Below are 71,519 nucleotides of genomic sequence, written 5' to 3' on the forward strand. Positions count from 1 at the left end.
AAACAAGTACAGAAACACGTCTTATAGTAATGCGAATTCACATTCAGCAAAACGGTCACAATCGGGAATAAGTCACGTTTGGTAATTAAAAGATTAGACGACATAATGACAAACCACAATCTACCATGTGGTAAAAATGTCCTTAGCTAGTTTGGTTAAAGAGACATCATATGGATCAACCAATTCGTGATAGTGTCCATAAAATTTACGGAGTGTCAATTTTAATCTGTCCTCCTCATAACTTTGTTGGAGCAGTTTCTGCGTAAGGAGCACACTCCTGTATATGAAGTCCGTATAGTGTGAACAAGCACGTGAATAACGTATCAATTGTGATATGTAAACACCATACGAAGGGGCAGAGGGTATGTTACTGCTGAGAAATGGGAAATTGATAGTTGGGAAGTTGAAATCGTCCCGTTTATCATAGATTTTTGTGTGAAGTCGTCCATCTACGTCAATATTGAGGAAAAGATCAAGGTATGAAGCAGTCCTTCTAGTATCAGTAGTATCCTTAATTTAAAGTTCACTGGGATATATGAGATGTAAGTATTGGCTGAAGTATGGGTTGTTCAACGATAAAACATCATCAATATATCGAAAAGTAAAATTAAAGAATTTCGCAAGGTGCTTTTTCTTTTTGTCTTTTAGAAGGTTCTGAATAAATTCTGCTTCATACGAATACAAAAACAAATCAGCCAGCAGGGGTGCACAATTAGTACCCATTGGAATACCGACTGTCTGTTGAAATATAAATCCTCCAAACTCAACAAATATATATAGAGTTGGAAACTTAGTTGGAAGCTTAATTCACAATTGAAAAGCTGAATTTATCGGTTTTGTCGAACAATTTTGTTCTCAATTTCTCGATATAAGACTTTACAGTAAAATTACCTTTAATTTGATAACACTATTGTAGATAAAAAGGATGAGTTCTCCTTCCATTTTTAAATATTATTCTGCGCTTCTATTATATTAGAAATGATGATTAATATTCTCATATGTGGGATTTGCGTGTGATATATTTCATCTGGTACTAATTGTTTGGTATTACTCCTTTTTTGCGACGATTTCTAATGGAGGAGTTATTGTTTTTACACATCTTGCACAATCAAATGGACTCTACTCCTTTTCGAGTGTTTATTTACTGTCAATACAACATAATATCTATTTAACATTTCACCTTTTACAAACAAGTACAAACCAGATTGATTAAAGCAATCGCACATATTTCAAATCTAGTCATATAAGATAACGAGAGAAGATTATTTACACGTTAAAAGCAAATTATTAAAAAGACTTTAAACCATGAAACCGAGATACAAAAAAAACCCAACATGTATATTTAAGAAAAGGGTCTGAAGATACCAGAGAGACATTCAAGCTCACAAATAGAAATGAACTAATAACACCATGAATAAAAAACAAACAGACAAATCAACAAACAAAAGTACACAAAACACAACATAGAAAACTAAAGACTAAGCAACATGAACTCCACCAAATCTAAGGGTGTTCTCGGTTGCTCCGGAAGGGTAAGCAGATCGTGATCCACATGTGACACCCGTCATGTTGCTCATGTTAGTACACACTGGAATCAAGTCTAATCTAATTCAGTAGGTCACACTCGTGAAGAGAGGACGGGATTGTAGTTGACATCAGGAACATATCTGCTATAATCTGTGTCAGGACAGTCAACCAACTTGTGATGTTGTCCGCAAAATGAACAAAGGAATGATTTCAAATTCACCATTTGGAGCTTTTGATTTAAGACATGATAGGAAATAAAATATACAAAAATGTCGGTAGATATTTTGGTATAATGCTTAATCCACCTAAAATCACAGATAGATTAATTTGATTTAAAAAAAATATTTAAACCATCAAAATACTTAGTAGAGGGTATTAAAACAAGTCAAATAAAGGGCAAAATCCACAGTCATTCTCTTCTTCCTTTGTGTAATTCGGTCAGTAAAAACAAGTTCATTCTAGCACTCACAAATGTTTATACCTTTCGATATCAGATATATCAATATTTCAGGCGACCGATTCAGACATTGCTGAATTCTTAGTATGCTACAACTATAAAGATGATTGGTGAATGTGATGAAAGTTTCCAACTCTACTCCTCGACCCAGACGCAGTAATGGTCATCGTCATCATACATCACCTTAATTACTAACTATCCATAGGGTGTCTCTAATAATGACCTGCTGCCATTTATACAACGGTCATTATGCATTCATCACATTCGCATGTAGCTAAATTCGTCGCCAATTTCAAAACTTCAGTCATTTTACAATTTATTTATGGAATAAAGGCAAAAGGAGTTACGAGTAGTATACCGGTGTTCTAAAGTCATTGTTTCGAACCCTCACTCAAACCAATACAAACGTAACGAAATCATTTTGCAAGTCACAGACTTTTCAAACCAGTTTATATACACAAATGATGTTAATAACACTTCTCTGCAAAATATGTTATTCAAAGGCCCGAAATAACATGATCCTAAATCCATGGATTAGAATCATATCTTCAAAATACTGATGGATTCAGTCGAGGACTACGATAGACAAAGCGTTAAATAAAGGCAACAGTAGTATACCGCTGTTCGAAGCTCATAAATCGATAGAAGAAAAACAAATTCGGGTTACAAACTAAAACTAAGGAAAACACATAAGAGGAGAACAACGACACAACATTAAAATGTTACACACACAGAAACGAACTAAGCATTAGACAAAATCCGATGAGAATAACAAATATAACGTCATCAAAACTAAATACATGCATTAGGGAAAGAAAAGTAAAGTGACACGTCTTATAGAAATGCGAATTCACATTCAAATATAAGATGTAAGAGGAAACAAATGACACAACAGAAACACAACGTTAACATGTAACACACACAGTAACGAACTATAATATAACAATGGACATATTCCTGATCGACTTGGTACAGAACATTTACAAAAAAACAAAAAAACAACATGGCGGGTTGAACCTGGTTTTGTGGCATGCCAAACCTCCTGCTTCAATGGCAATGTTAAATAAAACATTAAAATGACAACATAACATTACATGACTATAACACAAATAAATTGAAGAACATATTGGGCAAACACACACACGAATAATAATTAACAAAAGGCACCAGGTTTAAAATTTAATACGCCAGAAGTGCGTTTCGTCCACTCAAGACTAACCAGCAGCGCCCAGATACAAAAAGGTAAAAAGTCCAAACAAGTACAAACTTGAACAGCACTGAGGACCAAAAGTTCAAAATAGTTGTGCCCAATACGTTTTTTCTGCTTGGGACAAGAAAATCTTTATTATTTAGAATAATTTATACTTTTGCAAACAGTAAATTTTATAAAATAACTATACAATAATTAAACGAAAGAAAGAAAGCAAACACTGATTATTTATGTGAGTTCGTTAATACAAATCAGAATTAAGAAACTGAATGGATCTATGAACACCCATGTCAGATGTTTAAAGACCAAACTGTGTTGCAATCACTTGTTCTACCTAAATGACAAATATGTCCTTGTCTCCGCAGCCCCAAAAAACATTATACATTTCCACATTAAATTAACTGCTTAATAAATGAACCAAGTACTGACAATTCAGTTCGAAACTCAACATATATACCCACGACATTACCAAAGAGGAAGTTCTAGATAAGCATAGGTCTGTTCTGTGTTATGAATTTTAACCAAAAAATGAGGAAAAAGTAAAATCACAAAAATACCAAACACCGAGGAAAATTCAAAACGGAAAGTTCCTAATCAAATGACAAAATCAAAAGCTCAAACACATAAAAAATGGATAACAACTGTCATATTCCTGACTAAGGAGAGGCATTTTCTTATGTAGAAAATGGTGGATTGAACCTGATTTTATAGCTAGCTAAACGTCTCACTTGTATAACAGTCCGTTATATTGACAACGATGTGTGAACAAAACAAACAGACATAAGGTCAAAATGTAAAACAATAGGGTACACCAATCAAAATTAATCACTATAAAAACAAATAAATATCTAACGAAGAAACACAAAAAAAAGGCACACAGACAAAGCACATTAGTAAAATGAAAGACAAGAATACAATGATTTACCATAGCACAATAACGGGAGGTCAAAGTACAGAGCAACGCCAAATATAACAAAAACAAAAACAATAAGGCATAGTATACCCAAAGCACATGAGCAAAATTTAAAATAAAAAATAAAAGTTGACCATAGCACAATAACACAATGATGGTATGTATATATAAGTACAGAGCATCGTCAAATGGAACAGAACTTGATCTTCCATCACTGTACTCCTTACAAACAACGATATATTTCTGGGTCTTCCAAGTGCTCCACGAATCATCTTTCTAAATCATCAACATCAATTTTATCAGCAATCAAAGCCGGGCTTCCAAGTAAAACTACATATTTAAGAGGTGCCGCGAAATGTGGAAACTAAAAAAATTCAAAGATCAAAGGAGTGCATACAATCTTATACCCAATTTTTTTGGCAATCAGTATTAACTGAAGATCGAATCGGAAGAGTGTGTCTGCTTTATTTCATTTAAAAAAGAATGGCTTACGTAGATACAAGCCCTTGTCTTAGGGAAATATCAATCGTACTTTGTCAAAAAATCACTCTGATTCAAACAAAACTGAAACTGAATCATTAATTAAGATGCTTGATTTCGTCATTGACAACATGTTTGTTACGTTTGGGGGACGTGCTTGTTAACAAATAATCGGCATTCCATATGTAAAAACTGTGCCTATCTTGCCGACTTATTCCTTTATTCGTATGAGGCTGACTTCATATCGGAACTTCTTAGGAAGAAAGAAAAGAAGTTTAAATTTACTTTCCGCTATAAAGATGATGTTTTCTCACTAAATAATTCAAAATTGTGTGAATATGTTGAATGCATGTATCCCATCGGATTGGAGATAAAAGATACAACAAATCCAATTGATTATGTCTCATATCTTGACTAAAATGTGGAAATTGACAATGAGGGTCGGTTCAAAAAGAAAACTTTACCACATGAGAGAAGTGTTCAGCCTCCCAATTGTGAACTTTCCCTTTTTTGTAGTAGCATTCCGGCAGAGCCTGCATACGGAGTATATATATATTTAAATCAATACGATAGTCAATGGTTTGTATTTCCTACCATGATTTCATTGATAGAGAGTGAACCAGAAATTCCAAGTGTTGAAGTTTAAATCATCCCTAATTAAGTTTTTCCAGGCGCCATCACGAGTTGGTTGATATAGTTATCAAAGGTACCAGGATTATAATTAAGAATGCCAGACGCGCGTTTTGTCTACATAAGACTCTTCAGTGACGCTCATATAAAATGTGACAAGTAAAGTTGAAGAGCATTGAGAATCCAAAATTCCCAAAATTTGTGCCAAATACGGCTAAGGTAATCTATTCCTGGGATAAGAAAATCCTTACTTTTTCGAAAAATTCAAAGTTTTGTAAGCAGTAAATTTATAAAAATGACCACATAATTAATATTTATTACAACACCGAAGTGCTGACTACTGGGCTGGTGATACCTTTGGGTATAACTTCATAACCATCATACCAAACTTAAGGCAAGTTATCATCTGACAAACTATCAATAGCCATAAAATGTTGCTCTTTTAAGAAAGAAAGTCGTGCAGCTGGTGATGTGCATTTACTATAGGCAACTAAACAAACAGATTTATTGTGCGAACAAATCCACTTCTTATAATAATGGAAACAGTTATTTTACCGTTCTTGACATGAAGTCTGGATATCACCAAATAGACTCACAGCATATCACTAGCAGGTATCATCTTTCCCAGTTGCATCCTCGGGTTCTAGGAGTTCAACCGGCTTCCATTTTGGAGTTTGTCAACAGACTATTTACCAAAAGAATAAAGGAAGAGTCCAAAGACGACCTTCTGAGTTAAATACTATGATGAAAAAGGAAAATTATCAACTTCAATCAAATCTTCCGAGAGACGCTTTTTACATGAAGTTAAGTTGATTTAATTATTTGATGTGCACATTATCTGTCCTTATCCTTCAAATCATAACGACCAAAATTAAAGGACACAGAAACATCTTTAGTTCCCTTTTTTAACATATGTAGTACAAACAATTAATGAATTTAGAACAAAGATGAAATATTCAAACTGGAAATACTAGTAGTATACCAGAAGTCAATATATTATGTTCAAGAGTCAACGTATTACATGTGTAAGACATTAAAAGTAAATGAAATATAGTTTTGTACTTTTGGAAACCTGTGCAGGTGGAATTAAGAAGACAGCATTAATCTAGGAAAGTCGAAAATTCGGTTACTTTTTGTTTGGTTCATTGCTGTAGTCAAGGGTGAAATTTGAAACTTTGATCATCTCATCACAGTTACAATAAGTTTATCTAGTATATTTCTCTTTTTTACATTATAGTAAAGGGCTAAATATGAGTTGCAGCAAATAAATCTTTCAAAGTACCATTCAAAGTTAATGTGAAACTGCCTATTCTAGAGGTGGCGCAAATATAAAATTTCAATCCTGATATCTACGATGAGTTTATTTCTAGAGGATGTGGAAACTAAGGCATTCCAGAGATCATGTTCAGAGTACATATAATCTAAAACTCTTTCGTACATTTGAAAATGCCTGTACTAAGTCAGGAATATGGCAGTTGTTGTCCATTCGTTTGATGTGTGTTTCCTTTGATTTTGCCATTTGATAAGGGGGCTCTCCGTTTTAAATTTTCCTCGGAGTTCAGTATTTTTGTGATTTTTCTTTTTTTCCATCTTGCAATAGTATTAAAACATTTGACTTTTCAATACTGTACACAAGTATTCTTCATTCCAAAGTAAAAGACAAATCGAAAGAGTTGGTATTGCTTTATTTCATTAAAAAAAAAGAATAGCCAATGTAGTTACAACTATATAAAGAATTCGTGACTCTGATTAAAAAACAATAATATCTGAAAATGACATTATCAAGACATTACCAAAATTCAGCTTGATTTACTCATTGACAACATGTGTGTTACGTTTGTAGGACGTGTTTTTCAACAGACTGTCAGCATTCCAATGGAAACCAATTGTGCCCCTCTTCTTGTCGACTTGTTTCTTAATTATTTTGAGGCTGACTTCATAAGGAAGAAAGACCAGAAGTTAGCAACGTCCTATCTACTATATAAATGGTGTTCTCTCACTAAATAACTCCACATTTGGTGACTATGTTGAACACATATATCCCATAGAACTTGAGATAAAAAAAAACCAGACACAGATACACTTAAACGGTCTGTCTCACCGTCTTGACTAACATCTAGAAATTGACAAAGAAGGTCGTTTGAAAACAAAACTTTACGACAAAAGAGATGATTTCAGCTTCCCCATTGTGAACTATCCATTTCTATGAAGCAACAATCACCTTCCCTTTTCAAGAATGTGACCTACCGTCGTGAAAAGTACCCAAATAGACTATTTACCGGATCAGTTTTTTGAGTAACATGAGCAACACGCGTACGACTGACGGATGCCACACTGTGAAATAGGATCTGCTTACTCTTACCTGACATCACTTTTAGTTTTTTGTGTGGTTTGTGTTGCTTAGCCTTTATTTATATATATATATATATATATATACAACTCGTCTAAACATCAACCCAACAATGTTAGATCTGCAAATTTGCTTTCGCAAATTTTTGGTTCTTCCCTCGCCGGGATTCGAACCCATGCTACTGTGATATCGTGACACCAAATCGCCTGCACTGCAGCCGTCCCGCTAGACCACACGACCACCTGGGCTCTCAAAAAAAGAGCTTTCGGTGGCCATATGTTACCTTTCCACGTCAGTTTTAATCTAGCGGCGTACTACAGTACATGATATATATATAGGCGTAAAAAATAAATTTCACATGTGCAGATGTATATATTCATTATCGATAGAATGGAACTGTTAATTTTTTTACTTATTTTATTATTTTATTTAATGAATATATATATATGTTGTGTCTTGTGTACTTTCACTAGTTTTTCTGTTTGTCTTTTTCTTTTTTTACCATGGCGTTGTCAGATCATTAGTATAATATTTTCGATCTATGAGTTTGGCTGTCCCACTGTTCACTGGTATCTTTCGCCTCTCTTTCGATAATATATGTTTCAGAGATTTTTTGTATGATAAAGTTGTGTGAAAGCTAGAGTTGATAACCTACATCTGTCGATCTAATTGTAAGGATCATCCAAAACACATACTAGACACAGTTATTTATCCATTTATGACCATTCATGACGAGATTCTTGCTTAAATCTGCATTTTTTTTAGACAGATTGACAAATGATATGTAAAACTGTATATACGAATTAAGAAAATTTGTTAATTTGCTGAATTATTAAAACTTATTTAACAAGTACCAAATATTTCTTTTTGTTCTAATACATTTTTCAACTTAGCCATTTAAGGGGGGATAACTCTAATAGTAAAAATTCTACAAATTATCGTTACAGAATATTTGGATTTTTTAGCAAGTACCTTACAGCGTATCACATTACATATATTCTCATATTTTATTTAAACCGTTTTAATTGAAAAGATATGATGTAGTGTTCATTTTTCATTATGAAAAATTAACACTATATCGTATAGTTTGAACTGGTTTCCTGTTCATAGTTGAATAAACTGTTTCTGTCTTACCTGAACTGTGTGTTAATGATTTATGAAAAAAGTAAATAAAGGAAGACATAAACTATTTTACAGTGTGGAAGTACACTTTGGAATAATAGAGAAGCTCTGGGGAATACCTATGACAGCTGTCATTCGTTTTTAAAGGTATATTTCTCTAATTATCTAACTGATACCCACCCTGACTGGTTACTTACATCACAAGGACATGCAAAACGGGGCATATTATGCATTTCCCACGTCATCACAACAATTTATTACAATTAACTTCGTTTTCTTAGTTTGACAATTTTGTTGTTAATTGACATCTGATACTACTATACCACATAGTAGTCTCAATTGACACAGAGCAGTTGACATGGTTGATAGTTTAAAATTGTTTCTTTTCTATATTTTTTTTTACTGTTTATAATTGCAACCAAAACAAAACACATATTATCCCAGTACAACTGTATAGCTGATTATAAAGCTGTCATTATTATGACATACAATATTTAAAGATAATACAGGCGCGGATCCAGAGGGGGGTTCCGGGATTGGAACCCCCCTTTTTTTGGTCGATCAATGCATTTGAATGGGGACATGTAATTGGAAGCCCCCCTTTGTCCTGGGTTAGGAACCCCCCCCCCCCCCCCCTTTTTAAAATGGCTGGATCCACCCCTGTTATAGATATTCTCAGGCTTGTAACTGGTCTCTTTTGTCTCGCCTTGATGGAGTCAATAAGCGAGACATAGGCACCTTCAGTCAGGGTTCATAGACTTTGAATTTTTACATAACTTATATGTCATGTATGTTAAAGTATTGCTATTTTAAATTCAACATTTAAAAAGAAGAAGTTGTATGATTGTGAATGAAACAACTCTTCAAAAGGCACCAAACAACACAGAAATGTTTAAACATTTTATCAGGTACCAACCTTCACTCTAACCTGAAACAGCAGTCCACCTTCACAATATAGAAAGATACACTCAAATGCTGCTTTGTGGCCAAGGTTATAATGAGAGGTCTTGTAGTTGAAGTCACTGCCATGCATAGTAGCAGGAAATTAGTTTATGGGAAGACAATAATAGCAGTACATCTATATTTTGATTTTATAAAGGATTTTCTTTTTGAGAAACTTCACGTACAGTGTATTTTAAAGTAGAACATAGCCATTCCAGTTTGATACAGTCATGACAGTGTATAAAAAAAAAATCCTGTTTTTTTTTTTAATTTGATTTAATGTTTCATATATGGCTGAAAGTATTTTGAAATATAAAATAAAGTATTGATATTGGTTAGGTCAAAGACATATTTTAAAAATCTGTTTAGTGGAATGAGGAAGAATAAGACCAGATAGATGTAACATGTGTAACAACTGTAATTATGATATTGTCCAGGATAAACTTTACAAATCAAGATATGTCTTAAATAACTAAACATTGAAGCATTTGATGTGCAAAGTATATGTATAAACATATGAGATTGAGACATTAGTCCTAGATGCACTTAACAAATAAAAATATGTCTTTAATAACACAAGATAGGAGCTTTTGATGTGCAAAGTAAATACCGGTACATTGTATATCAACATATGAGAAAGGGACATTAGTCCTAGGTGCTACAAAAAATATGGCTTAAATAACATAAGTTTGGAGCTTTTGACATGTTTGATGTGCAAAGTATATATATCAAGTTATCAACATATGAGGTAAAGGCGTTAGTCCTTGGTGCACTTAACAAATAAAAATATGTCTTTTATAACACAAGGTCATGAAAGTAGAAGGAATCCATGCACAAAACATATAAATATACATAACAACATACTGATTAAGATGTTAGTCCGACAGAGGTAGTTACATTTGACAAATAAAGATATTTCATTTATAAAACAAGATTAAAGCAATTGATACACCAAGAACCATATAACATGCATCAACATACTAATTTAGATATAAGACTTAGATGCACTTCAGTTGACAAATCAAGATATATGTGCATAAACATACATTTCAGTTTATAAACAGGAGGGAAAATGTCTGTATTTATACCGTATGAATCCTCCAATCAAATAGCCCTTTAAGAAGGAAGTAATGCTTCAGTAATGAAAACTGATAAACCATTGGCTTCTTTATTTGTTAGTTAATTTTAGATTATAAAACCTTTCAATTACCTGTAATCAGATTCTAGTATATTTATGGTGTTTCCCTTCGCAAATGAAGGACTTTTGGTGAGCTTTGTTTTCAGTACCTCTTAGTTATTTCATTGTTTTAAAACCAATTGCATGATTATATAATTACAATTTTGTAAATTCAGAAATTAATGTGAGGTTTGATTATTGTGAATAATGAGACTGGATGAGTATCACAATAACAAAAAGTCACATTCTGGAATCTGGTGCTATATTTTCTATGAAGATTTTTATTTAATCACAATAATTGTTCTCTTATTTAGGTTTGTTAGTTTGATATTGGAAAAAAAATAGCACAATGAAGTACTCAAAATTGAGAATGGAAACAAGGGAATGTGTCATATAGACAACACCCCCTATTGAAGAGTAGGAAACAGTTAAAAGCCACCAATGAGTCCTTAACACAGCTGTAAAATCCAGCACCCAAGGGTGAACTTCAGTTGCCTCCCTAAAAAATGTATACTTGTTCAGTGAAAATGGATAGGTGCAAAAATGCAACAACGTTAAACATGTTTTGTGAGATCTCAACCCTCCTGCTATGCCTCAAGCCAATGTGAAAATAAACCCATATAGCAATACTTAAATGTCATCAGAATCTGTAAGATTGATTCACAGAGCCATTCCAAAATGATATTCCTTTGACCAATAAAATGAAACCTAAATGATCATATGTGTTCATCATGACAAGGATGCATTTAAAAACAAATAAAAATCTTGATAAGACTTGTTGTTTATTGTTGTAGCAATGCAGTTATACATATTGCATGCTTCTTTTTGTTATTTATAGACTTGTAATATAAAAAATACACCCAAGTAAAGTTACAAGAAGAAGCGTTCAATTCTAAAGTATTTAGATTTGTATCCATTCCATTATAACACAACTTTAGATGTGGTGTAAGGTCAAGTAAATGTTATATGTATATTACTATTTGTAATTACCTGTAGCTATGGCAACATATAATTAAAGGAGATCCCATTAGTAGTGTTATTCACCATATTCAGTAAGTCACAAAAAAAGAGAGTAAAAGATAAAAAAAAAACTAATTAAGAAATGTACAATACATAGGCTTTACAGTTGTCTCATTGGCAATCAAACCATTTTTCTTTTTTTATATTTAATGATAAAAAATAGAATAAAAAAAAGTTCAATATTTGGACTTTTAAACAATCATTGGTAGATGAATGGGAGAAAAAGAGAATACAAATGTGAAGTCTTAGTCTCAGTTATTGTTCATTTTGTCATTTACTAATTTTGATGATATAAATGAACAATTAATCAAGATTTTAATTGGAAACTTAGTTTGAAGGGGAAAATTTATCTGCCAACTAGGATTCAATAAATCATTGTTTTGCATGAAACAAATGTTGCAGAATGTGAGTTGTAGGGAATACAGTTAGACTGTTGTTTGAACTATTTGTATAAAGCTTAACATTTGAACAGGTTGAAGACATGGATACTTCATTCTTTGTATACATATGTTATAAAGCTTGCATCTGTGACATGTCCACTATCGTTGTCTCTATTTTCACTGTCAAGTGACAGCTGAAATTAATGTAGAGGTTTTTTTTTTTTATCACTGATGAGTTTTAGGACAAAATTTATTTGGATTTGGCCTCCTTACAAGGTCAATCTGGCAGACTTCATTTGGATGTGGCCTCACTTTCATGGTTCGTTGGTCAATGTTGAGTTTTTGTGTTTTGAACAGGTCTGTTTTCAAATCCAAGCAATACGTAATATATATTTGATGTATGGTATGATTTTTAGGTTTACATGTTTGTCTGGCAGGTGTCATATGACCTTTTTAGCTCACCTGGCCCAAAGGGCCGAGTGAGCTTATGCCATCACTTGGCGTCCGTCGTCGTCTGTCGTCGTCGTAAACTATTTCAAGAATCATCTCCTCTGAAACTACTAGGCCAAATACTTCCAAACTTTAACTGAATGTTCCTTAGGGTATCTAGTTTATAAATTGTATCCGAAGTTTTGATCTATCAACAGACATGGTCGCCATTGCTAAAAATAGAACATAGGGGTCAAATGCAGTTTTTGGCTTATAACTCAAAAACCATAGCATTTAGAGCAAATCTGATTATGGGTAATAATGTTTATCAGGTCAAGATCTATCTGCCCTGAAATTTTCAGATGAATCAGACATTCTGTTGTTGGGTTGCTGCCCCTGAATTGGTAATTTTAAGGAAATTTTGCTGTTTTTGGTTATTATCTTGAATATTATTAGAGATAGAGATTAACTGTAAACAGCAATAACGTTCAGCAAAGTAAGATTTACAAATAAGTCAACATGACCGAAATGGTCAGTTGACCCCTTTAGGAGTTATTGCCCTTTATAGACAATTTTCAACCATTTTTCGTAAATCTTAGTAATCTTTTACAAAAATCTTCTCCTCTGAAACTACTGGGCCAAATACTTCCAAACTTTAACTGAATGTTCCTTAGGGTATCTAGTTTATAAATTGTATCCGAAGTTTTGATCCATCAACAAACATAGTCGCAATTGCTAAAAATAGAACATAGGGGTCAAATGCAGTTTTTGGCTTATAACTCAAAAACCAAAGCATTTAGAGCAAATCTGACAAGGGGTAATATTGTTTATCAGGTCAAGATCTATCTGCCCTGAAATTTTCAGATGAATCAGACATTCTGTTGTTGGGTTGCTGCCCCTGAATTGATAATTTGAAGGAAATTTTGCTGTTTTTGGTTATTATCTTGAATATTATTATAGATAGAGATAAACTGTAAACAGCAATAATGTTCAGCAAAGTAAGATCTACAAATAAGTCAATTTGACCAAAATTGTCAATTGACCCCTTAAGGAATTATTGCCCTTTAAAGACTTTTTTCACAATTTGTTCATCATGTTGACTTACTTTAAAAAATCTTCTCCTTTGAAACTGCTGTATCAATTTCAGCCAAACTTAGGCTAAATGAGTTTCAGAGTATCTAGTATACATTTTATATTTTATTTCCTTGTATGTAAAGAAACATAGCTCCAATGGCTAAAATAGAACATAGGAGAAAATGATTTTTTTTGCTTTTGAAGAAAACAGGACGATCCAAAGAACATTTAAATAAATTGAAAAGCCAAAATAATCATTGATGATAGATTTCACCAAAAGAATTTAGGTGAGCGATTCAGGCTCTTGAGAGCCTCTTGTTTTCTTGGTTCATTGGTCTAGTTTAAGTTTCTGAAGCATGTCCTCTCTTCAATACTATAAGTACTAGGTCAAATATATCTGGTGTATTTCATGTTTGTAATGTGTGAATGTCTGTAACTTTATATACATGATATACATATTAATGAAAACAATTTATCATTCAACTATTTAAAAATTAGTTCTCAAACTGTCAAAAAATTAAATGGATTCACATGAATTACATGAATTAGGGAATTAAGATATCTCCATGAGTTGCTTAATATTTTGCTAATATATTATTTTTCTGTTTCAGGTGTAATGTGTGTAACACTATGATGTCATAGTTGTGGATCTTAAACTTTAATTATGATAGGTAAGTTTATAAAATTACAAAATAAAATTATTGAAAGATGAAAAAATTGAATATAAATTGAAATGACAAAAATAGTCTAAACAACTTTTAATTAATTTATGCATGGTAGACTTCAATCCTATATTTTGTTTACTTATTTGAATGATCACCTATAATTTTGTGAAAGTTCATCTTTTTAAGTGCTTTTTAATGAGGATAAAGATATAGGTCAATGTCAGAAAAATATAAACTTTTTATTATGAGGCTGAGAAACTTGGGAAGGGCAAGGTGTATTGCACAAAAGCAAAAAAAAAAATTGGGGGGGGGGGGGGGGGGGAGAGAGGGGGAGTCAATTCGCAACAGCATAGTATATTGCACATAGGCAAAAAAAAGTTCCAAGTTCTTTGACTACTGTTAGAAACCTATTGTGTGTGAAATATTTAATTTCAATCCAAATTCAAACCAGTATCAAGCGCGAAAATACTGTGCCCCAACTGTTTAGGGTTGGACCTCTGCATTCGTATCCAGGTGCACTTGAAGAAGCAATTTATTATTTTTGTTAACAATATAAAAAAGCAATAAGCAAAAAATAGTTGGGAAGCAACTACATATAGTATAGTTTTGCCTTTTGGGCTGGCTCTTATGCAAGTGTGTGTGTCCTTCTTACATAACTCAAAAGAAGCTTTTTTTTTAATGATGAGTTTAAATTTATAATTGAGTCCCACTTTCTAGGCTGTTTGACTTATTTGATATGATTTAAAAGATTTAAATATGCAGAGTCCTAGTTGTTTATCATGTAATCAATGATTAATGATGCATGTTAATGTAAACCTACATTTCACCAAATTGATGATGGTTAGCACGTTTATTAAAGATACAAAAAAAATGACTTTTTCTTGTAAAACAAGACTAGTCATCCAATTAATTTGCAGATTCTAATTTGAAAATAGGAAAATAATCTAGTAAAGTAATTGTTTGTAAGGAAATCCCTGAACAAATTATTACATGTAAGAAAAAGATTACGCTCTTTGAAATCTGGAGTTAAAATATCATCAAGGTAAGGGTTTATATTTATTATACTTTTTTATTAGCTTGAATAATGTAGTTACTCAGTTTGACCTTAGCTGTAAACAGGAGCAGGAATTTGTCTGCTTTATAAGGGGTTCATTTTAATAGTGCCAATAGGAATACCTACAGCATGTTGATGAACTGTATTCCTGAAACATACATAGATTTTGTCAATGAAAAAATAGAGATCTTTGATCAATATAATACAGTTCCAGTAAATTTATCCAGCATTATTTATCTTTTTCATTAAAGAAAAAGTCTGCAGGAAATAAACTTGCATTAAAAAAATTAAATAAGAAACTTCACAATGATGAGATTGTGTGGAAATGTATAGTAGAGTCAAAAGGTAGTTTAACTGTCAGCTGATTTGTCAACTACCAAATAGTCAACTGTTATTTCAGCTTGTCTCTTTCCAAATTAGATGTATATTGGGATTTTCATTGATAAAATCAGAAAACTTCTTTTATACGATTAAGGATGATGACGGACGGGTGCTTAATGTCCAGTGTCAAATTGATCTGCAACTTCAGGAGAACATGTAAATGTAATAAATAAACAGACATGCTTTGACAGATTTTTATATGACTGCAAAAAAAATTTGGGATCAAATACATGTATTAATGTTATGATGTTGTCGTCGAAGACACATTTGGTTTCCAGACAATAACTTTAGTTTTTTTTAATGGATCTCTTTGAAATTTAATAAGAAGGTTCAATACCACAAAAGGAACCCAAATCAAGCATTTTTCAGGATAATAACTTATGTATAATTTGCTCTGAAATAGTACCACATTGTTGAAGACCACTAGTAGCAGGTCTGGATTCATTTTAGAAATTTAGGGCCAAACAGGGACCAAAAACAAGCATATTTGTAGTTTCTGGACAATAAGTGTAAGTGTTCGGATCTCTCTGACAGTGTAAAACAAGGTATCATATCACAAAAGTAAGGCTAGGATTTAGGGGGGGGGGGGGGTAATTGCTCAAAGTGTGATTTGAAAAGTTTGGAGTGGGGGGGGGGGGTCAATTTTTTTTAGGCGTTCAATTTGTTTTTCAAAATTTTTCAAATTTCAAATTTTTGAAAAGTTTCAGCACAGTATTGCACAATAGATTTGTAAGATATTGACCTTTGTTTTGTGTCAGAAACCTTTATTATGTCAAACATTTGATCACATTCCAGATTTAGACAGTATGAAGCTTGAATATTGTGTCCAAATTTGCCCCAACTGTTGTGGTCTTATCAGACTGCACTCAGGGAAGCATTTTATTAACATGTTAGTTTAGAAGGTAACACCTTACCCGAACACATCATTGTGAATTTGAGCTGACCATTATCTAATCTTAAACCTTAATGCCACCTTCTTAACATAGCAAATATCAATTTTAAAGTGTGATCCTCTGACATGATTAATGTGCTTTCACATTACCAAGAAATTAGAAAATATTTAAAATTTTGTTAACATTAAGAAGAAAACAGGAAATTAATTTGATGTTGCCTATTACAAAAATTTTGTAAGATTTATGAAGTGTGAAAAAGATTACAATATTTACAAGTATATATCTCTTGCTCACAAACATGTAACACATTGAATAGTTTTTTTTTAAAGTTTCATTTAAGTAATTGCAAAAATATATATTGACAAAAGCCACAATATGTTGTCCTTTATTGATTATGTATATCTAAAGATGTTAGCTGGTGTATAAATTATAAAGCTGTTGTTTTATGTCTGTAAATTGTAAAATAGGATCACTTGATATGCAGACTTTTTGAAGCATAGAGGATCATTTAAGGTGAGATAAGCTTCAAAATTTAAAATAACATTTAGATAAAGATAAATCTTCAGCTAATTGATTGGTGATGTTTATGAATATTTAGGTATCTTTACAGCTAATTTCCTAATGCATGTAAAGCAAAACTTTGGTTTGCTTGCTTGCTTTGTTTGTATATTTGTTTATATGTACAAGCTTTGTAAATAAGATTGACATCTTTAAACAATATATGTACTATGTAGTCAAAGTTTAAACTGTATATATTATATTTGAATTTAATTGGGTGTTATCCTAATGATTGTACAATATAAAAACAAAGCAAACAAGCTAACTAAAGTCTTGCTCTACATGCTTTAGGAAATTAGCTGTAATAAGTAAACTTTTTGAAGCATAGATGACCACTTAAAGTGAGATACCAAATAAGTGTAAGAATGCATAACATTTAGATTTAGATAAATCTTAAGCTAATTGATGATGTTAATGTAAAAACCTCTTTACATTCTCAAGTATCAAGTTTACAACAGTTTTAAGAAGTTTTTACAGTGTAGATATATTTGAGATGTCTTTTATATATGTTTTTACTATAAAAAGCAAACATTACAGTTTTGATCCGACACAGATTTATTCAAGTAAATTTACAAGCAAATTTGTTTACATAATAAAATTGAGAATGGAAATTGGGAATGTGTCAAAGAGACAACAACCCGACCAAATAAAAAAATTCATATAAAAATGTATTTAAAAAAATAACTTTACTCAAAATTGGGACTCTTGGAAATTTTTATCCTATATTACTTTTATGTTCAAAAGATAAACACAAGTGAATTTTTGTAAAACTTTCTAGGATATCTTCTTTAAATAAGTATGTTATAAATTTATGAAACAATTCTTTGGTATTAAATTTTCATGATTTTTGAAGAAAATGTTAATTTTTAATGTATTATACGACCACAATTTGGTTTCCGGACAATAACTTAAGTTTAAGTAAAAAGATCTTTATAATTTTTTTTCAGAAGGTTCAATACCACAAAAGGAAGGTTGGGATTGATTTTGGGGATGATGGTCCTAAACCTTATAGAAATTAGGGGCCAAAAAGGGGCCAAAAACAAGCATTTTTCTAGTTTCAGGATAATAACTTGTGTTTAAGTATTTCTAATGCTCTGAAATTGTACAACACTGTTGAATTTGAAAATTTAGATGTTATTTGAATTACTCTATTTTAAAAATTCATGTGATTTTTACATGAAAAAAGTTTACGTGATTTTCATCTGAAATTCACACACGTTTCACATGAGATTCATGTGAAACTCACAAAAACTAATTTTCAGTGAGTTTCACGTATAAGCTCGTTTGAGGTGAAATTCATGAAAAATAATCAGTTTTACACACTTTTTTCGTCTTGTTTGCAGATATTGATCTTAAATGTGTTATATACTTAACCATGTCAAGTTATAGATCAAATTAACATTTTGTTGCAGTACAATGAACTTTAACTGGTAGGGGACTAATAATGTATTATTAAACAGTTGTGTGTGATTTGTACCCCTTTTTTTTTGCACTGTCTACGGCAAAAGTAGGGTATTGCATTTTCTGTTCTGTGTGTCTAGTAGTCTATCAATCACTTTATATACTTTTATATACCAGATTAAGGACAAATAAAATTCAGGGAAAAGTGCCTGTGGTTCTATTGATATCCTGTATAATGTTAAAGTTTTCGGTAAAGGTAGTTGACATAAACCTTACATGTTAATTATGAAGTGAAATATCAAGGTGTATCCCAAATAAATGGTTTTGACCTAGATTATACAGTTCACTCAACATAGAAATCTATGTAAAATTTAGAAATTAGTACATTCTCAGGTTAGAGTTTTTGGTTTAGTAAGTTAACCATGGAGTTCCTTAAAACTGAGTAAAAATGTACTCATGTTCATGGTGAAAGAACTTTTTCAAATTGCTGACAAATTTCGTCAACTTAAAACTTAGTACAAATGTACATTCATGGTGAAAGAACTATTTGGAATTGCTGAAAAATTACGTCAACTTTAAAGCTTAATACAAATGAGTTCGAATGTACTCATATTCATGGTGAATTTTGGAATTAGGACAAATTATGTTCACAAATCTGTTTGAGCATGTACATAGGATATAAGTGGGACATTGTGTCCTATAGACATTTAGTCTTGTTATGGTGATTATTTGACGAGAAATCATAAACGGTTAGTGTGCTTAAAAATTTGTTTAGATACATTGCACCAGGTTTATAATTTTGGTTTGACCACATCTAATTCAAGACACATAAAAACTGTAGAAAGATCTAAAGGACTTTTGAAATCAAAGAAATTTGAAAACAATATGGATTGGTTACATTGGTAAAAACCTCAGTTCTGTATTAACTGTATAAAGATATATGGAATAAGTAATGTCAATGTATTTGACGTCACCAAGACAAGATACGAAATAATATTAAGAGCTGAACAGTGTGATATAGACAGTGGGATGTCAGATAATGGCAGATAATTTGTCAATTTTTTAAAAATAATAGTCAAATTCACCTATCATGCCTATGATAAATCGTCTTTTTCAAGGTTCATCTGATAGGATTTTTAATATTTTTTTGTAAAGTCAAGGATTATCCAGAAAGTTACATGTTCATTCGTTTTTGATGTGTTTTGTTATTTGATTTTGCCATGTGATTATGGACATCCTGAAATTGATTTTCCTCTAAGTTCAGTATTTTTGTGATTTTACTTTTAACTTTGCTACCAAATAAACCAGAATCAATTAAAACATTTAATTTTAAAAGAAAAATGTTGTTTTATTTTAGTCTACAATTGTCTTCTTCGTCAATAATATGTTGCTTCAAAATCAATCCATTTATTTTTCCAATAAGTTCAATTCTCTTTTCTGCACATCCTGGTATTGAAATTGTTTAAACCTGATATAATACCGATTTCCTGTTACTCGAACTTCACAATATCAAAAACTATTGATGATATCAGGTATTATATTTATTATTTTTTCTAAGAATGATACATTTTCAAAAACTAACTTTATGAAGAATACTTAGAATTTTTAAATCTTAGAAACAATTCATTTACTTTGTATTTTACTTCCTTCATACTCTAAAATTTAGGTAGGATGAAATTAATTGTTCAATCTTAATGTTTATTTCTTGGTTTTGATATCATGCTAAAAAAAAAGGGGGAATATTTAATTTGAGCCTGGTACTGGATCTTACTGTTATAAGGTCAAGTAACGGTAAATTGGTGAAGTCACGGATTTATGAAATTTTGCTTATATAAAGGGCATATTGATTCTAATTTAAATAAGTTGAAAAAATATATTATTTTTAAGATTCTATTACATAAAATTTCTTTAAACAGATTGCACATTTGTATGAAATACACATAAAATGACTAAATAGCATACTTAAGATTGATTTATTTATTTCTCTAAACAAACTTATAGATTTTTTCCAAGAATTGCAATGTTGTCGATTGATATATTATACTTCCTTTTAAATGATAAATACTAGTTATAGGATCAGGTCCATTGTTTGTAGGATATTACAAATCTATATTTATAAGTGTGTTTATTGGAAAAAGCATCTAAAGAAAATTTAGCATGGCTTAACTACATTACAACAAATGATATGCTTATACTTTGTGTTTTTTTTACAAACGACAGAGAACCAACAAATCTTTACAGCTGATTGCATTGAGTATGTAGGTAAAGGAAGATCTTTGGTCAGCTTGCTTGCTAGCTGAACCGTGAAGTCATTATTGGATTAGGTAAACTACCCTCCTTTAAGAGTAGACTAGTCCGACAGATAACCAATTTATCTGTCTGAAGGACTACCCTTCTTCGAAAGGAGGATAGTATACATTACCTATAATAATGACTGCATGGTTCAGCTAGAAAGCATACTTAACGAGATATAACCTTTACATACACACTCAATGCAATCGGCTGTAATACATTATACTGTGGATTCATTTATTTTCGTGGGTATCAATTTTCGTGGATTGCTGAAAATTTGCTGGATATTTGATTTCGTGGTTTTGCCAATCTCTGTATACAAAGCCTGTTGAAAACATGATATTCGTTGAACATTTGAATTCGTGGTTTACCTGTATCCACGAAACCAACGAAAATTGGTATCCAACGAATAATAATGAATCCACAGTATATAGATTCCCTTAAGTGAATTCCCTGGGTATGCAGAGTTGTTATGTTAAATGTCATGTTAATGTTAACACTGTTATAACTACAACACTTTAGGGATTGTTGCAGTAAATTAACCAGATCAATGGGGGTTTTGTTATTATTTTTTCACAAAAGAACTTTACTTTGTAAATCTATAATTTTTTATTCCCATGTGATAACTGATATCATTGAAATAGATCTTTTAGCTGGTACTAACATATTCATTTTTTCTGAATTATTTATTGATTGGTTATAGTGGAATGAGAATTTAAAGATAATTTATTAAAACATTTTTGTTTGATTTGACCAACATTCTATATTTTGTTCATTGATTAAAAGAATTTTTTAATAGATTTCACATATATATTAACAAATAAAACAGATTTTTTTTGCACTGGGGACAATAATGCCATTTGAAGGTAAAAATGTACGAACTTATCAAATACAATACTGTATTTAATATTCTAGTACAATACTCTTGAAATTTTCAAAAATAATTCTACTTAAATAAATGCTGTTGCCAATGACTTTGATCATCAACCATAAAATTGATGACAGATTTTATCCAATTGAAACAGATATCAAGTGGGCTTGACCCCATTTTAATGGTTCAGTGATCAATGTGTTATTGCACAGTAAATATCTCTAACATTCTGCCAGTAGAATGGTTGTAAGATGTATACCATTATCTGTCTGATAGTGCCATGAGATGTAAGCTTTGTTGTGCAATGTTAAAGTTTTTGTTTCTTGTGGGATGCCATTGTAAGTAATAGGTCAACTATGATTGGTTAAGAAAATCAGAAAGAGGCACCTTGCAATATTGAAGTTTTCTTGATCAAAAAAGATCTCAAAGAATATCATCATATAAGGAAAATGAAGCAAATGAAAATTGTAGAAAACAAATGTTTTACATATATATGTAAAATTAAAATTGAGAATGGAAATGGGGAATGTGTCGTGTCAAAGAGACAACAACCTGACCAAAGAGCAGACAACAGCTGAAGGCTACCAATGTGTGTTCAATGCAGTCAGAAACTCCCACACTTATCTTTTTGTAATAACAGAAGTTGTATGGAGTAAAAACTGAAAACTGAATTTGATTGTTCTAATTTCAGGAACTATTAGATGTGACAATATTTGAGTGTTCTTGTTGACATGAACAGAGACATTAATGACACAATCACATCATCAGAGGTAAGCACAGTTAGTTTGGTAACCAAGGCAACAAACAATTGAAAAACAATATTCAATATTATCAGAGTTTTCTTTAAACAACCTCAGACTTAAAGAGATGTTATTTGATGTTCAATGTGACAATATTAGGTCAATCAGGTCTTACACTGAATTGTGTATTGTTCTGAAATAGCATTGCTTGTTGGTTTTGAAAGTTGAGGTTTTTGGAAAGTTTGCTATAGCTTGCTATAGCAATAAACTTTCTTAAATCATTGGCCTCTAACCGAAAATGAAAGGTTATCTTACTTTAGGAAGTGTGTCCTACTTCTAGACAATGTAGTTCTGGTGTTTGAAAACTAATAATAGAAAGATGCTTTTGAAATTTTGAGCTTTCCAATTTTGATGGCACACAACTTGAATAAAAATATACTGAATTTTCATCACTAAACCAAATAATTCAACTTCATTTTGACGAACAAACAATACTTCGCAGATCTACGCTTCGCGGAAAGTAAAATCAATACACACATGAGACGGCAGTTACGTTATGCTTTCAGTTTATCGGTATTCTCCAGACATGCGTCAGATCTATATATGTGTGCCTCCAGACGGGAGTACTATATTCCCGGTTTCAAAAGTTTCCTACCTTCCTCCGGTTAAAGAGAAAATTAATACTGTGTTTAAAATATTTCATGAATGAACCTTTTTCTACGCTGACTACGATTTTTTATAAATGTTAATGCAATACCTAAAAGCCCGAGACTATCGAAAGTATTATGGTATATCATCTAATTTCGACCCACAACAACCTCGGACTATAATAAACTTGGCCTTTTACATATTCGGCATTACAATATGGGATTACATTGAACAGATTTCGTAATTGAACTACATTGTACTTGCTATTAAAACTCATAACAAAGTTTTTGCTCAGTCTTCTTATTTTTTTCTTGGGATAATTTAGGTATATTTTGAGAGGCCAACAGAAGGGAGTAACTAACTATAAGAGCCTATGGGATTTTTTTTTATTTAAATTTTCAAATGACTTTAACTTGAAAAAAGTAAGTGACAGACACATATGGTTTTCAGTAATGATCACAGGACCATAAAATAAATCAAGTTAAATTTAGGTTGAGTCCATGGGGTCACCCAACCCAACCAATCATGTTTGATAACTTAAAAACAGCCATGATCCCCACCCCTAAACCATATATATTCTTATTCAGTGCAATAAAACAAATCAAATGAAATAAAAGGCGAGTCCCCAGGGGTGACTCTTTTTTGGGGTCAGCCCCACCCCCTCATGTTTGAGAATTTGGAAGCAGTCAAGATCACCACCCCTATACCATACATATTTTTGTATGGGGCAATAAAACAAATCAAATGATATATAGCGGGAGTCCCTCTGGGTCATCCCCACTCCCTTATGTTTGAGAACTTTTAAACAGCTGAAATCCCCACTCATTAACAATATATATTCTTGTATTGGACAATAAAACAAATCAAATCAAATTAAAGGCTTATGCCCAGGAGTCACTCCCACCCCCTTGTTGTTTGAGAACTTTTACGGTTGAGATCCCCACCCACAAACCATATATATTTTTGTATGGGGCAACAAAACAAATCAATTGAAATACAATGGGAGTCCCTTTAGGTCAGCCACACCCCCTCCTACTTGAGAACTTGGAAATGGCCAAGATCCCCACCCCATAACCATATATATTCTTGTACTGGACAATGAAACAAATCAAATGAAATTGAAGGCGAGTCCCCAGGGATCACTCCCAACCCTTTGTCATTTGAGAACTGTTAAATGGTTGAGATCCCCACCCATAAACCATATATATTTTTGTATGAGACAATAATATAAATCAAATGGAATATAGAAGAAATCCACCAGGGTGACCCAAACCACCACCCCTTTTTTTGAAAACTAGTAAAGGGTCGAAATCCCCACACCTAAACCATTTATATTCTTTTATGGGGCAATAAAATAAATCAAATGATATATAGTGGGAGTCCCTCTGGGTCATCTTCACCCCCATATGTTTGAGAACTTTCAAACGGCTGAGATCCCGACCCTTTAACCATATATATTCTTGTATTGAACAATAAAACTAATAAAATGAAATACATGTATAATATTAAGAGTCCCTCAATGTCATCCCACCCAATCCTGTTTTGAGAACTTGTAAACAGTTAAGATCCACCCCATTCTTTTTGGAAACTGAAAACTGTCGAAATCCCCACACTAAAACCACATATATTCTTGTACAGAATAATAAAACAAATCAGATGGAAAAAAGGTTAGTTCCTTAGGATCACTCTTACCCCTATCTCCTGCCTGTTTAAGAACTTGTAAACTGTCTAGATCCCCACCCATAAATCATGAATATTACTGTACATGATTTCGAGAAGGTTTGAATGACATACAGGTGTAATACCTAGACGTCACTTGTGCATATCACTTTACTAGACCAGACCACTTTGCCAAATGTCAGGCGACTGTTGGAAAGACTAATTTTGAGAGCTTTGTTTGGGATACTTTCAAGCAGCATCCTGTTTATTTCTTGGTAAAGTTTTTTTTCTTTTAAATAGTTAACCATGCAATCTACACATTTACAATCTGTTTGAAATATTACAATCTACCTTTGCAAACTTTCCACAGGTGCTATCCAGCACTTTGATTTTGGAAGTAACTGAGTCAGTGTTTGTTTATAGTATATCCTTAATTCCTAACATACACTTCATTTGAACTTTGATGGATAGTTGTCTCATTGGCAATCATATTCACCTCATTTTTTTTACAAGAACTTATTGCATTTTGAAATTTTTTATACTGATGGCAAGAATATTAAGGTGGTACATAATGCTACAGGGAGATAACTCTAGAAAAATCATTTAAATGTTTTAATCATGTTCTATTGTTCTAGGTTAAATATTAAGCTTTTCAATGATCAAAATTGGGTTTAGTTAGTCAAACTGCCATTCATCCCACTGATTTTGTGTGTGGTTCAACTTTGTCGTAATTTTTATGTTTTTATACGACCGCAAATTTTGAAAAAAATTTCGTCGTATATTGCTATCACGTTGGCGTCGTCGTCGTCGTCGTCGTCGTCGTCCCAATACTTTTAGTTTTCGCACTCTAACTTTAGTAAAAGTGAATAGAAATCTATGAATTTTTAACACAAGGTTTATGACCATAAAAGGAAGGCTGGTATTGATTTTGGGAGTTTTGGTCCCAACATTTTAGGAATTAGGGGCCAAAAAGGGCCCAAATAAGCATTTTCTTGGTTTTCGCACTATAACTTTAGTTTAAGTTAATAGAAATCTATGAAATTTTGACACAAGGTTTATGACCACAAAAGAAAGGTTGGGATTGATTTTGGGAGTTTTGGTTTCAACAGTTTAGGAATTAGGGGCCAAAAAAGGGCCCAAATAAGCATTATTCTTGGTTTTCGCACAATAACTTTAGTTAAAGTGAATAGAAATCAATGAAATTTAAACACAATGTTTATGACCACAAAAGGAAGGTTGGTATTGATTTTGGGAGTTTCGGTCCCAACAGTTTAGGAATTAGGAGCCAAAAAGGGACCCAAATAAGCATTTTTCTTGGTTTTCGCACCATAGCGTTAGTATAAGTAAATAGAAATCTATGAAATTTAAACATAAGGTTTATGACTATAAAAGGAAGTTTGGTATTGATTTTGGGAGTTTTGGTCCCAACAGTTAAGGAAAAAGGGGCCCAAAGGGTCCAAAATTAAACTTTGTTTGATTTCATCAAAATTGAATAATTGGGGTTCTTTAATATGCCGAATCTAACTGTGTATGTAGATTCTTAATTTTTGGTCCCGTTTTCAAATTGGTCTACATTAAGGTCCAAAGGGTCCAAAATTAAACTTAGTTTGATTTTAACAAAAATTGAAACCTTGGGGTTCTTTGATATGCTGAATCTAAAAATGTACTTAGATTTTTGATTATTGGCCCAGTTTTCAAGTTGGCCCAAATCGCGGTCGAAAATTAAACATTGTTTGATTTCATCAAAAATTGAATAATTGGGGTTCTTTGATATGCCAAATCTAACTGTGTATGTAGATTCTTAATTTTTGGCCCAGTTTTAAAATTGGTCTAAATTAAAGTGCAAAGGGTCCAAAATTAAACTAAGTTTGATTTTAACAAAAATTAAATTCTTGGGCCTCTTTGATATGCTGAATCTAAACATGTACTTAGATTTTTGATTATGGGCCCAGTTTTCAAGTTGGTCCAAATCAGGATCTAAAATTATTATATTAAGTATTGTGCAATAGCAAGTCTTTTCAATTGCACAGTATTGTGCAATGGCAAGAAATATCTAATTTCACAATATTGTGAAATAGCAAATTTTTTTTTAATTAAGAGTTATCTTTCTTTGTCCAGTATAGTAAGCAAGAAATATCTGCAAGAATTTTTTTTAATTGGAGTTATCTTTTTTGTCCAGAATCAACTTAAATCTTTGTTATATACAATATACAATGTATATTCACTTTTTACTACCAACTGATAAATTTAAATAATCTTTACCATTCAGTGATAACAAGCAGTTTTTTTACATCTTAATATTTTATGTTGTATTTAAATGAGTAGTAATTGTTGCAAACTCCTTTAGAATTTTTTAATTGAAATTAGTTTTGGAATAAGGGAAAGGGGGATGTGAATAAAAAATTGGGTTCAATTTTTCTCATTTGAAATTTCATAAATAAAAAGAAAATTTCTTCAAACATTTTTTTGAGAGGATTAATATTCAACAGCATAGTGAATTGCTCTAAGAGAAAACAAAAATTTTAAGTTCATTTGAATACATTCATTCTGTGTCAGAAACCTATGCTGTGTCAACTATTTAATCACAATCCAAATTTAGAGCGGAATCCAGCTTGAATGTTGTGTCCATACTTGCCCCAACCGTTCAGGGTTCAACCTCTGCGGTCGTATAAAGCTACGCCCTGCGGAGCATCTGGTTGTCAAATGGTCGAAGTTAATATTTTGTCAAAATTTTATGAAATTCAATGAGCCAAATTAGTTTTAGTGAAGATGTTTGGTACCAACTTAAAACACTTTTTTGTAGACCTTATTGCCTTTTTGAGATCTGAAGTACATGACCTGAAAATTATTAAACAACTATAAATATCTTACAGCAGACCCTGTGGCTTTGAGCAGTCACACATTTCTCTTATGGGGTCAACATATATTTGTGTTGTCAAGTTGTGCTGAACATATTGCCATAAAGTGTATTGGGTTCATAGTGAGGATAATCACCCACATTTAGATATATATATATATTTTTTTTTATGAAAAGTCACTACATATGATAAGTCAGCATTCTTGAATAGGGGAATATTTGTATAGAAAGCACATAAAATCAGCGAAAAACATAGATATTTCTTAAAATCATCTATGTATTAAGGATTAGAAATTTGATGATTGTTAGATAATTTATGAACATTTGTTGTCTTTTATAAATGGGCACATGTTTTGAAAGAATTTAATCTGATTTTTCGGTAAATATAAGAGAAAAAAGCTAATTTTTTTTCAGATATGAGCCAAAATTGTATGCAAAATATTACCAAAACCTGTGACAGCCCATTTTCTGTTCCTTGACCTTTAAAAAGTTAAAAACCTTTAGTAGTATAGATATCTGTTCATTTCTTTGTAGATGTTGAGTACCTTGATTGATTGATTTCAAGTATTTAACATTAAATTGTTAATGTCACATCTGTTATACTTTAAATATACAATGTACTATTCTAGTACATATTTGGATTTTTTTTCCTCCTAAAAATTGAAATTGAAAAATTTCTGAATTTTTCGTTTCCATTTTGTAATTTTAGTTAGCCTCAACCAAATGTTATGAAACTTACACACAATGCTTCAAACCACAAAATACAAATCAAGTTTGAATTTTGTTCAAAAATGACACGAGATTGCTATTAGACAACACCAAAGATAGTAAATCAATTTGGTATGTCCTAATTACAGAAATATATTTAACAGTTAATTTTTACATGTGCATACATGCACATTCAATATTACCAAATTAAAGGGAATAGATTTATAGCCTGGGAATAATGATGTAGAAAACTTACATTATATACTTTGTTTTTTGATGGTTTGATTTCACTTATATGTACTACAACTTATAACTAAGTAGAAGTTACAAATCATTGTAGCATACTCTTATGTAACAACATAATATACATACATTTAAATTTTTATTGTAACCTACATAACAACATATTACACATACATGTAAATTGTATTCAAAGACTTCTTGTATTTCAGACAACACATTGGGAAACCACATCAGATCAGGATTTGCTGCCATTGGAACCTGATCAGGAAATCAAATTAAAAGGTCAAACGTGTAAAGAAAATGGAGGCATTAGTAAAGATAATGACAAAATAAAATTAATTACTAGAAATGGAGGCCAGGAGGTCAAACCTTTACAGTGTGACCAAAACCAGGACCATGGTTTGACAGAATTAATAAATGATGAACAGATAATAAGTAAAAATTATAAACAAAATGTAAATAATGCTGAGGGAACAATTTGCAGTAAGCCTGTCCTTCAACAGGCAGACTACAGCACTGATGTCCATGACACAATAAATGGAATTTATGTACAACTGGCAGACAACAGCACTAACATCCAACAGACAGGTAACAGCACTAATGAACAACAGTCAGGAAACAACACTAGTGTCCAACAGGCTTATAAAAGCACTGATGTGCATCAGGAAATAACTGGAATTGATGTCCAACTGGCAGGTACCATTACTGATGTCAAACAGGCAGATACCAACACTGATGTTCAACAGGCAGATACCAACACTGATGCTCAACTGGCAATAACTGGAATTGATGTCCAACCGGCAGATAAAAGCAATGATGTCAAACAGGAAGATAGCAGCACTTATGTCAAAGAGGCAGATAAAAGCATTGATGTCCCACAGGCAGATAACAGCACTGATGTCAAACTGGAAGATAACAGCACTTATGTCAAAGAGGCAGATAACAGCAATGATGTCCAACCGGCAGATAACAACACTGATGTCAAACTGGAAGATAACAGTACTTATGTCAAAGAGGCAGATAAAAGCATTGATGTCCGACAGAAAGATAACAGCACTGATTTCAAACTGGAAGATAACAGCACTTATGTCAAAGAGGCAGATAAAAGCATTGATTTCCGACAGAAAGATAACAACACTGATGTCAAACTGGAAGATAACAGCACTTATGTCAAAGAGGCAGATAAAAGCATTGATGTCCGACAGAAAGATAACAGCACTGATGTCAAACTGGAAGATAACAGTACTGATGTCAAAGAGGCAGATAATAGCACTGATGTCAAACTGGAAGATAACAACACTGATGTCAAACTGGAAGATAACAGTACTGATGTCAAACTGGAAGATAACAGCACTGATGTCAAAGAGGCAGATAACAGCACTGATGTCCCACAGGCAGATAACAAAAGTGATGTCAAACAGGAAATTAAAAGCGCTGATGGCAAAGAGGCAAATAAGAGCACTGATGCCAAGGAGACAATAACTGGAACTGATGTCCAACAAGCACTTATCAGCACTGACCTCCAAAAGGCAGATACCTGCACTGATGTCAAAGAGGAAGATAACAGTAATGATGTCAAACAGGCAGATAACAGTCATGATTTTCAACAGGCAATAACTGGAATTGATGTTAAACAGGCAGGTAACAGCACTTGTGTCCAACAGACAGGTAACATCACTAATGTCCAACAAATAGGTAACAGCTCTAATGTTCAACAGCCAGAGAGCAGCCCTTATGTTCATCAGCCAGAAACCAACACTGATGTCCAACAGGCAAATAAACAAGCAGGTAATATTCAACAACAATCATGTCAAAATCAAAACATTCAACAACAACAAAATGATGGCAAAGACCATCAACTAAAACCAATTATCAACATTGCTACTAAATTAAGTTACAACCAACAGGAACCAAGTAATGTCATTGACATCCAGGAACAATTGGTCAATGATAACAGCATTCAACAACAACTGATTGCCAACTCTTATATCCAACCACAACATAGTGACATCAGTTATACTACACAACCAATTGGAAACAGTAATGCCAAACAACAACCAATTGACAATGATGACATTCTGGAACAATCAAGTTACACCAATAACGCCATACTTCAATCAATTGACCCACTGGACACCCATCAACATGCAGGGGACAAAAGTAACAGCCAACAACTACCAAATGATAAAAATGACACAAAACAACAATCAAATGATAAAAATTGCACCCCACAACAACCAAAAGATGAAAGTATTGCCAAGCAACAGCCAAGTGAGCAACCATGGGATACTAAGAACAACCAACAACAGTGCCATACCAGTGGACATCCATGTGATATTGAGAACAATAAAGCCTCCCAACAACAGTTACTTACAAGCAAACAACCATGTGATGACCAGAACATCAAAACAGAGTCCCATATCAGTGAGCAAACATGTGAAGCTCAGAAAAAAACCCAACAATGCCATACCAGTGAACAACCATGTGATACTAAGTGCAATAAAACCCAGTGCCATACCAGAGTGCAACCCTGTGATATTGAGAACAACAAAACCCAGTCCAATACCAGTAAGCAACCATTTGATCCCCAAAACAACCTACAACAGTGCCATACCACTAAACAATCATTTAATGTAAAGACCAACCAACAACAATGGCATATGACTGAGCAACCAAGTAATTCCAAGAACAACAAAGCTCAGTGCCATACTCTAGAGCAACCATCTGATTCTAAGAATAACCAACATCAGTGTATTGCAATAGAGGAACAAAGAGAAACAAAGGACAACCAACAATTAAGTAAAATCAGTGAGCCAGAAAGTTGCAGGAAGGTCAATGAATCATTAAGTCAAACCAGTGATACAAAGGACACCCAACAATTAAGTCAAATCAGTGAGCCAGAAAGTGACAGGAAGAACAACCAACTACAATGTTATCCCAAGATACAACTGAATGACAGCAAGGATAGCATGGACCTAATTCCTTCGACTGAAAAACACAGCACACTTTTAGGTAAACCAAATACCAAGGTGAAGGACAACTTAAAGTCAGTGGAACAACAAATGGGGGATCCAAATCAAAGATATTTCAAGGTAATCGAAAATTATTATAATGGTGGTCAAGAGCTACCTATTGATCTATCAAATCCAAATAAAAAGTCCAACAATCACGATGGAATTCTGTTAGCTCCTAAACAAGTAAAAAAGCAAGGTGAAAACGTGGTTTCCCCACAACATTGTCATTCCAGTAATCCTGATGGCAGGATGCAACAATCTAAGGATCAGCACAGTATGAAGAATATGATTCACCAATCTACAATGAAAGATTGTATACAGTCAACTATCATTCATAATAGTAAAAAAGGTGAAAATCTTCTACACAGTCCCAAGAGAAAACCTCGTAGAAAAAGACAAAAAAATTGTGATATCTTAGACATGCAGGAGCTTTATAAGACCTACCAACAGGAAGATACCACTGACTTCCATTTACAAGGCAATGATGTACAATATCTTCATTCAATCAATGAACAATTTGGAAAAATACAAGAAAACCAACCACAGAAAACTTCAGTTGCAGATTATCATGTGATGAGACAATTAAGTCATCCAACTAAACAGGAAGTTGTAATGGATACTGAATATGGCGGAAGCAGTAGTCAGCAGAGGGACAGTAATTCAGAGAATAAACTTCCATTACCGGTAGTTACATATCAACGTCAACAAAGTGAAAATTCAGAAAATAGTCTTCACATCATCATGGATCAGAGTACTGGTAATGAACGAAGTGAAAGTACAAGTTCAGAACATGAACTTCAGATTGCAACAGATCATACTGATATTGAAAAGCTAGCTGTCAAACTAGAGATTGATGAACAGGTCACATGTGAATCTGAGACAGAACTTCCGACCAATCAACAAAGTGAACATGGCACAGAGAATACAACTCAGGATGACATTAGTCACAAAGAGGTTAGTGTTGATACATAAATTAAAATTTTAAATGAATTAGTCAAGTGAACAAACATTTTCTTGCAGTACACTACAAACTACTTCTATTAAGCTGGATGGATAAATAATTGAGACTGTCTGATATAGAAAAAAAAAGAAGATGTGGTATGATTGCCAATGAGACAACTCTCCACAAGATACCAAAATGACACAGAATTTAACATCTATCGGTCACCGTACTGCCTTCAACAATGAGCCCCATACTGCATAGTCAGCTATATAAGGCCATATATAAGGTCGAAATGACAATGTAAAATAATTCAAATGAGAAAACTAACAGCCTTGTTTATGAGTCTGTCTCAAAACGTCATAAATCCTAACTACTAAAGATAACAGCATCCTGGTTATGACAAGAACATTATTCGTTCAGCACAATAATGAATTATTGTCTTGTCTTTACCAGGATGTTTTTGCTTTTGATTGTATAATATCAGTCAAAGGTTCAGCTATTTATCAAACAGTAGTACAAAAAGTTCGTGAAACAGAAATAAATCAGTTTGAAAAAGAAGAATCAGATGACTTCTTAAAACATATTCTTCTTTTAATTTTTTTTACCTTTACATACAGTTAGTTATCCTTATTCCGTGTATGCATGTATTCAGTGAAGTTGCAAAACATCCCCTGTTTCAATTCTGGGCAGTAATAAAAAGAAAGTCATTTTTAAACTTATTCATTTGCCAGATGTAGTCAAAAGTATGATGCAGATTTTGCAATATATAAATTTTTGTTTATTTTTCAGAATAAAAGTATTTTATTTGTTTGTAACACCTGTTTGAGAGAAAAGATGACCACAGCTACCTTTCCAAATGGTCAAACACTAGCTAGGCATGCCATTCTAGAACACCATCCTCTACCTAACTTGACCGGACCATATTTCCAGTTCACCTGTCACACTGAACACTTCAACTACTATTGCATTCCAGTTGTACAGGAAAAAGTAAGTTTAAACATGTAATGTTAAATGGGGTTATCATTTAGTTAAAGGTGTCATAATTAAGTAAGTTTAAACATGTAATGTTAAATGGGGTTATCATTTAGTTAAATGGGGTTATCATTTAGTTAAAGGTGTCATAATTAACAAGTAGTCAGAATGGATATTAATTGAGTCTTGAAAGAATTTTCTTAATTTTCTGATTTGTCATTCCAGAGTTATAGGACTTTACCTAAGTTTTAATGTATTTTTTTATGCCCTGTCCACAATAGTAGGGGTATAATATTATCTGATCAGTGTGTTCATTCGGCCTGCATCCAGTTAATAGTCTTCTGTAAAGGTAGTTATGAAGTTGTGGTCATATTAACTGAAAACTTTGTACAAATATTCATAATCATGTAAACGTTGTGGATATTTGCCAACTTGAGGCTTTACCCAAATTTCAAGGTTCAATGAAATTTTTGGGAGATAAAAATTGAATATTCAGAAGTCACCAAATAAGAAGTTAGTGAAATTACCCTGATGGAGAAACTTGCTATAGGATATGCTTAGCCTTTAATATGACTGTTAAAAGTCCCATAACTCCAAATCTTAAATGTCAAACCAGAAAATTTAAATTAAATTCTAGCCTATAAGATCACCAATCCTCTGAACAGTGTAAAATTTTCAGAAATTTGATTCAAATATACTACAGCTATAACATGTTAAAAAATGTATAAATATTGCCCTAAATATGACTGTTTAGAGCCCAGAACAGCAAACCAGGAAATTTTTAAAACCAGAAGCAAGCCTGAATCAACCATTCCCTTCAACAGCATAAAGTTAGTAGAAATTTTATCTTAGCATTCTAGAGCTATTGAATGACATGCTGAAGATAATATAAATGTTGAGATAAAGTCACATTGTTTTTCAAGATTTGTTAATGTTATTCTTTCATTATACTCTTATAAAACTTAGAAGTGCCTAAAATTTGTATTTTGTTGAATTTTTAAATTCTAAGTCACCCTACTAACGTTATCCGTGAATTGTTTAACTCCTGGAATGATAAATACATTTTAATAATCACCATTATATTTCCAGCTTTATCCATGTAAGTTTGGGAACTGTACTGAGACATTCACATGTGCCCGTCTGCTTAGAAACCATGTGACTGACCATCATACCAAGAAACAACTGGTATTTGAATACAAGAAATGTCAGTACAGACATTGTGAAAGATTATTTGCTAGCCAGGAGGCCAGAAAACAACATGTTAAAGAATTTCATATAGATCACAGTATAAAAAGAGAGGTATTATAACATGTTATTCAATGTATTTCATTTCTATAATCTATACATGCACCACATTTGTTAAGTGATTTGGAAGTGGTACAATTGTTTTTAATGCTTTTTGATAATCACAAAAATAATTTTACACATTTTTTTTCTTCATTTTACTGTACTTGTTCAACCTTCACTATTTTACCTGCTGTACCTATGGTTGATAATTGATATACATCACAGAACCTGTTACTTATTTATTACATTTGTATAATGGAATAGAAGACAGATAGTTGAAACATATTTTATTGTCCAAAAACATTGACAATAGGATTAGACACAAGTTTTAAAACTTAGAACATCTTTTTCATTACATACAAATAGTAAATAACAGAACAAAAATGAAGACATGAAATTAACAAGAAGACAGATAGGGATTTTAAAATTCTTTTTGATATGACCTATTAAACATAAGTCAATTTTAACTAAGTCATATATTTGTTTTTTGATTCTGAGTTATATAGAAGTCAATGAAATTTGTGATTCTATCTCATTTAATGATGATTGTTTAACCAATGCCTCTCAGTTCCGGTCCATTTATAATATTTTTGGTTTGTTAACACAAAATATTTATTGTTTTAATTGATGGGCATCATGTCATACACAACATCACCCTATGATTTTGTAACACATTTTCACATTGAGTTGAAATATTAAATATCTGTTCTTGTATAAACCGACTTATCGGTCGTCCCACTGTCTATATCACTCTGTTCAGCTCTTAATACTATTCCGTATCATGTCTTTGTGACGTCAAATACGTTGACCCGGCCTTAATAACTTTGACCCGTACTTATCAGCGACGTCATAATGTTTGAACCGACGTTAATAACTTTGACCCGAACTTATCAAGTCATCTTTTGAGTGCTGGTGAAACAAAGAAAACACTTCCGAAACATACAAATATAGCCCAATAAATCGATTATCAAATTATCTGCATATTGATATTGTAAAATATCAGCTGCTTGACATAATATGAAGGCTTTTTGAACTCGTTCGCTACGCTCACTCGACAAAAAGCTTCATATTATGTCTCGCAGCTGATATTTTACAATATCATCATGCAGATTACCTGATAATCGGTACATATATTTATCTTTATTATCTCATATAAATAATATACATGGTATACCTTTGATTCAAGACAGAACCATAAATGCAGTTACTGTAATCATCATTATTACATATATTAAGGTGGTACCCAACACTTTCACTAGAACTAATTTGGCTCTCTTAATTTTCATAAAATTTTGACAATGTATTTACTTTGACCCTTTAACAATAATATATAGTAAAAATTTCAAAAATTTAGAACCAACGTTTTGTCAGAAAAATTACACTGGTTATATAGCAATTTGACAAACACCAATTTTAATCAGTGAGAAGCCTAATATTCCCTTTACAACACAACGTAATTAAAACGTTTAGCTGACTTTACAGAGTTACCTCCCTGTAGTGTTAGGTACCACCTTAATTCACATTTGGTCTAACATCTAGATATTTGATATTTCAATTCCCTAAATATTTTAGCACACACAAATTTTACAAGATTCATAAAAATAAAAGCACTTCATTTCTGTCAAAAAGGAGGCTAATATTCAGCAATAAATAGCTAGAATTTTTTATGTAAAATGTAATTAGAATTAATTTTGTATTTGTAGGATGGTTATGGTGCTTTGTGGATTATAAAGAGCTCACCAAACGAGAAGATTGGGGACAAACAAGGGATGCACAATAATGAACGTATCCATGAAAATAGTTTTCAGGAAATCAGGAACTTCTTTGTAGAAGTTTATGAGGTCACAAGAATAATCGTCTCATCTGGTGATTATTTTGTATCGTTTTGTGAGAATTGTGCGTTCTATAATGCTCCAAGAGATTTCGACAAACATAAATACGGGAAACTGTGCAAAGATGAGAAACAGTGTGATGTTTCTTATGTATGTCGTGAAATCAAAAATGCATATGGAGATTTTATCGTTGATATCAACAATGTTAAAAGTCGAATGTTGAATAGCGGAGTTTTATTTCATGATTTTCATTTTGGGTGTTGTATATTTATTGATGATGTTGAAACTCGATCAGAGATCAAGGAAGACGAGGGTGAAAAATCTATGGATTCTGAAAGGGATATTCCTGTATTAAAAAGGATTAAATCAACAAGTGATGTATTGCAAAAATCAATGGATTCTGAATCTGATATTCCTATATTAGAAAAGATTAAACCAACAAATGATGCATTGCAAAAATCAATAACTGAAAATATTAAACAAACAAGAAATGAATTACAAAAATCAATATCTGAAAATATTAAACCAAAAGATGTTGAAGCTGACATAGGAGATTTGGTGTTTTTGTATGGTAAACCAAATCCCAACTACTCACCAGCCTGTCCAGAAAATGTAGAAGATAATTTAGAGAGTCCAGAAGGAGAGATAATTTACCATGAAGACAATGATCTAGATGATTATGCTGTTTTAAGTTGTGATGCGTTTCCAAGTGAGTTAAACACTTCAGCAGAACCAACTGAAGACGAAATAGACAGAAAGGATGTCATAAAAGTTGAAAGTTATTGGGAAGAATTTGGTGATGATTCTATAAAAAGAAGCTTAAACATTTCCACAGAGGATCAAACAATTGAAAGAACTATGAAGTCAGAACCTATTAATGAAGAAATGGTTCTGACTGAAAATGTGAAACAGGAAATAGACAAAAACGGAAAAACTAAAACCGGTAAAATTGGGTCAGCAAAGTCTTCAAAGAAGTTGAACATGAAAAAAACATCCCAAACCGAGGGAAAAAAGGTTCATACTTGGAAAGAAGAGGAAATAGGGAGCTGTATTTCAATACCAGATTCGCACTTGGTGACAAGTGACTTCTTATCTGAAATTTCAGAAAATTTCATTGACAGTGGTTTGAATGTTGTAGAAGATAGAAACAGTAAGATTCAGAGGTCATCTGATGTAATCTGTGATACACTGGAAGGTGGATCTACCAGTATAAAAAAAGATCCAAAGTCTCAAAAGAGTTTTAACAAAGATTCCAAGTCTCAAAAGCGTTTTAACAAAGATTCCAAGTCTCAAAAATGTCTAATTGAAGATTCCAAATCTCAAATATGTTTGAACATTCCTAGTAGTAGTAGTAATAGTGCCTTGAAAAGGAGTTTTAGTGTACCTCTGGTTAACCACTTCTTCAAACAAAATGTACCTCTGGATGAAAAATTTGTCAAACAAAGTGTACCTCCGGCTAACAAAGTCTTCAAACAAAGTGTTCCTCCAGCTGACAAATCTGTCAAACAAAGAGAGAAAAAGCAAAAAATAAATGATAAACAAAGTAAATCCCCTCCCAAATGCTCAAGTAGTAGTGAACAGAAAAGAGGAAAAGAGGAAAAGAAAGAAACTTTCAGTAAAAAGCCATATGGTCCATTGCCTAATATTGAAGGAAATAAAACCAATAAAAAATTCAAAAACACTAGCAATTCTTTATATGAAGATGGTTTTGACTTAAAAGTGGATAACAGTGGAAGAAAACAGTCCCAAAGTTTGTTTTTAGATGAAACAAAAAAGAGTCATTTCGAAAATCCAATTCATGACACAGATGATGATGATGATTATGATGATGATATTATAGAACTGGATATTGGTAGCACTAACAAGAACCATGTCAAACTTGACAGAAGTCAAAGTGAAAACGATATCAGTAAAAATGTACATCATGATATAATAGAAATAGATGTAGATCCCCAAAACTCTCATAGCACAAATGTATATAACGATGATATTATTGTGATAGATACCGGTGAGAATCTCAAAGACAAGCATAATATAGAAGGTCATTCCAAGGACATTCCAGTGAATCTACATAATAAGAAAAGATACTCTGATGACATAATAGATTTAGATATTGATGACGATAATGAAAAGTCAGATAATGGAAGTAGAATTTCACATAATACCTCAAAACTCAATAATGTAAAAACTGAAAGTACAAAAACACTAAAGTCACATGACAAAGTGATATCAATTGATAGTGATGATGATGTTCGATCACATGACAAAGTGATACCAATTGATAATGATGATCATGTCCTGTCACATGATCTTTATACTAATGATAAAAAACAAGTAAAAGATGAAATCTTCGATGATTCTGACGATACAGATGATTATACTCATGTAGAGCACAGTGAAGTGTCGCATTCAGATTTTAAAACAAAAAAGTTTTCCTCTATAAAAGTTAAGGAGAAAAATTGGAAAGCGTCTGACAAAACTGATTTTCCTCAAAATAGAACATTACTGGACAGCAACAGAAAACTGGGTGAAAAAAGCAATGTTAAAATTGATCATGCCAAGAAAAAAACTCAACCTTTTCAACTGAAAAGAAAATTTTGTGAATGGAAATTTCCCAAGAAAACTAATCTTTTAACTTCAAAAGTAAAAAAAGAAACAAATTCTGTGATCGAATCAGATTCTATGCAGAATGTCTGTGATAATGTCAAATCTGACGCATTCCAAAAACTTGTCTCACAGGGTGAAAGTCCAGTGAATGAAGAAGGTACTGTTAATGAAACTGGATCTGAAATAAAACCTGAAAGAGAGAAATGGATTGTAGAAGGACATGAAATTAAGGATTGTAAAATTAAAGTTTTTAAATTAGATGACAGCGATGTAGATTATATTTGTCATGAATTAAAATCAGGACATAAAACAAATTATGCAAATTACCTTGACTCTATGCAGAAATTGGATGCACGTAATTATGATCAACTAATGAATGGATGTTTAAAATTAAATATGAAGCCTAGAAGATTAAAAAGGATCGTAGAAATCTGTAAGAAATTATTTGAGATGAATAAATATTTTCATGATAATCCTCATAAGAGAACAGAAAGGACAAGAAAAAGAAAATCAAACTCATTCATGCCAAATGGAGAGTTAAAGAAGAGAAAAAGTGATAATAATATATTGGAGTTTGTTGATCTTGATTGGATAATGGATTCTGATGATTCAGTGTCAATATCTGAGGACGATGAGGATGAAGACACAGACTTTGATGATTTAGATTTTACAGATGTAAGATTCTTACAAATAACAATGAAATACAGTCTTTCAGTATAAACTTTTGAATCCACATGCCCAAATCTCTACTTGAAATAAATTTTGGATAAACTTTATTGGCCCAACAGCAATTTTACAAGCCTGGGCTGGTGGGCCTGTGGTTAAGCGAGAAGACTGTGAAATAGTGTATCATTGGGTCATCAGGTTATCTTGTTTTTTTTATGCCCCACCTACAATAGTAAAGGGCCTCAGGGGCATTATGCTTTCTGGTCTGTGCCTCCATCCGTCTGTCTGTCTGTTCGTTCATCTGTCCGTCTGTTCGTCCCGCTTCAGAGGTTAAAGTTTTTAATCATGGTAGTTTTTGGTGAAGTTGCAGTCCAATCAACTTGAAACTTAGTACACATTTTCCCGATATGATCTTTCTAATATATGCCAAATGAAAGTTTTTACCCCAATGTCCACTGAACATAGAAAATGATAGTGCGAGTGGGGCATCCGTGTACTATGGACACATTCTTGTTATACTTTATTCTTACACAAAATAGTATATGCACAACCAAAAGAAACACAAAAAGCAAGGAATAGCACTTTTATTGCTGTTCTTCGTCTCAAAGTCACAGTGAGACCTCTACACATGAGCAAAAAAAACCAACCTAACTGCACCTCTCCTAGCTTAGGAATTCTTTGCAAAACTAATTTCGATAGACTTTGTAAGATGTAACACCACCAGTCCAGTCAGGTTAAAAAATAACATACTGGAAAGTAGTACATATTTATTAAGTATAGATCCAGATGCAAACCTTGCCTGAAAAGGTTAATCACTGTTCATGCTGTATGTATTATTTATTATGTTGTAGAATGACTTATTTTGCCCAGAGCCTGGATGTACAAAGCGATTTGCCAGTTCTGTGACTCTTGAACATCATATAGCCAGGAAACATGACGATGAATCATACGAAGAAGTAAGTTACTTTCATCAGAGCATAAAAATCCCTTTTCCTGAAATAATCTTTCTTTTAAAATTAGTGCTGAACAATCGTTTTGCAATGCAATCAAACATCTAAAAAGCTGTATATATCTGAAACCTGTTTACATACCTTAACAACTTTAACAGTAACCTTTTCAGAACCATAGCTTACATTAGTGAGCAGTAAGGAATATGATCAAAAGACTTCAATCAAGCCCAACAACACAAGAAAACAAAAACAAAAACATTTGATGGTCATGGACTCGTGGTGATTAACAGCACAGATGTTTATAGCTCATATATATTAACCTACCATAACTTTGGATAGAAGTAGCAAGCATTTAGATCTGACATCAACAAGTTCCTTAAATAATAACAATACTAAGATATATACCAAGTAAAGGTCAAATGTTTTATATTTGTAGAGAAAGTTCTGTCCTGTTGAAAACTGTGAGAGGAGTTACTCAAACAAACATAACTTAATGACACACATTAAAAAGGACCATGGAGAAGTTATATACAATGAAATAAGATCAGAATTATATAGCATGAAACCTGAACCTGAATTGGCGGTAAGTCTGGGGGGTCAGGTTTCAGACAACAATGGTGTTTTCCAGAGGTCATATTAGAACTGAATGGTATACATCTCTAGAATGTTATAAAATAGTCCCTCTTTAATCCTGCTAACTTTCATCACATTTCAGCAAAATTAATTTAACAAAAAGGATTACTCACTTTAAAACTTGAAGGTTTTGACTCTTTTGTTATATATATTCAGTTGCTAAATTTAAGTGTTGTCATACAAAACGTTTTGTTTTCATGAAAAATGTTCTTTCTTTTCTTCTTATTTTTGCAGGCAGTTGGACACACAATACATAGAAAAATGGCACTCACTTAGTATAAATATTACTTTTCGTAAATCGTTTTCTTAAATACCAGTAACTAAAATGTATTTTGAAGTATATTAAATCTGTTTATATTATTTTTCAGATGATTCGACCAGCTGGAACCTGTTTAATGCCAACAGTTTGGCGAAATCCTCAACCTTTAATACCTACACATGTGAAAGAGAAAATATCTAAGACTTCAGCTACGGAGCCTCCTAAAAATGTCAAGGAAGTGCAGGACATTAAAAATATTTTATCAGATTTTACTCAAAATGGACGAGGGTCTTCTTACTCTATTTTATCAAATAAATAATATATATATTTCTAAATGGACTTAAGACTATTTGTATGACATGTAGCACATTTATGTTTGAAAGACCAGAGTTGTTTTGCCCTTGCCATAGCAGAGGGTGCATTAAGTTTTACCCTTGTCTGTCTGTCGCTCAGTATTTTTCAAAATTGGTTTCTGTTCTTTTACTTTAGTTTGCCTCATCCAAATATTATGAAACTTCCACACAATGCTTATAACATAAAACACAGATCAAGTTTGAATTTTTATGGTGTCATTTTTACCATTCTAAGGTTACGCAGAAAAAATCAACAGGAAAACATAACATTGACCAATAAAAATGAGATACCTGCCAGACAGACCTGTACACCTTACAATTAATCTATGCATTAAATATAGTAGACATATTGATTATAGTTTCTTGGAGGTAAACTCAACCATGAAAACTTAACATGGACCATTGAACCATGAATATGAGATCAATGTCAGATGATACCTGCCATACAGACATAAACTTCAAAATCATTCCATAAAACAAGTATATCAGTAGTTGACCTATAGCTTATAGTTGAAGAAAAGCATAACAAAGCCTAAAAACTTGTCATTGAGCATTGAACTGCGAAACTGAGGTCAATGTCAAATTAAACCTGCCAAACTGGCATGAACATAGTAAAATTATCTCCATACATCAAATATATCTTTAATGATTAGGCCCAGTAGTTTCAGAGGAGAAGATTTTTGTAAAACATAACATAAATTAACAAAAAAAATTAAAAAGATGACTTTAAAGGGCAATAACTCCTGAATGATTCAATTGAAAATTTTGGTCATGCTTACTTATTTGTAGAGCTTACTTCCACCATAACTTTGGTTTTGTTTTTGCTGTTTACAGTTTATCTCTATCTGTTATAATATTCAAGATAATAACAAAAACCGCAAAATTTCCAAAAAATTACCAATTCATAGAAAGCAACCCAACAACAGGTTGTCTGATGCATCTAAAAAATTCAGGGCAGATAGGTTTTGACCTGATATACATGTTTACCCCAGTCAGATTTGCTCAAATGCTTTAGTTTCAGAGATATGTCCCAAATACTGCATATTACCCCCATGTTCTATATTGAGCCACACCAGCCATCTTGGGACATTTTTTTAAAACTAGATACCCTAAGGGTAATTTAGGTCAAGTTTGATTAAATTTGGCTCAGTAGTTTTAGAAGAGTAGATCTTTGTAAAAGTTTACAGACAAGTAATGAGAAAAACCCTTTGTTGGGTTGCTGACCCTGAGTTGGTAACTTTAAAGCAATTTTGCATTTTTTTGGTTATTATCTTAAATATAAAATGACAATCCCTTAATTATTTGGAAAAAACTTTTAGGAATTTGTGGTCCTCAATGCTCTTCAACTTCGTCCTTTATTTGGCCTTTTTAACATTTATTGATTGAGCGTCACTGATGAGTCCTTTTAGACGAAAAGTGCATCTGGTGTATATACAAAATTTCAATCCTGGTATCTATGATGAGTTTATTTACAGGCTCCTGATAAGTCATTAACTCATTAGTCAATGTTTCAGCAGAAGCCATGATTTAGAAGGCATACTGTAAATTCAGAAATTATTGCGTGCATTTATTATTGCGATTTTGTCATTTTACACTTGAATGCGATTTTAATTTTTATGATTTTGAGAAAAAGTCATGCTTAATTCAGTTAAAATATTACACAATGCGAGTTTTAATTATTGCGTTTACAACTCAGTCGCATTATTCGCAATAATAAAAACCTCGCAATAATTTCTGAATTTACAGTACATGAAACGTGGTTGAAGTCAAGTATTTCACATGGAATAAACTATACTTTTTCTGAACCATGAAAATAAGACTAAGAACAGTACATATACTAGACAAAAATGCATCTGCTTACAAGCTTTGATGAATTCAGGCATTTCTACTTTCTGAAATATTAAGCTTTATAAAAATAGTTTAGTATAACTATCACATAAACTTAACATTATCTAGGAACTTAGGAAGTAAAGGTCAAGGTCATATAATCCAAACAAGAAATACCTTGTACACCTTACAATCATTCAATACACTAAATATAGTTGCCCTATTGGTTATAGTATCTAGGAAACAGACTTAACCAAGAAAACTAAACATTAACCAATGAACCATGAAAATGAGGTCAAGGTCAGATGAACCATGCAGGCAGACATGTACAGCTTACAATGCTTCCATACAACAAAGATAGTTGACCTTTTGCTTCTAGTTTTAAGTAAAGCAGACCAAAACACAAAAAAACTTACTACTGAGCAATGAACTGTGAAAATGAGGTCATGGTCAAATAAAACATGAGACTGACATGTACATTATAAAATATTGTCATACACCAATTATAGTTCACCTATTATATATAGTATTTGAAAAAAAGACAAACTTAATCTTGACCACTGAACCATGAAAATGAGGTCAAGTTCAGATGACACCAGACTGGTGTCATCTGAACTTGACCTGCCAGCTATACATTAACACCTTACAATAATTCCATACAGCAAATATAGTATAAAATTGACAATGGAAATGGGGAATTTGTCAAAGAGACAACAACCCGACCAAATAAAAAAACAACAGCAGAAGGTCACCAACAGGTCTTCAATGTAGCGAGAAATTCCCGCACCCGGAGGCATCTTTCAGCTGGCCCTTAAACAAATATACCTATTGCATACAGTATAAGAAAACAGACCAAAACACAAAAACTTAACTATAACCACTGAACATGAAAATGAGGTCAAGGTCAGATGATACCTGCCAGATGGACATGTACACCTTACATTCCTTCCATATACTAAACATACTAGACATATTGCTTAAACTTTAAGTTAAAGTCTCTGAGATATGGACCTGACCACCAAAACTTAACCTTGTTCATTGATCCATGAAACGAGGTCGAGGTCAAGTGAAAGCTGTCTAACAGGAATGAGGATCTTGCAAGGTACACACAAACCAAATATAGTTATCCTATCATTTGTAAAAAGAGAGAAATTAACAATACAAAAAATCTTTACATTTATTTCAAGAAATCACTGAACCCTGAAAAGGAGGTCAAGAACAATGGACATGTGCCTGGTGGAATCTTCCTAACATGACACATCTATATACAAAGTATACACCCAGGTCTTCCACCTTCTAAAATATAAAGCTTCGCCACGGCAGTTGCAGGCTCAACAAAAACTGTTTGGTAGGAACATATTTAATAAAATCTTAAAACAAAACTGCTTATGTAAAGATGATACAAACAAAGTATGTAATTCTTTATTCTCATGATCAAAACTTCTCATGGCTTTATAAAGAACCAGAAATATATATTTCACTTTATTTACATAAATCTATAAATAAATATCACAGATAAAATTTAAGTCTTTTCATGAACAATTTAAAAATATCTAGAGTTATCTCCCTTAAAACCTGGTATTATCTCCAGTATATATAACACATATTATCTTTTCTGATATACAATTATTCAAAAGAGAACTTTTAAAATAACTTTTGTTAGATAACTTGATACTGTGGATATCTTATTTCTTGTGGGATACCAATTATTGTGGGTACAGGTGAAACATGAACTTACATGTTTTAACAAATTACAAAAAAAACAATGAAATAAAATATCTGCAAAAGTACATTTTTTTCTTTATCCGCAAAAATTGGTACCCATAAAAATAAATTAATTCCCATTAGAGAAATATTGTCTGTTGCAGAATTAAGAATAAGCTAGGAAAGTACAGAACTTATAAATGTGGCAGCATCACACTTTGACCTTGGTAAACCTTATTTCAAAGTCATCTATTGATATTTCAAGTCCTCTGACCACAACAAGTAAAAACAAATAAGCATGAAAAATAAATAAAAAGTAACAAAAACTTTTGGAATGTAGTTTTACAAATAGATGACATTTTTTTCATGATAAGACACATGATTAACGATATACAGGCAGTGCATATCACAGAGAAATACTACACCTATACTCTCTCATACTTCAAATAATTCCTCATGCAAGCACATGTACTCTTCACATCTTAATTTCTGTAGATTTTTCATTTTTGTTAACAATTTTCATTTAGATTGTTAAATAGACTAAACAGTCAGAAAGCCCATCTAGCTTATTAATTTTTCTTCTTATTTTGGCTGTTCTGATTTTGGTGCCTTAGCATTCATACTGATTGTGTTCTCAGCATCTTTGTTGATTTCATTGTGTGCTGCTATCAGATATTTTCTTTGTGATCTTTTTACTGTAAAAGAAACAAGAAATCAGATATATTTTTGTTACAATATAATTTTAATTTTAGTTTTACTGTGATAATAATGAGTTTAATACATTTCTATATATTTTTTGTTTTCAACAATAACATTAAAAACCTTTCAGTATGATATCTTATAATGATGTCATCAAAACATCATCCTTAAAATTATCATGATAACCTAAGAATATTGTCAAACATTAGAATATCAATAAAAAAGTTTGGGACCAAAGGATAGCTTTTGACCTTAGAATTAACACTTAAAGTTATAAAGTATTCAGTCATGATAAAAAATAGAGGTACTGCAGGAAAAGCTGTATGAACATATTGACCAATAAAGGTTGCAGTTTAATCAAGAGTTTGCAATTTAGTGGTATTTTATTATTTCCTTTCAAAAACCCTTAATGTCATTTCTATCCACTGGAGGGAAGTCTTCCAACAAGCAATAAATGAGAATTTGTTACAGCAACAGAGAAATATTTTTTGTTCCAGCTAAGATTCAAGAATTATATAAGTTTAATTTTGTTCAGCAGCATGTGTCATTTATAAAAATCTACATGTCAAATTTCATTTGAAACCTTGTATTAACTTAAGTGTTTTTTTTCATTATCAAAATTCTAATTTTGATTTTTAATTACCTTTTTCTCTCATTGTGGTTTTTTGTACCTCTGGTATCAGGAAGCAATGTACAAGATCAGCTACTATTTCTTCAGAATCTAATTGAGTTCTCCTGAAATAAAAAGAGTAAAATATGTATGAGATGTACTAATACTTTTTACAAATGCAACTGCAGTCTCCTTTCATAAAAAAAAGTATATAATGTACATTAACTGTTCATTTGGTCTCTGGTCGTCTCATTGGCAATTCACTTCTATTGTAATTTTTGTAAGAACTGCTTTCTTTTCCTGATTCTAACCAATTCTTCTGGTATGATTAAAAATTTTAAAATGGGGTTTTATTTTTGATAATTAAGCCACATTATTCCTCCCCCCATATTTTTGGTTAATAAAAATCATTCAGGGTGAACAGAAGGTAAAGAATTGTTCAACATGTAACTTCATTTTAGTAATTACACAGTTAATAGTGTAGTGTAAATAATGGCTTCACAATATAAAAAATTCAGAAATTACAATTCAAATAAACAGAAAATGTTCCTGCTTTCTGTTTTTTCTTGTCCTCTATATTATTCAAAACAAAAAGGTGGGATGAAACTATTTGCTCACACCTTACAACAAATTAATGCTAAGCCACTGACCAAATATGAAGTCATTTTATTTAGTAGTTCCTCAGAAAAGTGTGATAAAATTATTTTTTGGATGTGCTACCCAAATTAGGTATAAAATCGTTGGCCATTCCAATGGTCTCCATGACCAAAGCTGTCTATACTTACTTGTCTTCAATATCATAAGCGATATCATTAATCTTGTCTGCAGTCTCCATGATTTCTGATCTGGCCTGTAAATCTGCAGTGTTATCTACTGATCCCATGATTATGTCCTCTAGATAAGTCTGAACGCTGTTCTGGTGTACTTTAACAACCTGTAATTTAAAATGATACAATTCAGTTTCTTCTTAGTTATCTATATCACCAGGACTTTGAGAAGAAGTTAAAAACAATCAGCATTTAATAACAAAGTACAGAAGTTGTATAACTTGCAAGGGAAATTACAGATGAAGGTACCGACTAAAGTTTTGCAGTATACCATCCACCTTAAAAATGGGTACATTAGAATTTAAACTAACTAGCAGCAAAGAGTTAATAAAGGTAATAATCACAGAATTTAATGCTGTGGTTTGTGTCAAAAATGTGTTAATCTTTCTGCATACTTGGTAACTATAGATAGTTTTTTAACAGGATGACTATTTCCAAAGAAAAGGAGATTTTTGTATATAAATCAATAATGCAGCATGGTAATTATACATTATTTTCCAAATCATATATATCTTTATATATGGGATAATTGTTTGTAATTTTAGTTCTACATATAAATACAAATATTCTTTTAACTGAAATTTACCTGTTTGAAAATTTCATCCTCCTCTCTCCTTCGTCTCTCTTCTACTTGGCGACGCCCACTTTCTTCAGCTTCCCTTATTCTTCTTTGCCTTTCTGCTAACATTGAGAAAGCATGTATTCTTCTCTCCTCCTGAAGTCTTATCAATTCTTTACTTAAGAAATCAGCCATATCCCCAAGACTGGCTCCCTCCATCTGACTAAGTGCTTCATCAACCAAGAATTCCTAAACAAAAAAACATTCTCCAAAATATTAAATCTTTCACAAACACATTGTACACAACAAATACATAAATAATGTAGTGTTTTACAAGAAGATGATGATAGTGTTTATTGGATAAAAAAAAAGTCCTTAATCATTAAGACAGATTGTAAATTAATAATAAATGAGATTGCATGCGAAATTTTAATTAAAAGGTAAATTTTCAAGACAACCATGACAGAGAAAAGATTACATGATAAACAGAGCCAGATTCCCACCATACATCCTGCAGTAAATGTGAATAATAAGGGGAAGTAACTCTCATCATGAGGCTATGAAAAAACTTTGGTTTACATTACCATATTCATATTTTATGAGGATAAGGAAAATATTACATTCACTATAAATTTCAATATTATTGTCAATATAACTGTAATCAAACTGATGTTTCATAATTATTCAGGATGAATTTCAATATTCAATTTACATATAATTGAATATACTTTATATTGTAACTATTTTTCTAATGAATTTTAAGCCTTTGTATGTTTATACACAAAAGTGGAATATCTTTACATAAGTTATCAAAACTACTTTCAATTGAGTGAAATTTACATCAGTTATTCAAGATTTCTGACTTGGAAATTTTGTCATTTTTTGTCCAGAGCCAGAGTAGCTGTCTGTAAGTTACCTTGTGTTCATGTAGCCTTCTCTGTCTTTGTAGAGCCAATGTAGCCTGTTTCTCCTGTAGTTTCATTGCATGTTCAGCATCTTGTAAGGCATGAGTACTTCTTAATTCCTTAATTAGTTCCATTCTCTTTTCTTTACCCTCAAATATCTACAAAAATACAAGATAGAACAATGATATGGTATTAAATTTCTAATGAAAAAGATTATTTTGGAAAAGTTGTTCTGTTCTTGGCATAGTCATAGTATGTGTATGATGTGTTATAAACTCCATAAATCAACCAACCAATTAACATAATAATTTTCTAATATTATTTCAAGAAATTAGCACACACATTTGGAAATTGAGTTATAATTCATATCTTATTTTTTTTTTTTATTAAATTTGTAGAACAAAATTATATCAATTTCATGACTGTTTCACTATAAATAAATTTACCATGTTCTGTATAGCTCTTCCTCTGATAACTTGTTGCAGGAATATGGTAGCAAGTTCCCTTTCTTCTTCTTCCTAAACAACAGAGAAAAAAATATAGCATAAAAACTGTCTTCAAGATACCTATTATAGGACTACACAATGCTTATAAGTTACGAGTTGTGAAGATTTCATATTTTGTTAGAATTTTAAATAACTCAACTATATTATTAAATTATGCAATAAAATAGAGAATATAGCTTCTGTAAAATACCCACAGGAAAGTAAATCGAGTATTCTTTTATTAAACAATATAATCTGAGTAATCTCCCCTTATAAACCTATTTGTTTTGAACACATAATTTGTAAATCAAAGTGAACTTACTAAATACAGACTTATTGTTCTTACCTCAGAAGGAACATCCACAGATGGAGTAGGAGGTCTAGGAATTGGTTTCTCAATCTTCTGTAGAAACTTCAGTGGTTTAGGTTGATCTTCTCCTTTGGTTTGTTCATACTTTATAGTCTAAAGATAAACACAATGAAAATGTCAATACACTAAAGATTGCATATAATTTTGGTTTGTACTTTATTGATCAAGCTATAAAAAAAATGGTGAATTCAACTTTTTTCATTCATTTTATTTAATTTTTTCCCAATGATAATGTTGAGATGTATGTTTCATTGTTAAATTTCTTATACAGGTTTAAAATAAGAAAAACATTATAATTATAGATATATAGAATTTTGCTAGTAATTAGATAATCCAGAAAAGCGTGTCGGTGGCACGAAATTATTTAACCTTTTGTTTTAATTTTGTTTGCATTTGATGGTTAATGTAATCCAAAATATCCTTTCCACTCACTTGATACATATCTTTGAGTTCATTTTCCTGTCTGTCTTTCCTCTTGATAAATCCAGCTTTCACCCCAGTTCTAGGTTTAGGAGCTTTAATTCTGGGGTTTGTTACAAAGTCTGGTAGTGATGCCTCTAATTCTAGAAGACCTAAATAAGCAGAAATTATAATAGTATAACAATAATTAAAGTGCTGAATCTATAAATACTTAATAAGATTGATATAGAAATGTATGTGTACTGAAACTATACTATATAATTCTTAACTGAAGAAGTTTTTAAATATTTGGGGGAAAATGATGTTTACAACCAAGGATTTCTACCAGTATTTCTAGTCTACATTTAATGCTTATACAAAGAATTTCGTGAAATATTGCATGGTCATTACTGGTACCATTTAGAAAATAACAAACTTACCTTGATATGTACTGAGATGTTTACTCTTGACAACAAATTGTTCTGATCCCCTGTCTAAGAACATTCCTATTCTTGTTAGTGGTGCATAGGTTTGGGAACCATAATTAGAGAAATCCTGAATCACATCTCTCCTCTCCAGTTTTCCTTCAACTTTAGCTCTTTTACCAGTCAGCTTTCTTATGGCTGCAAAAAAGTAGTCACTGGTCATCAAAATTAGCATTAAGAAAAGGTTTTAGTAATTTTCATCTATTTTTGGAGACTTGTTACATACATTAAGTGTCCTAGCTGTATGAATACAATTAAATCATGTTTCTCATCAGTTATTTCTGTGTGCCTCTTTGAAATATTTATAGACAAAATTTGATAAATGTACCATGTTAAAGCTATAACAGTTTATGATATCTGTTCTGACTGGTTGTCGATATGATAACAGAATGGCAGCCCTCCCTCAGATGTGCCACTTGGAATAAGTAGTCAAAAATTCAAATCACAAATGAAGAATTTCTTTCAAGCTGAATGATTCCAACTTTTTTTCCTCAAACCAGACTGAATAGAAAGTTCTGATTCAAAGTCAAAACTTTTTGCTTTCATCCCTGTCCTGAATAAAAATCAAACTAAAGATTTGCTCACATGCATAAATAAGTGATGATATAAAGTGCTTACTTTTTATGTGTTCATTTCTTATTTTCTTTATTTTGGCCTCTTTTTCCTTCTGTTTCTTTGACCTGAAAAGTATTCAATCATAATCTACTAATTTTTTAATGTACATGTACTTGCTATAAAAGAAATCTAAATGACAACAGGTAACTGAATATAATAGGAACTCTATTTCACCATCATAGCATTGCTAAATATTGCTTAAAAATTCCATTTATAGACAAAAAAAATCTAGAATTCCTGCTTTCATACCAAGGCTTCCAAAATTTTTCTGAGCCAGCCGGACATTTTATATCTGATCCGAATTTTAATCCCTCAGACTAAGTCACAAAAGACAATTATGGTAATCAGATGGCCATCCCAATGAATGACATTAGATTAAAAACGCTATTAAACTTTACTTTGATATGAATTTGATGTTCTGACATAAACTGTTAAAATTGGCATTGCATCATTCAAAGTGTGCATATCAGCGTGCTCATATCTGCATTAGACTCTTTATTTGTGAAAAATGACGTTGTCTAGAACTTTATTTTCGTTTTTAAAGTCACATTTTTCAAAAGCGGATGTTGACTTGACAATGGTAAAACATGGACCATCAACGGATACGTAAAATCCGTGTACGTTTACATAGCACGACTGAGCGAAGAAGCTCTTTCCACATTATTTCTTCAACAAAATATTTAAAATGAACGTTAGATACAGGTATCAATGATAGTTTTAGCATTTTTTAAGAAATGTAGGATGCATAATTGAATTTCCCACCTGTGCACATGCACACACGTTCTTGTTCATACAACGTAGTTCTGACGATTTTTTTTGTAAAACCTTTTTAAATGTTTCATCAAATCAAGTTTATTAATGTATTTATTATAAATTTGATCTTTTAGACTAAATCAATTAGATACAAACTGCTGAAATGTACGAAAATAATTGTGAATGGACCGATAAATTTATACGATATCCGGTACTGAAAATAGTTTACCTGTCACCTGAACAGGTAGTTTTCATCTGTACAACAACTAATTAGCCTTGATTAAAATTAGAAGGTATTGAAGTAGGGGTTGTTTTGATAGTAATTAATCATCATGTCGCTTTTATGACCGGAAATGTATGGCTGTTAAAGGCAAAAGGTTGAGTCAAAAAGATCGTGAATTTATGTTAAAATGACCGAAAAAGCCTTTGAAACTAAAAAGTAGATGACCGTTTCATGCTTTGCCCAGCTGGTCTTTTATCGGACATTACACAAATGACCGGAATATATGACCATTTTGGAAGCCTTGTTTCATACCAATATTTCTGTTGGAGGAAGATGAAAACCTAAAATATATTTTATTTGAGCCAATACAAGCTTTATCCTTTGATAATTTTTCTAATCATAATTCATATCCATTTTTCTTCATTTTCTAAAAGGCTCTAACAGCTTTCACATCTCTTACCATAATTTATCTAATCTCTTTATATTCAGTTCTGCATGATTTTCTTCTCTCTTTTTCAACAGCTGTTTCAAAACCTCTAATCTTGCTTCCTGGAGTCTAAAAAAGTATAATAATAATTAATTATAACTACAAGTGTCTAAAAAATGAAAACCTTATAACTTAATTGACTCTGACTTTGCAAGTTTGACAACTATTTTTTTTTTAATTGTTAGTTGAATTGAGCTGATTTAGTTTTCTAATCATGATGTTATTATGTAGTCAAATAGTCAACAACATAGATCACAAGAATGTTTAATAAATCATAATACTGTAGAACAATAATTACTTTTCTATTTCTTGTTCTCTCAATGTCCATTCTTTTCTTTCCATCTCGTCCATCATCTTCCTTCTTTTGTCTAACTGTGAGACATCACTTAGTGGAGGAAGAGTTGCCTCCCATGCTCGTTTGGCTCTAGCCCTCTCTATCATCTCTACCTCAGCCAATCCAGCTGGTAATCCCCTTCCTAAATAAAATCAACAGGAAATAATATATAACACATTGTTTACTGTTCCTCAGAAATTGTGGTTCGTGTATTGTAAATGTATTCTTTATATAAAAAAAAATAACACAATGCATGATCAGCATTTTCACTTTAAATAAGTTAAAAGCAGAAAATATTATTGGTTCCAAAAGGCCTTCTGAACAATAGTGGATAATTGATCTGATAATTCAGTCAAGTTTATTGGACTGACAGCACTTTTCAGAAGAAATTCAAAATGCTGAACATGTTGAGATTCTTATTAATTTATTCTGACTAGTATTGTAGTGAATACATTATATTGATTCAGCAGATACAAATTTCAACCATTGACCTGTCTTCTAATAAGTGTAATCCATTATTAGCTACATACCATAGCTGAGAGTTGCCAATGTGAGTAACTCTGGTGCTGACCCAGGTCTGACAACATATTCTGGTGTATAAGGATCTGTTTGTGCCTCAGAGTCCCTATAGTCTGTTTGTGTCATCATGTTTTTAGTAGGTGGTGTAGGTGCCCTCTCTACTCGTAGTTGTTCTTGTGCTGCCAATGGATCTTGTCTGGCTGTGGCTAGTAATACTTCTGGTGGTATTTGTTGTAAAAATGGAATAATCGGCCTGGAAAAAAAACAAAAAACAATTTGTTTACATGTTAAAATCTGATGATTAAGATCATTGCATAACTTAAATTCATTGTCACTTAACTTTCTTTTTCATAAGCAAATTTATTTTTTCTCATTTTTAGTGAAGGCTTTCTTATTTCAGGTACACAGACTAACTTTCATTTGAAATAAAAAGACGCTGCTCTTCATCATACACCAATAAGTCGTACCTTTTAAAGAATTTATATCTATCTGCTCCTCCTACATCTGCTGAGGAATATGCTTTTGCAGGAACTTGAACAGACGGATCAAAGTTAAATCTGAAATAAATAAAGAATAAAACATATGATATCAATAGTAATTTTGGTGTATTTCAGTATAATTAAGGATATATAGTTGAAGTTCATATTTCTTGGCAAATAAAAATGATAATTTGTAGTAATTATAGACTTCAATTTTGGTCTTCTTTGTTTTTAAACCTTCCAATTATCTAGTTTTTCTCATTTTTAGCTTTTTCAAAGTTCTCCAAATGAATTACAAATCATATTCTGGCACCATAAAAATTATTGTGTTGTTCAAATTCATAGCATCATGGTAAATATAATTTTGTTATAAAACCTTGTTTCATAAGTTTTGAATAGGATGAGGAAAAAACAATTGCATCAAAATTACATGTTGCTAAAATACCCCTAGAACACTTTTTTTTTTATATTATACAAATATTTATGAGGGTCTTTCTATTTCATTGGGAGGCTTAACTCATGGTATTTCAATTTGTATTTTAAAGCATCCTTACGTTGTATGCCTAATCATGGCTTCTCTTGCTTGGTTCTGATATCCTCTCCATTGTCTTGAAATAAATTTAGGAACAGGATCTGTAACATCCAACCTCATCTGAAATCTTGGGTGGTGTCGTAGTTCACTGAACATAGTAGGGTACAAAGGGACTCTTTTCTAATAAAAAAAATATATATATATTTTGTGGACTCTTTTTCTTTGGTAAATGTATTATGATTGTATAAAATTGCTATTTATAATTTACAAAACTACAGTCTCTACTAGTACTCTATTCCTAAACAAATACTAATAAGTTTTCTTACAAGCGTATGATATCAATTTATTTTATGTAAGAAAGATAGCACATTTATCTGCATTTGTGCTTGTTCTTAAATCTGTTTCTAAACATTTGTATTAAAGACATTTCTTTCTTTTTCTTCTATCGGAAAAATCTTCTACTCCTTGCTTTGATTTATATGCCCCACCTACGATAGTAGAGGGGCATTATGTTTTCTGGTCTGTGCGTCCGTTTGTCCGTCTGTCTGTCCGTTCGTCGGTCTGTCCTGCCTCAGGTTTAAGTTTTTGATGAAGCTGAAGTCCAATCAACTTGAAACTTAGTACACATGTTCCTTTTGATATGATCTTTCTAATTTTTAAGCCAAATTAGACTTTTGGCCCCAATTTCACGGTCCACTGAACATAGAAATTGAAAGTTTTAGTTTCAGGATTAAGTTTTTGGTCAAGGTATTTTTTGATGATGCTTAAGTCCAATCAACTTGAAACTTAGTACACATGTTCCCTATCAGGGGCGTAGCTGCCGTTAGGCACTATAGGCACGTGCCTACACATAATTTTTGCACAAATAATTTTTTTATTAAAAAACATTATAAACAACGTTATCTGTAGATGAAAGCCAGTGAAGTTGTCAAAAGTCTTTCATCGAATATCATTTGTACACTAGTCTCTCGTCCTTAGTGAATGGAATATTGGATAGAATTCAATGTTTTATATGATTTTACGTACTTCTATAGAAACTAAACAAGAACTTTGGTTCAGATAGTTTCACTTCTGTCAATAAAAACTTGAATGAAGCCCAATTTAAACACATGATTTTTTAATTAGTTGTTGTTTATTTTCAACTAGCTTTCCACTTTGTCTTCACCCGACCTACAATAAAACCCTTGCCAATGTTGTTCGTCTGTTTGGCTGTGCAGGATGTATAAATACACAGTCACGTCTGGTTAGAATGGGGACATTAAATCCGACGCCTAGCTGTAGAGAGAATGCTACTCTTTGATGAGTTCGTAGTTGGTCTACTGAAAGGCAAAATTTCTGTTCCTTTCCAATATAAAGCCATCATTTTCCAATTGCAAAGCATGGCATCTTAAAATTTCTAGACCTTCGTCCCGTACGACACTTATTATAGGACCAAGATCCCTGTTGTATTTATTTAAAAAAAAAAAAATTATCCTGAACTTGCATAAATATTTATTAAAATCCTGAACTCGCATAAATATTTATGAAAATCAATCAATCAACTAGTTTCCAGTAATTTTGGGAACTCTCCAATCTGCGTTGATGACCACAATTTTCAAATTCCTAAGCAGATAGGGATTTTAAAGTAGAGGATATAAAGAAATATGAATTTCTTGAATTATGTTACGATAGTATGAACAGAACAGAACTTTTGCATAAGGCATCGACTATTGTATGGCTTCGGTGAAGGTTTAAGAATCAAAAGATTGATGGTTGATGTCTAGCCAAAAGGATAGTTTAATTATAAAGTAATATCATTGTTTACGTGCCTATTTTTTGTAAGGAATGCTCGTCAATATGTACTGTTAATTAAATTAAAATCAGAGATATGAAAATACCAAACAGGTTGTACTGCTTAATTAGAGGGATACGCTGATCTACGCTGGGGCAATGCATATTGTAAATATATTTTTTTAATATATTTCCGATTATACTGTGTTTATATTTAATTCACCAGTCAGATGTTATGGTAAATTATTCATAATTATTCGAACTTTTCATAATGTACATTATAATTTTCTTGATTAAACAACCAGTAAATTTAACATTTTGTACATGAAATTTTGCAGCTAAAACGCTGAAAAACGTTTTCCGTCGGGGCCCCCCTGAACCCCCTACCAGGGCTCAGCCCTGGACCTACTGGTGGCCCTAATTGGCCCCCAGACCCCCTGCCGATTGGTGCCTACAGTTGACAAAGAACCTAGCTACGCCCCTGCCTATGGCATGATCTTTCTAATTTTAATGCCACATTATATTTTTTACCCAATTTCATGGTCCATTGAACATGGAAAATTATAGTGCAAGTGGGGCATCCGTGTACTTTGGACACATTCTTGTTTAATGTTAAGATGGATATATTATTGTCCAACTTAAATCTCTGTAAACATAAATAAAGTACTTACAACCCTGTCAGTGCTGGTGTGCGATTTAAACGTGGCTCTTGCATGATCTCGTTCACTGGCTACCACATGTAAAGGATCTGAAAAGGTAAAGCATTAACATGAATCATAAAACTTTTGACAAGTTAAAAAGTCATATATACTACCAGGGGTTTAGACCATCATCATTATCTTTCACATTGACTGGTACTTTCCTATTTGTAGGGGGCACTTGTTAACAAATTCAATGAATTCAGGAGGTGCATGCTTTATATTAGACGGGTAAAAGTAACACCTCCTAATGAAATGGCCTTTAATATACTACAACAGCAAGAGGAGAAAGCTAAATAATTCTCATTAGTGTGATTATGCAATAAGGGAAATTATCCTACCAAGTTCATAAGACTAAACACAGAAAAGTTCTTCATTCTTTGGAATAAGATTTGAGATGACAGCCCCTGTTTACTATATAGGGATATCGATCCCTGTTGAAATGTTCAAAAGGATTATGGTTCAGTTGAATGATGAAATGCAGTAAAAATTCTTGCCAATATGGAGGAGGGATAGGAGGGGTCCTGATACCGAACTTAAAAACACCAAATCCCGAAATCCCAGCCTTAAAAATACGAAATCCTGAGGTCCCTAAATCCAAAAAAAATAATTCCAGAATCCTGAAAGGGTCAATCCCAAAATCCTGAGCTTAAAAATTCCCGATCCCGAAGTCCCGATATAGGTCCTATCCCCCCTCAATATGGGTGCATGACAATAAATTTAAATGTACACTTCCTAAAGACAATAAAAAGATTGACTAATTTTTACTAATCAGGTTAATTTTTTCCCAAAAATAATGGTATTAAACAATAAGTATTAGAGACCTCAGAGAAATCATGGTAATTTCAACAATTTTGACACTATTGAAAACCAGAAATGACAGGTTAACACATGACATTGAAGGGCATTCCTACCCCTGTCAAAGAATTCCAAACTTTGACCCTCTTGCTGCCAGAGGGACACATATGTCCAAACCTGCAGTGCCGGAGGGACACACATGTCCATGGCTAAATTTATACAAGCTTCTCATCAATGCTGTATCTCTTTCATTTAAAAGACCAATGATTAAATAGTGTTATTTTTTTCTCTGATGGTTCCCAAATGTAACGGTCATTTTGTCGTTACGTCACAGACAAAAGCTGTCGTATTTTCTGGCATGTGAAAAATGGTCAGCAGCAAGAGGGTGCAATTGTAATTTTCCAAAATAAAGAAATTGAACTGAAACAACCCGTTTCAAAAAGGTGTTCAATTCTTTTGGCAGAGCTTGTTGCAATAAAATTGGTATTAGATTATGTTAGCAGAATTGAAAATAAAACCATTATAGAAGAAGTAAAAATATTTTCGGACAGTCAGTCAGCCATAGGAATTTTAACTTTAAATTGGAAAATCGTAAATCACAGATCCACTTCACATGAAATTATCTCACTTATTAAATCAATACAAAAACATCATGGTATAAAAATTAATTTTGATTGGACCCCAGGATATGCAGATGTTAGAGGAAATGAAATAGCTGATAAACTAGCTAAAGAGGCAGCCAAAGAAGCAAATCAAATTCCAAAAGAAGCTGTACAAGATATTAAAACAGCAGCAAGAATTTTAGTAAATAAAAAGTGGCAATATAGATGGGATAACAGTGATACAGGAAGATTTTATTACAATTTTCATCAGACTGTCAGCAATAAATCAACATTTGATTATCCAGATCATAAAACAGCAAAAATTATTAGAAATTTAAGATCCGGATATTATTTAAAAAATTACCTAAACAAAATCAATCAAAATATTGACCCCAAGTGTGATTGTGGTCAATTAGAAACTGTGGAACATTATTTATTATTTTGTGAAAACTACGAAGAGGCAAGACAAAAACTTATACATGAGATATACTTTAACACAGGATCGTTGCATATTGATTTGGAACTTTTATTGTCAATGGAAAAAAACGACAATGTCTCTGTCTCTAATGAAACACTAATGCGTTTGTTGGGTGACTTTATTTGCGAGTCGCACCGTTTTGATTAATGAAATATTATTTTTCCCTTAATTAATAAATGTATATATTTTTAAATTTTGTCAAATGATGTTAAGCGCAGTTGCCACCTAAAATTATATATTTTAAAGTACAAGTGAGTGGTTTACCAGAGTGATATATATATACACGCGAGATTTCAAAAATTACAAGGGAGACAATCCAGTGTCAACAGCGACACCTACAGAATACAGAATAAGAGGGTTAAACTAACCCTTCCGCCTTACAACCATAAAAAAAATCAAAACACTAGTTGAACCTAGTCCAAATAATTATGACGTCTGGCAAGGCTATTTTACTTACTTTTTTTCATCCGACGTTAGAGGAAGGCGTCCAAGAAAAAAAGTAAAATACTTAAATAGCCTTTCCAGACATCATAATTATTTGGACTATGTTGAACCTAACCTAGAACTAATATAAACTAACCTTTACAACGAATAAACCCTACACATAAAGTAAAAGGTCCTATACATGTTTTAAAGTTAAAAAGAATGCTGTTTTGTAGTGTTTTTTTGTTTTGTTTTTCTTCGGTTATCGCATATTCAACCACATTCTACAACTTAAACAACTAACCATACAGATAGTCGTGTCTCCGTGCTGGCTGAAATCCAGGCTTTCGTAATGTTTGAGTTTGTGTTGCCATTTTATCGCTTAGTTATTTAGTTTTGTCCTGTCAGAAGATCATTTGGAGCGCTTCATTTCGAAAACAAATGGCCGTCCATTTACAACGTTGCTATGGAGATGCTAAATTAACGTGGTCTTATTAAACAAAATAAAATTGTCATGAGACATTCTTTTGTATACTTTAATCTTTTAATGACACTCTACGATAATGAAATATAATAATAAAATTTCAAAAATTAAAGACGAAAAATTTATAAAAATACAAAACTAAAACCGGGCAACCCAAATGGATTTCCGGAAAATGTGTACTATGGTCTGTAACGTGATATAAAATTAGCTACCTACAACAAATTGTAATGTATATTAAAAAATCAATTTTACATCAAGCAGGAACATATATATTGATGTAGATATAGCATCAAGTGACAAGGAAATAAAATCGATTTTAAATATTTGACTCGAATTGACACCAATTAATTTGGAATCAATTTGACTGAATCATGATTAATTCAGCTAGATCTAAGATCCTTTCACTGAGATATACATGTAGATGATTTTTTTTAGAATTTAAGAGAACATATTTTCGGTTGCAAATATTACACGTAACAGTAAACATGATGTGCTTCTCATTGCGTCTCATGTTTAGTGCTTATTTATAGACAGTAACTGAATTCGTGTAATTTGTCTGAATTTCATGTTTGCATAATATGCGGCTGATACGCTTTGCCTCCAACTGCTGTGCCAGTTTTGCTAGTCGTAAAATTTAAAATATCCATAGTGATTAAGATTGTCATCAGCATGACAATGTTGACTGGTGTACCCATTTTTTTTTTATTTCTACTAATAATGTCTGTTTGTCAAGTTTTATACGGCTTGCAAATTGTTGTCAACATATCATTTATTTTTTTGGAACTCTACGTGACTGTCATACAAGTGAGAGGTTTAGCTAGCTGAAACAATGTTTGGTAAATCACATCACTCTACACAAGGGAATATTTGTACCAAGCGACAGGAACATGACAGTTATTTTCCATTAGTTTGATATGTTAGAACTTTTGATTTTGCAATTTCAGGTGGTTTGGGCCTATTCGACTGCGCATAATTTCACGCATGAATTACAAAAGTATTTGTCGTAAATTTGATATAATTTTTTTTTAATATTTTGATTGATTAGAAATGTTAAATCATTGTAGTGATGTGACTAATCGAATATGTTTGTTGTTACCCGTATTTGTTAAAGGGATAATAAGTTAACATTCCACCCATTTTCACCATTTTCCCGCCAAAATTTGGGTTTTAAGGCAAAATATTTTTTGACTTATCGGTGATTTTTTATTTACTCATTCTTTGAAGCTATAGTTCAGCTTTTTATATTGCAGTTTTGGACCAAGTGTCATAGAACGTTTTCTTATATTCCGATAAAATTATGTCAACACCTCTCATCCCTATCATTTCATTGAAAAATGGTCCCATTTACATACCTGTTTAAAAGTAAAATTTTGAGCTTAAATGGTCCGTGACCCCCTTTTTTTTCGACCAATTTGATTCACTTTCTGTAAGGAAAAAATAACCAAAAATACGGCACTTCTGATAGAAACTTCGAATAGACCCAAGCCACCGTAATAAAAGACATTTCGTTTTGAATTTTCCTTGAAGTTTGTTATTTTACCGTCCTTTTCTGCTTTCAATGTTTTATGTTTTGTGTTGATCAAATACTTATGTCGGTTGAACAGAGCTTATACATATTTGTATTGTTTTATGCACATCAGATTAAAAGATCGTTTATACCTTATGCTTAGTAACCCCTCCCCCTATAAAAACCCTCAAACAAACAAAACCTCGTTATAAACAAAAATAAAAAAATAAGAAACATGCAGAAGAGAAAAGTACAGAAAAAAATAGAAAAAAACCTCTACGGACGGATTTTGAAGAAGCTACATTCCTTAGTCAGTGTATAGGACAGTTCAAGTTTGAATATATATTTTTTTTACCATTTATTGTCGAGCCTGCTACCTTTTTCGCATTGGCGAAACATAGCGATCCTACATTCCGTCGTCGTCGGCGGCGTCCACAAATATTCATTCTGAGGTTAAAGATGTTAACATTTTAATTACTTTCTTAAATGTCTACCAAACTTGGACAGAACCTTGTTTATGATCAAAAGCTAGTATCTATAGAAGAACATTTTCTAAAAGAATGTTTTCTGGTTTTTTTTTGTATATGCCTTATAAATAGACTTAATTTCTCTGCCAGTTAACATTACATTCTCTCTGTGATTAAAGTTTTCTAAAATTTTAATAACGTTCTAAAACTATCCTGGATTTATAAAAAAAAATATTTTCTGTTTATTTTTTCCGTCTATTACTCATAGTTGGAAGTAATTTCTCTTTCAGTTTACATAACATATATACAATCTGCAGTTCAAGTTTTTATTTATAAGATTCATAAAATAGGCGACACACTGTGTTCCGCGGAATCACTATTTTTATACTTTCTATAGTCTGTATACTTCAATACCACATTACTTTCAGTATCAAACATACAATTTCCTATAAAGAAGATATACATAATTTTCGATCTTTTGTAAAAAAAAAATGAGTTGGTGCAGCTCACAATAATAAAAGAGAAGCTACAAGTTTTGGGCTTGTCATTGTACGTTCCGTTTACAAATAAAGTATTGTTATTTCGTCTGAGACTAACTGTGCCCCTGTATCTCGAAATTGTCCATTTTGCCGTTCCTGTTTTTTCACGTCTAAAAATCAAACTTTTCTAAATATAAATATGGCATATGAAATATGCACTTTAATTCGCCTATCTTATCAGTGACGGATTTAGGGGCGAGGTGCTGAGGGCCTCTTAGGTTTGAAAACATATATATATATATATTTAAAGCTTTTAGCATCAAATTGTTAAAATAAAATCACAACGCTACGCTTGATATTTTTGTTATTTTACTTTTTACTTGCTTTTATAATATGCGTATTGTTACATTGAAATAAAGAAAGATAATTTTCAAATATCTTTTCCGAATGAAGCCACTACATATGTTAGTAAGATACAAAATGTTCAGTGTATAATTATCAGGGGTGGTGCATGGACACGCATCACGTCAATGATGGTTTTTCGATTGTACCAGCTAACAAAGTAGTCGACTCTATTTTTATGCCCCACCTACGATAGTAGAGGGGCATTATGTTTTCTGGTCTGTGCGTCCGTTCGTCCGTCTGTTCGTTCGTCCGTCCGTTCGTCCGTCTGTCCCGCTTCAGGTTAAAGTTTTTGGTCAAGGTAGATTTTGATGAAGTTGAAGTCCAATCAACTTGAAACTTAGTATACATGTGCCCTATGATATGATCTTTCTTATTTTAATGCCAAATTAGAGTTTTGACCCCAACTTACGGTTCACTGAACATAGAAAATTATAGTGCAAATTTCAGGTTAGAGTTTTTGGTCAAGGTAGTTTTTGATAAAGTAGAAGTCCAATCAACTTGAAACTTAGTATACATGTTCCCTTTGATAAGATCATTCTAATTCTAATGCCAAATTAGAGAATTTATTCCAAATTCACGGTCCACTAAACATAGAAAATGATAGTGCGAGTGGGGCATCCGTGTACTGTTGACACATTCTTGTTTTCTTTATTTGACCCTGAGACTACTAGGATTATGTCATGATATAAATATGAGATTAAAAATTCTAGTGCGGCATTCATGCTCTTCCCAGGCTAAATAGAAGAAAAGACCACAGATGAACACGTCCAACAAAGACTTACCTTAAAGCTGTTGCTGTACATTTCGAGATGCCTTGAACGTTTAACAGTCAAAATTACACAAGAAACAAAACATATAATTTGTTTCATGCTTGCAGCCCGTAATAATTCAACTGCACATACTGCACTGGTTTTCTTTCGGATCATTAATATCCAATACGGGAAGAATCGTGTATCAAAAGTGATATTGTCTATACTAAGTCTTATTGAGTAATAATATTTCTCTGGACGTCTCAGATAAACGCCGGTAAATATATATATATATAAAAAAGACCATGTTGTCTTCGTTGGGAGTTAGGATTGTGCTACTCTTTCCTTTTATCAAATAATTTTATTAAAAAAAAACTCTTCTTCAACAAATAATATGTATATCTGATGTATAATAGTATATAAATGACTTATCGGATAAATTAGATGAAGGTTTGTTTCACGTTGAAGGCCTAACTGTCATTTTGAGACATAGACCACCAAGTAAACCACTGTCACTTTGAGATTCGGGGTTTCATTTTCTCCCTGCTCTGAGTGATTTCGTGTCATTAATATACATGCAACACATCCATGTTTCCATTACATAAATTATACACAAACAAACGTTTTGGTTATCTTGTTTAAATCTCTTCACTCTCTAAGAGACAGTTTGAGTTCCATGGAAAAAAAGGATAAAACAACAGAGTTATCCCCCTTACACCACTGTGGTTATTTCAAAGTGTGTTCTATTTTTATTGGTTATTCTTTATATTAACCTAACAGCAATATACATTATGTAATGATATTTGCCTTTGCCTATGCCTAATGGCACCCCAAAAAGTGACAATTAACGGATTTTGCATTCACTACCGTCAATAATTGTTTTCAGAAAACGAATTGAAATATTCACTATTTAGAGCATTATTATTGGTATAGGATCATCCATTATAAATGAACTTACAGTATGTGGAAAAAAGTCTTCCTTTTCTGTATTCCTGTATACTATAGTATTTGATATAAATCAAACAATTTTTCAAAATATGATTTAAATTTTTTCTCCAATAAACCAATAATCTCAGAATATTCTTAAATTTAATTCTAAAATTGTATCGCACAGACGTTAAGCACGTTATTGCGTCAATGCCGTGAAATGCGACAGATCAATTTGATAAATAGATCTTCTATGAAAACTTACTAGTTCAGATTTATGAAATTTATATCCATAGATTAGGCAGGTATTACTGTTTCCAAAAATATTAAAAATATTCATTAACTTTTCATAACAGTTTCAAATAATGATACAAATATTACCAAAACGACAAAAATATGCGTGTCAGACGTAACAAATTATTCGCAAAATAACTTTTGCGATAATTTTTGTGGTCTAATAAAAAGTTTAAAATCCGCGAAAATTTGCATGAATGCTAAATGTCTAATATAATTTATGACGCCATTGCTGTTTTTTGTGTTGATCGAACGGTAAAAATTTATTTTTTCAAAAATGAACAATCCTCGCCATGGTCAGGTTTTTGAAAATGGTAAGTTATCAAAATTTATCGCTTTTTAAAATATCAAATGATATAAAATTTTGTTTTAATAAATTAATCCTACAAATGTGCTTAGATAGACCATTTCAAATCCGGAATTTTACAGCACTCGCACCACAAATAAAAACGCATTGGCCTCGGGAAAATGTCTTGCACGATTGTCCAATGTCGAATTTCGCCGCTTTTTACAAAAACACTGTCAGTTTCAACGTCATTTTATTAAATATTCAATTTGTAGCATATACAACAGTGCTTTTTCATAATTGTGCTTTCACCCCACAATACGATAACATACTTTTTGATAAGCTGTTAAGTCGAAATGACTTCGTTTTTTAACAAATCAAATGTCTTGCAAGTTTGTCCACTGAGCAACTTTCTTACGTTTTGAACGTTTTCGATTCGGGACGCTATACAAATATGTGTTTTCAAATTATTTCTAAAAGTTTCTTCTTTGTTTTGGTGTTAAACACCACATCATGTATAAGCGACAATTGTTGTATTTTATTGACCTGTCATCAAAGGTAGGAGAAGCCGGACATCAGGCGACCTTAAGTTAAAATAATTGCAATAACTGCCGATTAGGATCGGAGTCGAACAAATCTCGCCACGAGCGTATCTTAAAATTACCATGTTTTTTATCATTTTATATGAACTCATTAGGCCAATCATCCTCCTAGGCCATCGAATTTGAAAGCAGTTCGTATTATCATATGATATATGAACGATATTTCATTGTTTTTAAATAACAAGTACGGGTCAATTTTATGTTTTAAGATCAGAGGACAAAACAAAATAACAAAAATACAAATTTCGAAAATAGATAGAATCATAGAAACCACGATAAGAACTGCAATATATAAAAGTAGTTATAATCAAATAGAAAATGAATAATTATCTAAAATGGAAAAAAAAACATATAGTAATTTGTCAATAAATAGGTAAAATATTAATTACAGAACAGAAGAATTTTATATCCGAGACAGAGAGAATTAAATATTGTAAAGAGATAAAGAAACTAAAAAGAAAAGAGCAAAAAAATAAAAGTTACAATATATATAAAGAAAAATACAACACAAGCCGAATCATAAGTCCGAAAAGTTCATTTGCTTGCGTATCTACCAGTAGCAAATATTTCATACATATTCAAGACTTTGAAGTATCCATATCGATCAAAAATGATTACAATCAAAACGAACAAAGTATACGCGATTACCGACGTAAAACGTCAAATTTTGACGTTACCAATTGGGACGCAATATCGTGCGTAACGTCACAGTGGTCTTTCTATTCCTAAAAACCGTTTGTTCCATTCTTTAGTCTTTACAAAATATGACAACTTCGCACAGTTGGATTTTGAAGAAAAAAAGTCTTGCTGCTTATACGGTTATATTTTTTGGGGAAAGCATGATAAAAACTAAATCTTGAAAAATTATTTTAAAATGATAACAAGTTTCATTTAGACCTTCATCTATCTTCATGTTGATATGTTCATGGTCATTGTATTGGCAGAGATATATCATACATTTGCGAGGAAATCCCCTCAGAGCTTCATAAGAACAATCAGAAGTTAGTGTAAAATAAAAGGGAAATATCTAAAGATGGAAAAAACTGTTTTCTACTACATGTAGATAAGAAATGATGTAATTAAGATACAGTGTCACCATTCTATATTGTAAAGATATTGTTCGACTTCCCAATCCGAAATTCAAAAACGACTTCCCAATCCGAAATTCAAAAAGAGTTAACTGAAGTCAAATACTAAATAAAATGTGAACTTGTCATTTTTTCTGTTATCTATTGATTCGTGTTTATATTGGTTTTTATATCATTTTTTGTTTGTGTGTCTGGAATACTTCAGTGAGGCAGTAACCCAACTGTACATTAATTTTGCTTCGGTCATGTATTTTCTTATTGTCATCCTCGACTACCTCGAACTTGTGAACACGTATGACGGTTTAATATCCACCAGAGCATATATGATTTAATATGATTTAATTTTGACCTAACCATAATAATTTTAACACGAATAACAAAATTACTTGTTGCCAGGAATACATTTAAGTTTTTTATAGTTATTTTCCTTTTATGTAAATGATGTTGTATTTTCACATTATCCATAGTGAAATAAAAAGAATTATATTGATAATTACTCATTATTATGTGTTTGTTCTTAGGTGCCTAGATTTTATAGCGATAGTAAATCATTCTTAATGGATTGTACTGTTGTGTACCTTGGTGTATAAAGTCAGATGGTGTGACAGAACTGTATACCTTTTATAGTAACTCAGACGAGAAACCAACACATGAAGGCAATAGATAAAATCTAATGGAGGTGTTATTTATGATTTATAGATTATAACAAATATGTTTTATATTTATAAAAAACGAGAATGTTGGTCAGTTACAACCATAAAGCGTTTGTCAAATTTGAAACTCCTTTAAATTTCATATCCAGAAAATGACGGTTATTTGATCATACCCTTCCCATTACCAAGAGAAGTTTCTCTGATTTTATTTTCTCAAATGGTACATTTTCTAAGTCGTTTAGAACAGCACGTAACTTATAAACTCTAAATTAGAAATGATAAAATATCTAATGAACTTATAATAAATGCATAAAATGCCCGTACATTTGCTATAATTTTTTTTTAAAGATTTATAGTTCCACTTGCTCGGGTCGCATGTTAGATTTCGGCAGCATCGGGTAGATATCATTATATATATTAACGTACATTTCGCAGCAAATCATGGTGGCAATGCGAATAGCAGGGGTATTTCCTTTCTCATGTTTTGTGACAATTTAAACAGAGATCACAAGTTATTTGTTACACATAAAAATTATATATAGTGATCATATAATAATCTATTGTGTCAAATGTCCACATTTGAACAACATGCAGAGAGAGAGAGAGACAGACAGACAGACAGGACAGATATCTAGCAGACGTCAAATTTAATATTGACTTTATATAGCTATATTACTTTTAAAATCAACATTTATTTTTTATGTCTTTCTATGTTGCAATGTTACAATAATATTTCAGGTTATGGTGAATGTTGGCGCCTGTTAAAACCAGCTGCGTTTGTTTGCACATATCCTAAGTCAGGAACATGTTGTTCGGTGATTGTCGTCTATTGATGTGGTTCATCACTGTTTCTCGTTTATTATATAAATCAGACCGTTGATTTTCCTATTTGAATTGTTTTACCCTAGTCATGATTGATAGCGCCCCGCAAAAAAAAATATGTCTGTCCAATTGCAGACAACAGACGTTATTTTTTCTGATCATTGAAGTAATGATATAGTTTTCAATCGAATTGCCTTGATAACATGACTTCAACAACTGTTTCAATATGTTTGCGGGGCACTATCAATTATGACTGTATTCGGTAATTTCCGATAAAAAAAATCGGAGTTTACCGAATAACCACCACCATCACATACATCAATCATCCGTGATCATCACCATCACTGATCATCACAAAACGTATACTGTTGTGAGCACTTCATATAATGTTGTGAGCACTTCATATAATGTTGTGAGCACTTCATATAATGTTGTGAGCACTTCTTAAATGGTGTGAGCACTTCATATAATGGTGTGAGCACTGCATATAATGCTGTGAGCACTGCATATAATGCTGTGAGCACTGCATATAATGCTGTGAGCACTGCATATAATGTTGTGGGCACTTCATATAATGGTGTGACCATTGCATATAATGTTGTGAGAACTGCTTTTTATGTTGTGAGAACTTTTTATGTTGTGACTACTGCATATAATGCTGATCATGAACATACTCGGCAGTCATTACGTTTCATATAATATGATATTAACTTAACGTCCAGTGGCAAACATTTCATGCATGTTCAGGAAGATATACTATGATATAATTGGTATGTTTCTTTTCACTCTATCAGTGGAAAATATTTCATGCATGTTCAGGACGATATAATATGATATAATTGATATGAATCTTTTCACTCTATCAGTGGAACATATTTCATGCATGTCCATGACGATATAATATGATATAATTGGTATGTATCTTTTTCACTCTATCATGTCTGTTTAAATTATTTGTTATGCAATAGGTTTTAAACAGTTATATAGCAAGATGCAATATGTGTTTTCTTTTCTGTTGTTCGGTTGCTGTCTCGTTATGTGTTATCATATATACACCTACTTCAATTTACCTCATAATTAAACAGCACCAATATATACTGTACCAGATGCCCATTTCGCCAATGATTTTTTGTTGTTCGTTCTCAGGGTTTGTCATTCGGCTGACGAAAACAAAAATGATGATATGTTATTATGAACATGAACGCGATATACTTTGAGATGTTTAACCTTCAAAAGACTAAGAGAATTTGCTGCTGATAGAAAATATTTTTTAATTATGTTAACATTTTGCCTAAAAACGAGGAAAATAAGAACTTTGCAAATTGACCATTTGTGTATTGTTTAGATGTCTTTCTTTTTTTTAATGTTAGTTTACTGTTTCATTGAAGTATGTCAGCATCCTTTATTCGTACACTAAATTCTGCATTTAAAATGGTTTGTTAGAAAAACACTTATGTAGCATCTATAAGTAATAAAAATATATGGAAAGCCGGCTCATCATAGTCCTGGCGAGAACGGCTTGCCATATAAGTCTATATATATATTAGTTTTGAAAACACAAGCCTGTCAAATATATACCAGTGTTTGTCTTATATATTTTTTTGATTAAAAAAACCCACACTATTAAACAAGGTTAGGGAACAGATAATGGCTTTTATAATGCATCCCATTTCAAGATGAAAGCCTATCGAATGTATTACATAATTTGGAGTCTTATAATATTGAAAGCATTAAATCAGTTGTCCATTTGTGAGGTAATTTGCCTTTAATTGCCATGTCATTCGTACATTAAGGAGATAATTATTTGTCGAACCTTTACAAACGTTTTGTTTCGTAGCAATGAAGTGCACCGAAATAAATTTTAGATTCTTTGTCCTACCATAAAACTGCAAATGAACATTAAATCTTCTGACTTTATTTTAGTTTATACAAATATTATACCACCCCAACACAAAACGATAGCGTATAATTTGGACAATTTGCAAATAATTATAATGACATGTCTATTATAGCAATTGTTTGGTATTTCTGTTGACAAGAATGGCGTTCGGATATGGAGTGTTATTGACGTTACCAATCTTTTGTCACAGAGTGCGTCTCATAATAACCTCGTTTCTATTAAGAATGGTTTATAGGAATCAATTTAACATTTATATTAAATCTTGATAACATTTCATAGCCATAACAATCAATCGTTTTATCATAGGGAAAATGAATTGACGATCTTATTCAATGTATGCAATCGATTATCAATTTAAGTTGCTTTGTGTCTGTTTATCTCAAAGAGAGATTTTTTATAGCATTGTAGAGAGCTTCAATATTGTGTAGTCCGTCTGAGTACTGAGTTACAAATGTTGCAGATTAGACACGCCCTATAAATGATATACTCAAGTATTTTAGTTTTCATTCAGGTATTGACAGTTTCAAATTTTATATTATATGAATGTATTTTACATAATACATAAAAAGAATCGGAAAAAATACACTGACACAGTACAACAGACATCTGCATCCACCAACTCCTGATTCAACAAAGATCACTTAAAATACAGCACAGTACAACAGACCACATCAACTACAAAAACCTGACTTCTCCGAAAACAACTCAAGACACACTCAGACAAATAACCATGCAGGAACGACATTTTGTCAAGATAGCAAAATCATACGGTTGATGATTGCTCGATGATTGAATTCAAAATATGCCCATCTTTGCTAGTCAGGGGTTACGACCCAATCCCCTCCTCGGATCGTAACCCTTGGATAGCGAAATTGAAATCTACCGGACCCTGTCTGATATACCTTTTTTATTATGTGAAATTAATCAGGAAAATTGAGTATCACTTAATAGAGGTAGTAAATCAACATCCAATATCAGATTCTAAAGTGAAATCGCCGTTTGATCACATAAATTTAAACTGGCATATTCTTGTTAAAGGAATAACTTAGGTCCTATAAGTGATATTAACTTAGAATTT

General features: G+C 32.1%; 2 protein-coding genes across 2 annotated transcripts; one reads left to right on the plus strand and one right to left on the minus strand.

The window, feature by feature from the left end:
• Positions 1 to 8,915: 8,915 nt before the first annotated feature.
• Positions 8,916 to 42,179, plus strand: LOC134722115 (uncharacterized). Its single transcript, XM_063585639.1, has 10 exons — positions 8,916 to 9,050; positions 14,323 to 14,382; positions 22,518 to 22,596; positions 28,891 to 32,649; positions 33,428 to 33,625; positions 34,700 to 34,909; positions 36,601 to 40,011; positions 40,854 to 40,958; positions 41,389 to 41,535; positions 41,954 to 42,179. Exons 3-10 carry the CDS (start codon positions 22,558 to 22,560, stop codon positions 42,161 to 42,163), a joined length of 8,079 nt encoding a protein of 2,692 aa, XP_063441709.1. The 5' UTR covers positions 8,916 to 9,050; positions 14,323 to 14,382; positions 22,518 to 22,557; the 3' UTR covers positions 42,164 to 42,179.
• A 3,253-nt stretch (positions 42,180 to 45,432) lies between these two features.
• On the minus strand, positions 45,433 to 60,332 carry LOC134722116 (cilia- and flagella-associated protein 91-like). Its single transcript, XM_063585640.1, has 17 exons — positions 60,083 to 60,332; positions 57,451 to 57,527; positions 55,032 to 55,189; positions 54,466 to 54,555; positions 54,010 to 54,251; positions 53,444 to 53,621; positions 53,119 to 53,214; positions 51,686 to 51,747; positions 51,023 to 51,205; positions 50,616 to 50,755; positions 50,160 to 50,276; positions 49,775 to 49,846; positions 49,340 to 49,486; positions 48,451 to 48,672; positions 47,823 to 47,971; positions 47,071 to 47,162; positions 45,433 to 46,423 (listed from the first exon to the last, which is right to left on the minus strand). Exons 1-17 carry the CDS (start codon positions 60,150 to 60,152, stop codon positions 46,311 to 46,313), a joined length of 2,208 nt encoding a protein of 735 aa, XP_063441710.1. The 5' UTR covers positions 60,153 to 60,332; the 3' UTR covers positions 45,433 to 46,310.
• Between the last annotated feature and the right edge of the window lie 11,187 nt (positions 60,333 to 71,519).

Source organism: Mytilus trossulus, chromosome 6, assembly GCF_036588685.1.
Source record: "Mytilus trossulus isolate FHL-02 chromosome 6, PNRI_Mtr1.1.1.hap1, whole genome shotgun sequence".
Classification (NCBI taxonomy): Eukaryota; Metazoa; Mollusca; class Bivalvia; order Mytilida; family Mytilidae; genus Mytilus; species Mytilus trossulus.

Excerpts from the sequence above, each read along its gene's own strand:
- LOC134722115 (XM_063585639.1), top strand. The coding sequence starts at position 22,558 with ATGAACAGAGACATTAATGACACAATCACATCATCAGAG. Across the intron at positions 40,959-41,388 it reads ACGATGAATCATACGAAGAA|AGAAAGTTCTGTCCTGTTGA; the intron begins GTAAGTTACTTT and ends TTATATTTGTAG. Across the intron at positions 41,536-41,953 it reads AACCTGAACCTGAATTGGCG|ATGATTCGACCAGCTGGAAC; the intron begins GTAAGTCTGGGG and ends ATTATTTTTCAG.
- LOC134722116 (XM_063585640.1), bottom strand. The coding sequence starts at position 60,152 with ATGGCAACACAAACTCAAACATTACGAAAGCCTGGATTTCAGCCAGCA. Across the intron at positions 50,756-51,022 it reads ACATCTCAGTACATATCAAG|GTCTTCTAGAATTAGAGGCA; the intron begins GTAAGTTTGTTA and ends CTGCTTATTTAG. Across the intron at positions 48,673-49,339 it reads GAAGGCTACATGAACACAAG|GAATTCTTGGTTGATGAAGC; the intron begins GTAACTTACAGA and ends TTTTTTGTTTAG.